Source organism: Ornithodoros turicata, chromosome 2 (genome assembly GCF_037126465.1).
Source record: "Ornithodoros turicata isolate Travis chromosome 2, ASM3712646v1, whole genome shotgun sequence".
NCBI classification, from domain to species: Eukaryota; Metazoa; Arthropoda; class Arachnida; order Ixodida; family Argasidae; genus Ornithodoros; species Ornithodoros turicata.
Genome location: NC_088202.1, coordinates 57,468,302 through 57,533,375, shown reverse-complemented (window position 1 = coordinate 57,533,375; position 65,074 = coordinate 57,468,302). Strand labels below are relative to the sequence as shown.

The 65,074-nt window shown below is 47.4% G+C and overlaps 5 protein-coding genes across 6 annotated transcripts; 1 reads left to right on the top strand and 4 right to left on the bottom strand.

The window, feature by feature from the left end:
• Positions 1–25,861: 25,861 nt before the first annotated feature.
• Positions 25,862–27,376, bottom strand: LOC135384678 (uncharacterized protein K02A2.6-like). The gene is made up of 2 exons (XM_064613868.1): positions 26,663–27,376; positions 25,862–26,545 (listed from the first exon to the last, which is right to left on the bottom strand). The coding sequence occupies exons 1-2, from the start codon at positions 27,374–27,376 to the stop codon at positions 25,862–25,864; spliced, it is 1,398 nt and encodes a 465-aa protein (XP_064469938.1).
• A 45-nt stretch (positions 27,377–27,421) lies between these two features.
• Positions 27,422–28,372, bottom strand: LOC135384677 (uncharacterized protein K02A2.6-like). Its single transcript, XM_064613867.1, has one exon. It carries the CDS (start codon positions 28,370–28,372, stop codon positions 27,422–27,424), a length of 951 nt encoding a protein of 316 aa, XP_064469937.1.
• A 10,151-nt stretch (positions 28,373–38,523) lies between these two features.
• Positions 38,524–40,710, top strand: LOC135383544 (uncharacterized). The gene is made up of 6 exons (XM_064612963.1): positions 38,524–38,619; positions 38,984–39,153; positions 39,224–39,380; positions 39,459–39,585; positions 39,642–39,782; positions 39,844–40,710. Exons 1-6 carry the CDS (start codon positions 38,600–38,602, stop codon positions 40,678–40,680), a joined length of 1,452 nt encoding a protein of 483 aa, XP_064469033.1. The 5' UTR covers positions 38,524–38,599; the 3' UTR covers positions 40,681–40,710.
• On the bottom strand, positions 39,395–42,935 carry LOC135383545 (uncharacterized). Of its 2 annotated transcripts, none has more exons than XM_064612965.1 (6): positions 42,637–42,935; positions 42,447–42,543; positions 42,196–42,374; positions 42,049–42,110; positions 40,038–40,815; positions 39,395–39,576 (listed from the first exon to the last, which is right to left on the bottom strand). In XM_064612965.1, the coding sequence occupies exons 1-5, from the start codon at positions 42,818–42,820 to the stop codon at positions 40,768–40,770; spliced, it is 570 nt and encodes a 189-aa protein (XP_064469035.1). In that variant the 5' UTR covers positions 42,821–42,935; the 3' UTR covers positions 39,395–39,576; positions 40,038–40,767. The 2 variants fall into 2 exon arrangements, with proteins under 2 accessions (XP_064469035.1, XP_064469034.1); XM_064612964.1 differs by having other exon boundaries at positions 40,038–40,802.
• A 14,142-nt stretch (positions 42,936–57,077) lies between these two features.
• On the bottom strand, positions 57,078–62,286 carry LOC135383543 (uncharacterized). Its single transcript, XM_064612961.1, has 3 exons — positions 61,915–62,286; positions 60,881–61,045; positions 57,078–58,701 (listed from the first exon to the last, which is right to left on the bottom strand). Exons 1-3 carry the CDS (start codon positions 62,230–62,232, stop codon positions 57,157–57,159), a joined length of 2,028 nt encoding a protein of 675 aa, XP_064469031.1. The 5' UTR covers positions 62,233–62,286; the 3' UTR covers positions 57,078–57,156.
• Between the last annotated feature and the right edge of the window lie 2,788 nt (positions 62,287–65,074).

The following is a 65,074-nucleotide window of genomic DNA, read 5'->3' as shown; positions in this document are numbered from 1 at the left end:
TGAAAATTTGATGAGTTGCGCCTTGGCAGGGAACAAATGACGTTTAAGCCACAAGTCCGAAATTTATGTTAAATGATTGACAATCGTCTATACTACAATAAACACACGTGGCACTTTGTGCATCTTAATTAGTTTCACCATTAGAGTGCGTCAATTTAGACCGCCCGACGATTCCGTCGTCACATCGACCTCGAAGAATGAAAATTTGATGAGTTGCGCCTTGGCAGGGAACAAATGACGTTTAAGCCACAAGTCCGAAATTTATGTTAAATGATTGACAATCGTCTATACTACAATAAACACACGTGGCACTTTGTGCATCTTAATTAGTTTCACCATTAGAGTGCGTCAATTTAGACCGCCCGACGATTCCGTCGTCACATCGACCTCGAAGAATGAAAATTTGATGAGTTGCGCCTTGGCAGGGAACAAATGACGTTTAAGCCACAAGCCCGAAATTTATGTTAAATGATTGACAATCGTCTATACTACATTAAACACACGTGGCACTTTGTGCATCTTAATTAGTTTCACCATTAGAGCGCGTCAATTTAGACCGCTCGACGATTCCGTCGTCACATCGACCTCGAAGAATGAAAATTTGATGAGTTGCGCCTTGGCAGGGAACAAATGACGTTTAAGCCACAAGTCCGAAATTTATGTTAAATGATTGACAATCGTCTATACTACAATAAACACACGTGGCACTTTGTGCATCTTAATTAGTTTCACCATTAGAGTGCGTCAATTTAGACCGCCCGACGATTCCGTCGTCACATCGACCTCGAAGAATGAAAATTTGATGAGTTGCGCCTTGGCAGGGAACAAATGACGTTTAAGCCACAAGTCCGAAATTTATGTTAAATGATTGACAATCGTCTATACTACATTAAACACACGTGGCACTTTGTGCATCTTAATTAGTTTCACTATTAGAGCGCGTCAATTTAGACCGCTCGACGATTCCGTCGTCACATCGACCTCGAAGAATGAAAATTTGATGAGTTGCGCCTGGGCAGGGAACAAATGACGTTTAAGCCACAAGTCTGAAATTTTTGTTAGATGATTGACAATCGTCTATACTACAATAAACACACGTGGCACTTTGTGCATCTTAATTAGTTTCACCATTAGAGCGCGTCAATTTAGACCGCTCGACGATTCCGTCGTCACATCGACCTCGAAGAATGAAAATTTGATGAGTTGCGCCTTGGCAGGGAACAAATGACGTTTAAGCCACAAGTCCGAAATTTATGTTAAATGATTGACAATCGTCTACACTACAATAAACACACGTGGCACTTTGTGCATCTTAATTAGTTTCACCATTAGAGCGCGTCAAAGTTAGACCGCTCGACGATTCCGTCGTCACATCGACCTCGAAGAATGAAAATTTGATGAGTTGCGCCTTGGCAGGGAACAAATGACGTTTAAGCCACAAGTCTGAAATTTATGTTAAATGATTGACAATCGTCTATACTACAATAAACACACGTGGTACTTTGTGCATCTTAATTAGTTTCACCATTAGAGCGCGTCAATTTAGACCGCTCGACGATTCCGTCGTCACATCGACCTCGAAGAATGAAAATTTGATGAGTTGCGCCTTGACAGGGAACAAATGACGTTTAAGCCACAAGTCCGAAATTTGTGTTAAATGAATGACAATCGTCTATACTACAATAAACACACGTGGCACTTTGTGCATCTTAATTAGTTTCACCATTAGAGTGCGTCAATTTAGACCGCTCGACGATTCCGTCGTCACATCGACCTCGAAGAATGAAAATTTGATGAGTTGCGCCTTGGCAGGGAACAAATGACATTTAAGCCACAAGTCCGAAATTTATGTTAAATGATTGACAATCATCTACACTACAATAAACACACGTGGGACTTTGTGCATCTTAATTAGTTTCACCATTAGAGCGCGTCAATTTAGACCGCTCGACGATTCCGTCGTCACATCGACCTCGAAGAATGAAAATTTGATGAGTTGCGCCTTGGCAGGGAACAAATGACGTTTAAGCCACAAGTCCGAAATTTATGTTAAATGATCGACAATCATCAACACTACAATAAACACGCGTGGCACTGTGCAAAACTGGGCTTCCTATAACGGTCATGTAAGTCGGAGTGCAATGGAAAGTCGTCTGCCATTCACATATTAAGCGCACAGGCGATCAACAGTATTACCGCAACAAAATCAAACCGAACAGCCACGCAGTATGCCTAGCGCTAGTACAGCATTATTAAACCCTACATTTTTTTCATTCTCCAAAGTGTTTGTACCCAAAAAGAAGTCCGCGGATGGAATCAGGGTACTCGAAAACTAGGACCGACATCTACTCTATTGAGCCAACACCACGCATTGCCGGGTACTTGAGGGATGGAGACACGAACGCTTCGCAAGCCACACTGAACCCGTCATCACTTCTTTTCTCGTGGGAACAAAACTGGAGTATCCCACAGTTGCGCATAAAGTTGTAAAGCGTAAACGACAACTTCACCGTCCATGCCTCACATGGGCACTTTCTGGAGAACCCATTGTTTTGTCCAAGTACAAGAAAAAAAGCACGTCAATGCATTCAGCCATGAAGCCAACACGGCGAAATAAGTCCTCCAGGAACAAAACTGTGACGCTCTTGCGCTTCCATTCCACTTGTACACCATCGAAGGACCACTCATAGCAACACCTATATGTGGGCATTTCTTTGTAAAGCTCAGGGTCACCAGATATTCTAACAAAACCAGGTGGAATGCATTGCTTCTTGTGGAGACCGAGTACACTGGTCAAGCGAACTTGAAGAGGAGGTGTCCTGCAATTCTGGGAACGGCCGTGTGTTCTGCAAGACACAACATGACCCCTTGTGGAGGAGAGACGTGCTGAGCTGACCTGCAGCACGCAAGAGAGACCTCTGATTTGTACACCCTCTAGAAACCCCTCCCCACTCCCCATGCATTCCTTCACAATTGGGAATTGACGTAAGCTCGTGATGTTTGCAGTCCATGATGTCTACCACTACCAATATGCTGACAGTGGGGCCATGATGTATATGTCACAGGCAATACGCAAAATCAGCATTTCGTTAAACGATTAAACAATTCTAGGCATTTTATGAAATGTCGGTTTCGCTCAGGCATTTAGCAAAATGCCCAAAAAATCCAGGCATTTCGTTCCCAGAGAAGCAATGGCTAGAGAAGCGGCACAGGCAATTTCTCCTCTTTTTTTTCTTTACAAACAAACAAACAGGCATTTTGTTAAATGCCCGTTCGCCATAAGCATATTGCAAATTTTCGAAATGTGTCAGTCTTTTTGCTGAAAGTATACCTGAAGCCTTTAAGTGACAGCTGGTTTCCTCAGATTACACGATAGAACTTCCTCTAAATTCAGAGCCGCAATTTGAGTTCTTCCCTTTACCTACACAAACGGATCTGTGGAGGCAAGGCATGCTGCCAAAGTCACGATAACCTAACCTAACACCAGCCAACCTGCCTACTCCTGTTATGTTCATCGAGTAAAAGCGCACACAGGCATACATGAGGTGATGATGAGATGGGCATTTCTACGACCACTATGACGAGTAAGGGTTCTGTCAGCTCTTTCCAATACATGCACATCGTAATGCAAAAACGACGTCCGTCCTGCAAAAACGACATCCATGCAGCTGTCATCCCCTTTTTATAAAAAATTGTAAAGGGTAGAAAAAAAAAACACACACACGTAATCCACTAAGAGTATAAAGGTTTCCTGGATCTACACATTCCAAAACTATACCCAACAATGCGTTATAATAAATGCAGAAGAAGCTACAGCACGAGCCTTTGGTTGAGGTTACAGTTGGCTCTAATAGAACGCAAAATTAGCCAAGATATTCTTTCAAGACTCAAGAAACAAGCAGGACGGGACACACAAGGCAGAAAACCTCAAGGTCTCAAAACAACACGCTTAGAAGCGACGGTGAAACAACAAAACTTACGATCACTTTGCAAAAACAAGGCCATAAAAAGAATGAGGTGACAAGTCAGTCACTAAAAGCAGCTACATTAAGGAACATATTTTGTGATGCACATACTAAGACGGAACCTTAATTAAAACAGGAACTCAAATCAGTTCACGGAAGGATGCCATTTACCGCAGTCAGCGCTGCATCTAATTATGCGACGCGCGTGAGGCACGCGCGCTTTCACTGGTCAACTTGCTGTCTTGCTGTTTCTAATGGGAGGGTCATTAAATGGCGTCAATTATGAGTTGCCCCTCACTACGGTCCACTTCTCCTCCTCCTCGTGTACGAAGCGAGAATACTTTTTTCACGCTCTCTGGTTCCACATTGAAGCCAAATTCTTCCACTTTGTGTTTTGAGAGCCACGGCTGAAATTTACGACGTTAATGCAGCCGCGGCGGGCGCAGAACGGCATGATGTGTAGTGGTTGAGATGTGATGAATCGGTCTGGCGTTTAGGACGGCGTGTGGGCGTCCATATCATATTTCTGCTTCGTGAATTCATATCTGCGTAAAGAGATGAAAGCCCGCGTCCAAAACTTAGAGCGGAAGCAAAAATTGCTTGAGCCCATCTGATATGCAGAAAGTTCTATTGTGGGTGACCGGTGTGGTAGCAGTAAGCATGGAAAACTCCACAGTTGAAGTGCCGGATAATGTGACGGGACGTCTTACGCTCCACTGCTACTGATTTTTGCAGGGGCAGATATTCGGTTGTCGTTATGTAACGGAAAGATAAGACGTACTTAGCAAGAACAAGGAGCTGATGGGGCTGTTCATATAGCGAGTCGCGACCAGCCACCAGCCATTATGTCCATCTGTACCTCACGCGGCTTGGGATGGACCTTTCGCCCGAAAAGTGCGTCGACCTCCCTTTCACCAGCAAGGCTATTAGAAATTTCCCTCTTTGGGTTGGAGCAAAAAAGCTCGAGCCTGTACGTTCCCATCGCCTCATTGGTGTGGTCATGGATTCGGACATGCGCTGGGCTCGCCATATTAAGCACCTAGAAACCAACTTGCAGCGATGGCTTCCTGCAATTCAACATCTTTCTGGCTTCTAGCCCTTCACGCGGCTTTGGTGAGGGCGACTGTGCTTTACTGCCTTCCAATCTTGCACAGGATTTCTACAACGTCGTCAAATAGCCTTCGGACCCTGTTTGCCCCGTTTGAAAATCCTGGCATGCGAGGCTCATCCGCTCCGTTGGTTATGGATGTGTTAATGGCTTGCAACCTTGTCTACGAAGCAGGGCACAGGCTGGTTCTCGAATGGGTTCCAGCCCATTGTCGGAGGGAACGAACAGGCCGACAGCACCGCAGAAGAAGCTCTCTCCTCTCGGAGACGGACGCGTATTGTGCTGCTGAGAGAGGATTGTCGGTGCGTACTTCCACGCCTCGTGACTCCTCTGTCTACCCGCCAATGGACCGCTGACATTCTCCCCTCAGCCGTGCTGAGCAGAGTTGATCCTGCGCTCGCTTTCCGCATGCCTCGACATATCTCTAGTCAAGATGCCGCATTAGTTCATCGAATGCGCCCCGATGTGGCTTTTACAGCGCAGTGCCGTAACCGCTTGAGGCAAGTTCACACTCCCCACTGCAGTCACTGCGGTGCTGTAGAAGATGTAGAGCATATTGTTCTCCGTCGCCGACGCTACAACCTTCCGAAACCGTACTCTCCGGATCCCTTCACGAGCTGGACTCTCGCCCTCTCTCTCACACACAAAATTTCTCGGTCCCTGGCCACATCCGGCCCACCAAGGCTCTGCCCTCAAAGCTTTCTTCACCTTTCTGGATGCCATAGGACTTGTATCCTTATTATGAAGGGGCTCATTATTTCATTCCCGCATCACCACCAGCAATGGGGTAGAGTATCTCCCCTGGCGATGAAACTCCCCCTTCATCATCTCGTAATAAAGTTGTTGTTGTTGTCGTCGTCGTCATCGGGAAGGACGACAGAAGAGGGACGTCGCAGAAGTGCCATTCTATCCGTACTCTGTTGAAATGTATGTCACGCTCGATGCCTTCCACGGTGAAACGCAAGCAACCTCAAAATCGTGGGCATGGTCGCGTGTCCTTTTTGCTGATTTGGTTAAAGGGTCCATGAAAGGATATTTGACAAGCCCACGATCATTTTTCATCTGTTCCCCTGTACTAAAGCATCGACTCTGTGAAATATGAAGTTGAAAATCGTTTAAATAGCGAATATATTCAATATTAACCACGGGCATGAACGGCAGCTGCTATGGCCCGCCTCCAAGGCGAACTGGCCGTGATATCATACACAGAACATGTTGCCGATTCGTGGACAGGCTTTTGCGAGCAAACTGCAAAATTTGCAAACAAGCTTGCATACTTCGCCATGAAAAATGTTTTAATTTGACCTGGAGACAAGATTGTATCTAACAGTTGACACAGGATCCTACGAAAAATGTAATATAGCCATTGACTGTCAGCATGGTTACCGGAGCACGTTCTCCACTTTGAACTTCTGCTTCGTCGGAACATACCTCCGTCGGTGACATTTTAGGAGCTGCTGATAACCGAACGATCCATAGACGCTGTGTGTGTCGCATAGTCTCTTCCTCCATTGTTGACAAAATGCCTTTCGCCACATTTCAAGTGATTTCGACGGCAGATATACGGCGTCGTTGTTGTCCAAACCGAAACCATGCACTCACATGATCCCGCGAGGTGTGTCCTCCTCGTCGTTCACAGTTGGCTGAGAGAATTGGATGACGATGACGTAAGAACGCTTCGAAGGCATATAACCAGCGGCCACGCCACGCTATTTTTGTGCGCCCCTGTTGTACTGAATACGGTTAAGAGTCGATGTGTGTACGATACACTCTAAACCAGGTAACGCATATATAACGGTTAAGTACCTCTTAAATTTAAGAGGTACACGCGTCCTCACATGCGGTACAAGCAACGCATATTTAGGCCTACCCGTCGGGGTGGTTCCCCTTCTCTACGATATATTAACAGCCCCAGGACGCTAGGCTGTACGATAAATATCACAAATACCTTTATTCGAAAATTACATCCCTTTCAGGGATGATTCTGTCCACCACGAGCGTGCATTGTTATATGATGCACAAACGCCGAACGCACGGGCACAACGTATATGGATGAACGCTAACAGCTGCATCTCTCCTTCACCATTGTGGCTGCTCTGCGGACACGCTTCTTTATCTTTTCAACACCTTTGGACTCCTGTTCTTCCCCAACTTCCATTTCTTCCGCAGAACGTAACACCAACCTCAGAAGATGATTGACTCACCCATAAGACATCGGCTGGACGTAACCAAGGAGAAAATATGCCTACTTGCTTGTGTAATCCAGGTATAAAGTGCAATCTACACTCTAAATCCTGTGACGGACATGTGCCAGTTAAAAAGTTTCTTCAGAAAGTGCAGCCGGTACACAGCCGTAACCGTCTGGAAGCAGCCGTAACGGTTATGAAATAGCAAGCACAGCGATCCTCATCGCCAAATTTCAGCAGGTACAAAGCCGTCACGTTGGTATGAAACTGCTTTGTGCCCGCTGAATAATATGTGTGCCTCCTGAACCTTGTACTCGTGTGCTTGTTGAATAATGCGTGTGCCGGCTGAATATGCGTGCCTTCGTTGGAGCGTACTACGTTGTTCCGCGCTCCGCCGGTGAGGAGTGACACGGCACAACGTATTCACCCGCAGTACGTTCCTTCCCGCTCCCCGCTTTCTTGACGCTGTCTGCTTTGCAACCTCGCCTTTGAGAAGGATGACACCTTGCTTTTTAAGTACAGGTCTCATGTTTGCTTAAGGTAAGCCAACCTAGCTGTGATGCATCGTACGACGCCTGCGTTTTACTCGTGTTTAACAATCGAAGTACATTCTGTTGCAGACGGTGGACGCATTGCAAATGGAGTAAGCCAGAAATCCCACATTGGACACCCTCCGATCTAACCCTGGGAACGAGGCTTAGACGGAAGTGAGCACAGTCTCGAACAACTGCGGGGGGGGGGGACCCCCCGGATCCCCCCCGTGCGTGTAAAATGTACTGACCTAACCTAACCTAACCTAACCTCACTAAAGAATTTGCAAATTACAGCGCAATTTATTACTAGCGACGCGCGACTTCCGGTTAGCCTTGTTCCCAGGAGGGGGGTCCGATATGGGAATTTTGCAATTTCGTTGCAAATGGCGGCAGGAGGGGATCGGCTGCATCGGTGAAGCGACGATGTATACATTACAAGCGAGGTTAATTGTATTCTTTCGTTATAGGTGACCGTGGGACTGTATCGATTGTGAGGAGGTGAGTTACAAAATGGAGTACTATTCCAGCATTAACATTGGAACAATACCAGCGTGATATTCACTTCGGTTTCTTTACAGGTTGTTTCCTGTCTCAGCGGTCACACATACGCGTGAAAATTTGCAACTGCTTCACACATGGAATTGGTGTCTCTTGCCACTTGTTGGACAATTGTTCCTCGGCCATATCGTTTGAGGATCCGTCGTGTTCGTCACTAAGGATCTTCATTGAGCTTTCAGTGCCAGCCTGTTCGAAGTTTCGAGTATTGTGTGTTCGGCGTTTGGAGGACTGCCTGGTGCGTCGGATCATCGGATGGGTTGTGTGTTCGTGCAACGTGTGCTTCATATGTGTGTGTTGGGATTAGTTAATCGTGTATGCTTTCCATTCGGCAAAATATGATGTACTGGATGCAATTCAAAGGTATGTGCAAGCCAATAAAATTTGGTGTTTCATGTTCGATGTGCTTGGAGCATTTTCCTCCTTGCTTTTTATTTTTATTTTTTTGCGAAGTGTGGAGGTAATTTTTCTGTTAGGGAACTCGAGAGGCGCAATGTTTTTCGCGTATTAGTGGGTACAAGTAACCCTTCGATACGTCCGGTACACTGTGGCTCCTGGCGTCAACAGGGATGTCGTACCAGTTGCTTCAGGGGGCACCTGCAGCTTTCGCAGGCACCGCGTGCCCCTTGAAGTCATGTGGCACATTTTTTAAAAAATGTGCCACAATCACAGTTGATCAGACGGCACCTATCCGTCACTGGGTTTAGAGTGTAGGCTCCTCTAATTCACGCATTAACGTTCGTGCATGAAGCGCAACGTTCGTTGTCTCCGTTCCTGAGTCGTTGTGTCCAGCCTGTCGGTGATCAGGACCACTGCGAATCAGAGCGAAGATGAACGAAAATGCGTCGTGCGGACGAATAGTTACCTCATAGATATAATACGCACCTTAAATGACTCCAATCTTGAAAGCGTCGAACGAGTTTCTCCGAAGACCGAGCAGACTCGTCCTCGTTCCCCGACGTTTCAAAACAAACTGATTCGCCAGCGGTTGCAAGAAACGCATTCTTCCCAAACGTGCGATCCCTCACGTCACGGGTTCTTGTTATTGCACTTCTTTGATAGAATGATAGTGCAGATCCATTACGGCACTGCCACATAAGGCAATTTATTACCTGGTTTTCGGAATCACGCGAAATATTTTTGCAGCGCATGGAGATCGTGAGAAGGCGTTCGTACTCATGCGCCGGAAACACACGGTACACATGAGGTACAGCTGCTAGGCTGCGCTTAAAATGTACCTAGCCGGTACGGATGGGTGTCGGAGCCCTTGTACCGCTTGAATTTCGCAGTGGTCGCGAACTGTACCTGCTGGTTGAGGACCGTACCTTATGAGCACCGCTTGGCCCAGGTACGTGTCCTCTTTCATGCGGTACATATCGGGTGCCGGATTTAGAGTGTAGTGAGGGATCATGAGAACGGTTTCCTGCAGAGTACTCGGAATTCGCGAAAATCATTTCATGGTCCCTTTAAGTCATTTGTTGAACTCCTCATGTTGTACTGCTGCTCTACTCCCCATTCATCGTCTCAAAATAAAATTGTTATTGTTGTTCCTTGTACAGTGCTGGACAAACGTTTACGGAACACGTTCCGGCGCATTGGGTGGTGGTGGTACTGTACGGACCTGCAAACAGGTGACTGGGTTACCTAGGCACATGTCTGCAAGGCCGTACGGCCCCATACGCTGCTAGCGTGTCACTCTGAGGAAGGAATGCGCCGGAGCGTCATCCGTAAACTTTTGTCCAGCACCGTACTCCAGACAGTTCTTACCTGCAAGTTGCAATCGGCGATTTCGTTTTTGAAAACAAACTGTCGGCATCCTGGTAAAAGTCATTTTCGCAGTGGTGGAACGCTTTGATGTGAACTTTGAATGTTTTATTTCCTTGTAGTACGAAGGGAGCAGCGACCTGCTGTGCTGGGTCTCATGTTGTCCGCTTACGTTTTCGTGAATTTGCGAGACTGTGATGGAGAAAAACTATGGCGTTGGCCATGTTTCACCTCCCATCTTGCCGAAAGCTCAATATGCCCTCGTCGATTTTGCGGCAAGGTGTGTCCGTGCAGCTGGGTCTGTCACTTGCGTTCCGTTTACCACGTCTGTGTGCCGGCTAGCTATTCGCCGATACCGCACGAATAACTCACGGCCTTTTTGCAAGACGCCGTCAGGACGAATTCTTTTCTGCTCTCGATTGACTCGACGATGGTAAGCCTCTGGTAAGCCTACCCCAGGGAGGGAGAGTCCTTGCTCCACAGGCTTCGACTGAACCTGGCGAGGACTCCACTACCGGTTTTTAAGGTGGACCACCTTCCTTCGCCCATCTGCCCCTCCTGTCATGTTGAAGGACACATTCTACACCTGCTGCTCCACTGCACCCGTTACCGCCAACACTGTCTTCTCCTGCGGTCGCGCATCGCTTGCCTGAGGACCTGAGTCTTTTCCCTAACTACGCTGCTAGGCCCACACAGCATAGTGAGGTGACTAATGCACCTCTTCGGTTCCTGGGGGTCTGTGGTCTTCTGGATGAACAGTGACTAATTCCGTTTCTTTAGCTGGGAATAGCAAGCCGCAGTGACGCAGGCTAACCTTTCCCGCCTTATATCATAATACATATATCCCCTCCCTCAAGATGGCCCGTCTGCAATCGTTGCTGCAAGTCCTTGTTCGCCTAATGACCTCAAGGTTGCGGGTTCGATCCCCGCCGAGGACGTCATCAACTTGGTGGGAGGGTTAGAGTTCCTTAGGCTTGCGCCGTCCGCCGCGAGGGGTGTTAAATACGATGTGTCGTGAGCTGTTACTGATCGCAGAGCACTCAGTTCAACAAAATTAATTACAATACCGGCTGCTGTAGCGTCTCATGATCACAGCTCTCTCGCGACGTAACGTGAATTATCATTATCTATGCTGTAAGCCAAAGAGAAAAGAATCTGTCGTAACGCGTAAATTCCTGTTGCGAAACCTGATTTTTCTGAAATATCACATACAAACATGTATCCTTACTTTGTGCACTTCAGGCACAGTACCTCATGCATGGAAAGTTCTCCGTGGTTGTTCCGCTTCTGGAAACAGTGGCTTAAGGGAGTCATCACTGAGGGAATGACATTAATGGAACTCTCGATATTCGCGTTTTGCGTGGCCTATAGGTGGCTCATCTAAACTCCAACATGGCGGAAGTATCCAGGTTGTCGCTTGGTTCCGATTTTGAGATTTCGGACCTGCAGTGTCGATTCTTGATGCGTTGACGGCGAACGTGTATTAAACCCTGCTTATGTACCTCTGGCAGGCGTAGCCGAATTTTCCAAAGAGTAGGCTATAGTTATAGTAGGCGCGTATTATTTGCCAGACCGAAATAGCAAGCAGCAAGTGTCATGCGCTGCAGGGATGTCAGATACATGCAAGCACACGACAACTGTGCTGCTGCTATCTTAAGGCGGAACCGCATGGCACGAAAAACTATCCGGAGACTGTCCTAACCGAAATCGGGACCGAACTTTCTTCTGTGCATCACCGGATGGTACCGAACCGCACGCCGAAGATTGGCCGAAAACTTCTGTCCTTGGGGCACATCGCCTTTCAACCATCCAGCTCAATGAGATAATCCCTGTATTCATATGTGTAGAAGTCGCACACAGGGCAACAGTTGACTCGATTGCTAAGTCATTGTTGCTATGGTTCTCCTTCGGGCTGAATAGCCATTGGATGCTTGCTACTTTTTCGGTTGGCGTCAATTCCTATTTCGGAGGAGAATTCTGGCTTGGCCAGGTCGGACCGCATGCGACCCCGAGTTCTGTTCTCCCAAAAAGTTCGGCCCCGAATTCGGTTAGGAAAGAATAGACCTCTACCTGTTTGTAAACAAATGACGTCATAATGTTTGACAGCGCCACGAGTTTGGTAGAGTTGAACTACGTTCAAAGCTAGTGGCGAACAAGGTCGCGCCTGAAAGCCACGGTCTTGAGGGGATTCCGATGGTCTCTGAAAGGGACGCGACCTTCTGTCCTACTTTTCTTTCAATAGGAGGCAGGGAACAATTGCCCATTCGTGGAACCCAGCTTTCCTCTTCCGATCTGTTTTGGTTTCGGTCTGTCTACCATCGTCATGATGACGTTTGTCGGGTAGAGGTTTATTCGCACAATTTTCGGGACATGCGGTTCACGCTTTACAGGTACGACCTTCTAAGTGTGTAGCGCGTATACGAATGTAGTTCAGAATTCACAGGGTAATGTTGCAATACCCGTCTGTCACTGGTGCGCACATTTTTGGGAAACCTTAGGGAAACTCCGCATTCTTTCTGCATTTTTTCCCAAATGATTTGACGCGCTGATTCAAACGTACAGTTACAAAACTGACTTAGTATACGTTTTCGCGCCATCCCTTGCGCTTTGTTACACATAATGACTACTCAAGTCTTAAACAGACTTCTTCTGTTTTGCCTCGAAAAGTTTTGCTTCCCTTCTTGACGTGAGCTGCACAGATCTTGATTGTATTTGGGAAAACAAGTTCATCAGATGTGTAAGCTGCACCGCTCCGAGGGTTGTGGACCACACAGACAAGCATTGCTGATGCAACAGGTGACGATTTTGAGTCGTTCTATGCATCTCTTTTGACGATGCGTCAAAGGAGGCGGCATTACATGTGTGGAAACAAGAGAACGCGGAAAGACAAACTGCTGTCCTTTCGGCGCGCAGAGTCGCATTATGGCACAGACTTTGCTGGGTGTTGTCTGCACTGTTTCCGTCATCCATGATTTGAACAACAAAATACACGTGCAGCTCAGCGAACCATCCGAAAAGCAGCAACTTCTCCGCCAGTGAACGCGGGTTCGTCCGTGTGAACCTGGATCGGCTAGTACGGTGTTTCACCGCTGTGCGGCGTCGCTTTCATGAAAACCGCGAATGGGAAGACAGCGTCCATTTTGTTCGCCATCACTGACTCAATAAGGAAGAAGATCGAAAGGAGCAATGGATGTGTTTTTTATTTATTAGATTTGAAGTCAGCCCAAATGTCATTTGTTCCATCCAACGACGACTCCAAGAAATGAAGATGAAGTAAGCGCGGCGCTTTCACGTGCTACTCCGCTTCGTGGCGGATATGTAGGCCGACAAAGACGCCATACGATTATCCACTTTGTCAGGCTGTCGCATTGATGTTCATACTTTTCGCTATGTCGCCGGGAAGTTATGTGGCGGATGCAATTCTCATCCTGCACGCGCTGTGGCAGTCCCGCTCGCTCTAATATCTGCTTGGTTTCGCTTTTCTTTTTCCTGCCAACCTGCCGGCCCACATGCCGGCGGCTGCTGCGTGTTGCTCAGAGGATATGAACGTGCAACTAAGAAAGAAACAGTATTTATTTAGAAAAAGTGTAAGAAACGTGTAAGTGTGTGTACTCATTCTGTTTCCAATTATATTAGATCATCCTCGCTCAAGGATTCATTTGGCGAAATATGAACGCAGTCAATGAAGATTGACCTCAGGAAGAAGTCAAAAACGCGCGTGTCCGCTCTCCGCCACGCGTTGCAAGACTGCCAATACTTATAGCGAGGAGGAAACTAACACAGGAGCGGCCCTTCCAACAGATGTCCATTGGGACGGGCGTGCCAGCCTTCGCATTGCATTCTGGGATGCTCCTGTCTACCACGTGACCGCTCATGTGACCCCAAGAGCATGGCGGCTCCCAAAGCCGACGGCCCAGGTGTTGTTGTCGTACAGATCATATATATGAGAATTATTTTGAACGCGTGCGTTCAGTTTTATTTCTGTGTGCTCGGAGGTTTACTCTGCTGTTACAAGATCAGTCACGGCAGTGGCGTCGCTTGGGGGGTGCGGTCCGCACCGGGTGAAGGGTGACGCACCGCACCAATACTGCCGCTTCCTCCTGTTCTCTGTGGCACGATGACGCCATAAACAACATGAGGACTATTCTGCGAGGCACTTTTTTATTCTTAGTGTGGTATAGTATGTTTATTTATCGTGAACCGCCTGGTACGGAAATCCTGGTACCCGTTATAGGGGGCATGGGGTGGGGTGGGGTGGGGGTGACGCAAAGAGCTCCCACACTGGGTGACGCGTACCTTAGCGACGCCACCGAGTCACGGTCTGCAGGACGCAGGATGCGTACGTAGGAACAACACGCGTGGCACAGGTGACTACGTATGTGTTTCTTGTTTTAGTGGTAAAGAATACTCTACCCAGAACATTTTTAATAATTATTGTACAAAAAGAAGGGAAAAAAAGAAAAAGCACGGAGAGCAGCACGAGAAACAAAGCATTGGAAAACCGAAACTTTAGAGAGGATCACTTGATGGACAGGAAGTAATGGCGGTTTTGACTCGAATGACCGCCAGAGGGTAGCTACGCTAGTCTGGAGGGAAGGGCTGCTCCTTGTGTTTCCTTCCTCATAACTTTTTGTTGCCGAAACGGAAATCACCCCCGTGGAGCAATGTTGCCAGACGCCAGGGTAGATTGCTGACATCAATCCTAACAAAATTGAAATTCAAATGCAATATCCATGCTCTGTACCCACTTAGAGAAGAAAAAACTGGATGTCTTTCATTCCTTATAGGTTTTTAATAAGTTATGAGAGCAGCATAGCTATGCTTAGTCATCGTGTAGTTACATACTCTTTGCGAGACGATGTCCTCCTGGCCGTATAATTCAACTGTAAAATCGACATCTAGATGTCGATTGTACAGTTGAATTATACGGCCACCAGAATATGCAACTAGAGATGACATAGTGCCTAAATTAGCTCTTGAGAAAATTTCGTGCAAAAGCGAGGCAACAGAATGGGTGACAATCCTCGCTGAAAGCCTCTTAAAAATGCCGAAACGAGCGCGTGCTGTGAAAGCCGACGCTGAATGGCCGACTGAGGCTTCTGTGGGCCGCAAAACGGTCCATCTGGCCAGCAGATTGGCACCTGCACCAATCATTTCCATCGCTCCAAAGAGCGTGGCCCTATGACGTTGAACCAGCGCTCTACTCTTAACGCTTCCAACTGGCGCGGTTTCGGTTTCCGTTCATGTGCATAACAAAATTCCGGGATGGATATTTTAACGGACGTGCGCGTTTCGGGATTGAACTGGCATGGCAAACGAAATCGCATTCAACGAGGATTTTCTCCCATGCAGCTATCTCGTTTATTTAAAAAAATCCCTAATTAAAAATCCCGGTGTGTAAATCATTTCCATCGACCGCGGTGTACGTGTATTGGTGGTTTTCACTGATTACCGAGAATCAGAAGCTACTGCAGCTAGCTAGCCGGCAAAGAGGTCTGTAATTGCTCAACACTGCTTTCCTCCTTTCGAGTACACGCTAGAGAGGTTTGCATTACGCTCAAAATTTTAATTTCCTCGTCGCTCTCACACTGCGTATCAGGGCAGCTATAATTGGCATCGCTCATTACGGCTTTTCAAAACAAAAAGAAAAAACTGTGCGGAATGTTTATTGTGTTCCGGATCCGTTTATCAAAATTAGGAACCGTAACCGTATATGATTCACCCTCCATCAAACATACGCATTATGAAGAGATCAGGGGCGGGCAGTAATACTGATATTTTGTATTGTAATACTAAGACATAATACTTTGATTCTAAGGTATTATCATACATAATACTAATACTTCTGTGTATTACACGAGGAATACTAGTAATACATTGATACGCAACTTGGGGAGAAAGAAAGGAAGAGAAATGAAGAAATATATACAATATATATATGGCCTTGTTCGTGTCCAAATGTTTGTGGGACACGAAAAATTTCTGGTAAAGTGCACTGGGGACACTTAGCATGTCGGATTTACAACCTCTGGGACAGTATTACACCTTCAAAAGTACTATAATACATGTAATACCTCGATTTGGTGTATTATAATACAGATATAAATACATTTCAAAAATAAGTATTATAATACATAATACAAATACTCAAAAGTATTACAGTAATAGTATTCTAATACGAAGTATTACTATTACTGCCCACACCTGGAAGAGATACGTTCAGTGAAACGCCGCACCTGTATAGGCATTCAGACCCGATCAAGGTCGCTACAAACAAATTTTCTTATCAAGCAGCTCGGCAGTACATGTGTGTGTGTGATACTTCAGATTATCTCGTGAGTGCACTAATATATACCGTAACGGATATTGCGTGTGTCGTTGGTTCTTGATTTCGTGATTGTGAAAGTGCGATCAGTCATAGTGACTCATGTGAGACCCGCCTGGCGACGTTGTTGTCTACGCTCACCAGCTTTTATCGTCTGTATTTGTCTGGCAATATTAATTAGCTCAAACTATTGTGATCACGGATGCGAGATACAGACCGCGATATCGACCTTCACCTGAGTTCAAAGTGAGTGACCGTGATCAACTGTGATCGTGTGTGAACGTGAGCCAAAATGCCGACCTCTGCTGAAGCTACTTCCACTTCTAGCGGTTACCATAGTGCACTGCTTAGTGACAAGAAAGACTCCGGTATAAGTCTGATTGCAGCTTCATAACAGAATCCAAGTTTTGAATTACGACACGACGCGCGAAATTAACATTGCGGGTAATGTAATTTGAAGTGAACTTGTGCGGGCACCTTAGTGCCCCTTAAAACCTAATATGCGCTTCTTTTATAGATTCCGTGTTAGCGCCACGAAACAACTGTGGCACCTCCACAACTGAGGCAACCTGCCCCAGCTCGTGCGACAACCTGCCCGGCTACTGGGGCGTATTATCACACTTGACGACCTCCGCGCAAATGTTTTTATATAATATTTTTGAAAGCTACGCCAGCTGTAGATTAATATCTGCGTTGTGTAGCCAAAGAAAAAGATCGCACTAAAATCCAGCGTTGGCTTCATCAGCCTGACGAACGTACTTTCGTCGCAGCAAAATCAGAAGTAAAAACTGCGAAAACTCTCCCCGGTCGCTCCCACCCGTGATTTTTTTTCCCATTTTTTGCTTCTATGTTTTGTCTTCCTTTTTTTCTGCCGTACTTCAAGACCGTACTAAACAACGTTGTATTCTACCTGACTGACCTGGCAAAAACATAGTACTTAAACCACGAGCAAGAGCTTTCCACTTGGACTGCCTTCTCCACCAAGGCCCACGAATTGTTCGGCCGCCCAGCTTACCGTCGTGCTGACGCTGAGCTCAAGCTCTCACAACGCGTGCAAGCCCCAAATGAGCACTACACTTCGTACATCGAAGATGTCCTCACTCTTTGCTCCAGACTCGACAAGGACATGGCAGAATGCGACAAAATAAAACACATTCTTAAAGGCATTCGGGAAGATGGTTTCCAGCTGCTCGTCACGAAAGCTCCCACCGCTGTCAACGATGTAGTTCTACTGTGCCGTTCGTTACAGGACGCCCGGAACGCACGGGTGCCAGCTTTGGCCTCTGCCGTCTTGCGTGGAAAGCGTCGCCGCTCCCACCAACGGGCCTCCTTTCCTCGCGTCGTCGGCAGCCGACCTGGATAGTCTTCGCGGCGTCATTCGTGATATAATCCGAGAAGAGCTCGTCCGCGCCGGTCTGGTTTCCACGTCGGCCACTGCAGGAGTGCCGCAACCTCCTACCAGCTTCATACAAAATCTCGTGCGTGAGGAAATCGCCCAATCGTTGTCGGCCGTTACCGTGCCAATTTCTCGTCCAACGTACGCAGATGTCGTTAGGCTACCTCCGCCGCAACAGCGGGCTCCTCGGCCTGCCTTCACCACCCCGGAAATTATCGCCCCAGTCGCGGGATACTACGATGTGCAAGGCTCTGCCGAAACCACTGCACGTCAACGAGCCGAGTCCCGCACGTGCTTCTACTGCGGTATTCGCGGGCATATTGCTCGATATTGTAGGAGACGACGACGCGACCTCGACTCTATGTACGACCGTCCCGTCGACACCTCTGCACCTTATACGTCTCCCGGCGGCCGGTACTCCTCACGTAGTTGGTTCCCCGACCCGTCAGAACAACGACGCGCGACTTCGCCAGGATACCGTGGCTCACAGCTCGGCGCGTCGTCCGGTCCTCGCCGCCGATCTGTTTCCCCATACCCAGGGCGGTCCCCAGGAAGGCGACCATCCCGGAACCGATCGCCTCAACAGCCGGGAAACCAGTAGCGGCAGTCCGTAGGGGGCGGACTGCAAATACAGCGTTAAAGGAACCCCGTCGCTACGCCCCCAGCAACTTCGTTAGCGCATTTATTGACGGCCACTTTGTTACTGCTTTAATAGATACTAGGGCGGCCACATCGGTCATGACTTTAGATTTGTGCTTCCGCTTAAAAAAGGTGACTGTTGCGTACGACGGACCTCGTCTGAAGAGCGCCTCTGGAGCCGTCCTATTCCCGAAATCTACGTGCACAGCCAGAGTATCGATTAGCAACGTGGTGTATTTAGTTCAGTTCGTGGTTTTAGCGTCTTGCTGTCATGACATCATCCTGGGCTACGACTTTCTGCAGGAACACTTGGCTATAATCGATTGCGGGCAAGAGGCGTTATTTCTCAGCGATTTCCCCGACTTAGACTCCTCCCCTCAGCGCGGACTTCCGTCTAAGCTCTCACTCCCTCACGACGTCACCCTGCCCCCTCGTACCACAGAGTTTGTTTGTCTTGCGCCGAACACGTCCCTCACTACATCATCAGCACAGGACATAGCTGGGCGAACTCACTCATGAGGGCCCTCATGAGTGCCCCTCACCCTCACCTCACGCCTTTGAGGTGAGGGTGAGTGAGGGCAAGCCCGCGATCAGGCCATCCGTGAGTGCACTCATGAGGTTCTTACACTCATGAGGTCTCCCGTGAGTGCGCTCATGAGGTTTTGCCCCTCATGAGACCTCCTGTGAGTGCACTCATGAGGTTTTGCCCCTCATGAGACCTCCTGTGAGTGCACTCATGAGGTCTGAGGGGCGCCAGGTCTGTGTGAGTGAAGTCACTGGTGAGGCCTGAGGGGTGTGAGGTCAGTATGAGTGCATTCAGAAATGAGGTTAAATGACGCTTACGAGACGTGGGCAAATTATGAAGGCACTAGTGATATGGTTCCAGCGATCCAGCTACCGGCAGAGTGCCCTTTAAAGGGCTGGTGTTCCCGTTTTTAGCAATTTCGTCTACGTCGCGCTGGTAACACAGCCAAGCGCCCTGAACTGACGGATTAATTGGTGATATGGTTCCAGCGACCTAACTACGCGCAGTGTGCACTTTAAAGGGCTGATGTGCACGCTTTTAGCAATTTCGTCTACGTCGCGGTGGCAACACAGCAAAGCGTCCTGAGCTGACGGATTAGTTGGTGATATGGTTCCATCGACCCACCTACACGCAATGTGCACTTTAAAGGGCTGGTGTGCCCGTTTTTAGCAGTTTCGTATGTGTCGCGCTGAGAACAGAGCAAAGCGTCTTGGCTGACTGATTACTTGGTGACATGGTTGCAGCCACCCAACTACCGGCAGGGTGCACTTTAAAGGGCTGGTGTGCCCGTTTTTAGCAATTTCGTCTACGTCGCGCTGGGAACACACCCACGTGTCCTGAGTTGACTGATTACTTGGTGATATGGTTCCAGCGACCCAACTACAGGCATGGTGCACTTTAAAGGACAAGTGCACGTTTTTAGCAATTTCGTCTACGTCGCGCTTGGAACACAACAAAGCCTCCTGAGCTGACTGATTACTTCATGATATGGTTCCAGCGACCCACCTACCGCCAGGGTGCACTTTCAAGGGCTGGTGTGCCCGTTTTTAGCAATTTCGTCTACGTCGCTCTGGGAATACAGCCTCGCGTCCTGAGCTGACTAATTACTTGGTGATATGGTTCCAGCGACTCGACTACAGGCAGGGTGCACTTTAAAGGGCTGGTGTGCACGTTTTTACCAATTTCGGCTATGTCGCGCTGGGAACACAGCAAAGCCTCCTGAGCTGATTGATTACTTGGTGATATGGTTCCATCGACCCACCTACACGCAGTGTGCACTTTAAAGGGCTGGTGTGCCCGTTTTTAACAGTTTCGTATATGTCGCGCTGGGAAAGAGCAAAGCGTCTTGACTGACTGATTACTTGGTGACATGGTTCCAGAGATCCAACTACCTGCAGGGTGCACTTTAAAGGGCTGATGTACACGTTTTTAGCAATTTCGTCTACGTCGCACTGGGAACACAGCCAAGTGTACTGGGCTTTGTTGTGTTCCCAGCGCGACATAGACGAAATTGCTAAAAACCGGCGCACCTGCCCTTTAAAGCGCACGCTCTCGGTAGTTGGGTCGCTGGAACCATATCACGAAGTAATCAGTCAGCTCAGGAGGCTTTGCTGTGTTCCCAGCGCGACGTAGACGAAATTGCTCAAAACGGGCACACCAGCCCTTTAAAGTGCACCCTGCCTGTATATGGGTCGATGGAACCATATCGCCAACTAATCAGTCAGCTCAGGACGATTTGCTGTGTTCCCAGCGCGACGTAGACGAAATTGCTAAAAACGGGCACACCAGCTCTTTAAAGTGCACCCTGCCGGTAGTTCGGTCACTGGAACCATATCACCAAGTAATCAGTCAGCCCAGGACGCTTTGCTGTGTTCCCAGCGCAACATAGACGAAATTGGTAAAAACGTGCACACCAGCCCTTTAAAGTGCACCCCGCCTGTAGTTGGATCGCTGGAACCATATGACCAAGTAATCAGTCAGCTCAGGACGCTTCGCTGTGTTCCCAGCGCGACGTAGACGAAATTGCTAAAAACGGGCACACCAGCTCTTAAAGTGCACCCTGCCGGTAGTTCGGTCACTGGAACCATATCGCCAAGTAATCAGTCAGCTGAGGACGGTTTGCTGTGTTCCCAGCGCGACATAGACTAAATTCGTAATAACGTGCACACCAGCCCTTTAAAGTGCACCTTGCCTGTAGTTGGGTCGCTGGAACCATATCGCCAAGTAATCAGTCAGCTCAGGACGCTTTGCTGTGTTCCCAGCGCGACATAGACTAAATTTCTAAAAACCTGTACACCAGCCCTTTAAAGTGCACCCTGCCTGTAGTTAGGTCGCTGGAACCATATCGCAAAGTAATCAGTCACCTCAGGACGCTTTGCTGTGTTCCCAGCGCGACGTAGACGAAATTGCTAAATACGTGCACACCAGCCCTTTAAAGTGTACACAGTCAGTGGTTGTGTCGCTGGAACCACATCATGCGTCATTTGACCTCATTTCTGAATGCCCTCATGCTGACCTCACATACCTCAGGCCTCACCAATGACTTCACTCACAGAGACGTGGCGCCCCTCAGACCTCATGAGTGCACTCACAGGAGGTCTCATGAGGGACACAACCTCATGAGTGCACTCACAGGAGACATTATGAGGGTAAGACCCTCAGGGCTTGCGTTTGTGAGTGCCGTGAGGGTGAGGGCGAGTGAGGGCCTGTGCTCGTGCGGGCGGTGAGGGTGAGGGCGATTGAGGGCATGTGTCTGTGAGGGCCGTGAGGGTGAGGGCGAGTGAGGGCCTGTGCTCGTGAGGGCAGTGAGGGTGAGGGCGATTGAGGGCATGTGTCTGTGAGGGCCGTGAGGGCGAGGGCGAGTGAGGGCATGTGCTCGTGAGGGCGGTGAGGGTGAGGGCGAGTGAGGGCATGTGCCCGTGAGGGCCGTGAGGGTGAGGGCGAGTGAGGTTTCACCAAAATGCCCACCTATGGCACAGGATGTCCTCTTCTCTCCGAAAATTAACGCACTCGCCCTGAAAGGGCTCGCTGCACCATTCAACCTCACACGGTTAGCCGAGAACCGAGCACATGTTCCCATCACAAATGGCTCGGACGGGCCTGTGCTCGTGTCCAGAGGCTTTGTCGTTGGCACCATGCAGCCCTGTGACATATGCGACGCTATAGCCCCACTGGACGTCACTAGCAACCCATCTCCTTCTCCTGGGCCACTTGATTCAAGTGTCTTCTTCAAAATGGTCTACCGTTCACTCTCTTCAGATGACCAAACGTCTCTCGTAGCACTCCTCACGTCGTACGGTCGTCTTTTCGACGCCGGCAAGCCACCCTTAGGTGTCGCAAAGGGCGTCCACCATCGCATCGACACGGGGATGTCTCCTCCCCTCCGGCAGCGTCCGTACAGTGTCTCTGCTTCAGAAAGAGCCACAATCGACAAAGAGGTGTCCGACATGTTGTCGCGCGGCATAATCCAACAGTCGTCCAGTCCATGGGCATCACCTGTAGTCCTTGTGATGAAAAAAGATGGCAGTATTCGGTTCTGTGTCGATTACCGCCGCTTGAACAAGATCACACGCCGTGACGTCTATCCCATGCCGCGCATCGACGACGCTCCCGACGCTCTCCGCGATGGCAATTTCTTTTCATCTCTTGATCTACGCTCGGGGTATTGGCAGATCCCAATGGCTGAAAGTGACATTGAAAAAACAGCATTCACCACCCCAGATGGCCTTTATGAATTCAAAGTAATGCCATTTGGACTATGCAACGCACCTGCGACGTTCGAGCGTCTTATGGACACCGTACTCCGTGGTCTCCGCTGGCAGACATGCCTCTGCTACTTGGACCACGTCATCGTCTACTCTAAGACTTTTTCCCAGCATTTGGATCGCCTCCGTACAGTTTTTGACTGCTTCGTGAAGGCTGGCCCTCAGCTTAATCACAAGAAGTGCCACTTCGCCTACCGGCAGATTAAAGTCCTGGGTCACGTCGTCACTGCGTCAGGAATATCTCCCGATCCTGATAAGATACGCGGAGTGCGGGACTTTCCCCTTCCTCCAAACGTAAAACATCTACGAAGTTTCATCGGCCTGTGCTCCTACTTTCGTCGGTTCATCCGTGGCTTCGCCGACATTGCTGCTCCGCTCCCCGCTCTTCTCGCGAAAGATACGCCGTTCAATTGGACTGACGCGTGCGCCTCTGCCTTCAATCAGCTCAAGACACTCTTGACATCGGCCCCAGTTCTCCGCCACTTTGACCCTTTCGCACCGACGGAACTGCACACCGACGCCAGCGGAACCGGCATCGGGGCCGTTCTGGCTCAGCGTTTTCCCGACGAACCGATGGAGAACCCTGTGGCCTTCGCCAGCCGGACCCTTTCGAAACCAGAACGCAATTACTCTGCAACCGAGAAGGAGTGCCTTGCCGTAGTCTGGGCGATCCAAAAATACCTTTACGGCCGGCCATTCGCTGTCGTCACAGATCATCATGCTCTTTGCTGGCTCGGTACACTCAAAGATCCTTCCGGCCGACTAGGGCGTTGGATATTGCGCCTTCAAGAATTCGACGTAACCGTCAAGTACAAGTCTGGACGTCTACACTTAGATGCGGACGCGCTTTCGCGTTGCCCCCTTCCCCCTGACCAGTCCTCTTCAATACCACGCGCTATGGATCCGTCCCAAGACGCCACCGATCTTCTTATCTGCCCTATTAGCGCCTCTGACCCGGCCTCCCTACGCGTTCAACAGATGCAGGACTTGCCTTTTCGCGCATCATTCGTCACCTTGACGGTTCAGAACCGTCTACGGACCGAAGAATTAGGCGCCAGAGCAGGCACTTCGTACTATCCGACGGTGTCCTCTACCGCCACATTTACTGCCCTGATGGCCAGCGTCTCTTACTTGCGGTCCCCAAAGACCTCCTCCAACAAGTTCTCCAATCACTTCATGACGACATCACAGCTGGCCACCTCGGATTCCTGAAAACATATGACCGCATTCGCAGGCGATACTATTGGCCTCGTCTATACAGCACAGTTCACCGCTACGTTTCATCCTGCATCATTTGCCAACGACGGAAGCCTTCGTCGCCTCCTACCACAGGCCGTCTCCAACCACTTGAACCGCCCCTCCACCCATTCGAGCGGCTAGGAATTGACCTTTTTGGACCCTTACCTACGACACCCACCGGTAACCGTTGGGTAGTTATAGCCATCGACCACGCAACACGCTACGTCGAAGCTGCCGCTCTTCCGTCGGGATCCTCTGAAGAAGTCGCACGCTTCTTCATTCATAACGTCCTGCTCCGTCATGGTGCGCCACGTGTAATAGTGAGCGGTCGCGGACGCTGTTTCTTGGCTACCCTCCTTCAAGACATCTTCCGTGCATGCGCTTTTCTACACAAACCGACCTCCCCATACCATCCGCAAACGAATGGGCTTACTGAACGTTTCAACCACACTTTGTCCGACATGCTTGCTTGCTACGTATCCTCCCAGCACGACAACTGAGACGCTATCCTGCCTTATATTACATACGCTTACAACTCCGCGGTACAAGCCACGACCGGTTTCAGCCCTTTCCGCCTCGTATTTGCACGGGATCCTCTGAGCTCCATCGACACCCTATTCCCGTACACGCCTGCCACCGACCACAACCCGACTTTGGCTGATGCTATCTCTCGCACCGAAGAGTGTCGTCAACTGGCCCTTTACCGCACAATCGACAATCAGGCACATGCCAAGCAACATTACGACGAGACCCATCCACATGTCACGTTCGATGTCGGTGAGCTTGTATGGCTTTGGGTCCCTCTACGAAAAACCGGCCTTTCAGAAAAACTCATCTGGCGCTACCTGGGCCTATACCGGGTCCTCCGTCGCTCCTCGCCCGTTAATTACGGCGTCGAACCCCTCGATCCTCCTACCGATCGCCGGCACAGGTCAACAGAAACCGCACACGTTACCCGTCTCAAGCGCTTTGTTCAACCGTAGCCTAACACCCCTCCACTTCCGCCAGGTTGGCGTATTCAACGGAGGGGGGAAGATGTGAGACAGACCTGCGTCCATCGCCATCGGGCTCTTCTTCTTCCCACGCTCTACCTGGGTCATGCGCCTGCTTCATTTGCTCGGTGCAGAATAAATAGTTTTCTATCCAGAAGAACAAACCGTTCTCTTGCTCACAATACGCGTAAATGACGTTCGCACAAAGTAGAATGATAAAAAGTTCAAGTCAAGCGACAACAACAACTTTATTACAAGCTGATGAATGGGGTGTTTCATCGCCAGGGGCGATACCCTACCCCATTGCTGGTGGTGATGTGGGGAAGGAAATAATGAGCCCTTTCACAATAAGGATCGAAGTCCTATGGTATTGTAGAACCGCCTTTCCGGCATAGTAATAAGGTTCAGAACGGAAATAACACCACCTTTATTTCCTACTTCAAGACCGTAAAAATGTCCACTTCCAGAACGATGCGCTCGCGCCCCCGATCCCGCACAACTTCGTCGTCGCCTTCCGGCTGCACACAACAAAACTCAATACCAAATACACAACACTTCTTCCCACTTATGTAGAACGCACATTTACGAGCTGTTCAGCAAGGTCGGGAAAAGTCTGGCGGCTGGCGCGTACGCTGTGACCTTCTAAGCTCTCTTGTAGGCGGATCCCTGGTTTCAGGAACGGCGGAAGCAGTCACCACATCCGAGCACTCCGTTAATCGTTGAGGATCTATTGCAGTTGCCTCTGACGGTCGCTCAGGGGAAATGTCCACAGTCCACGGAACGGAACTGCTGTTCCCGGGATCCTGATCATAACGTCGTCTAATGTGAACGACGTGACGTCGTGTCGTTCCGTGCGCTGTCTGGACCATCTACGACCGCCGACCCATCAGATCAAGCAGCTGACCCGGTATCCACTGAGGACCTCCTGTGAAGTTTCTAATGTAGACTCTCATCGATGGCTTGAACAGCGCATAACGTGACCCAGCTTCCTCCTCGTCCTCCCCCATTGAACTCCGATGCTCACTTGGTTTCAACGCCGACAGTGGCGACGGAAGCTCCCTGCTGAACATCATGGCTGCTGGTGACTTGCCTGTGGTGACGTTGATAGTAGTGTGCTGCTTGAACATAAACCGCGCCAGGCACTTGTCAACGTGTCCCGCACTATCCTGTTTCAGAACCCTCTTCAGTTCCGCCACCATGCGCTCTACTTGGCCGTTAGTGGCCGGGTGATACGGAGCACTTGTGCGATGCTCGACGCCATTTGCTTTGAAAAATCTCATGGTTTCTACCGATAGGAACACCGACCCATTATCCGACACGACTACCTTCGGAATTCCGAAAGTGGCGAACATGTACCGTAGCTGTTCAATCACAGCGGCGGCCGTAGTACTTGTCATTCGCCTAACTTCCAGCCACTTGGTGTAGGCGTCAACAACCAGTAGATACGTTCGCCCGTCGACCGGTCCGGCGAAGTCGATGTGAATGGTCTTCCAGAGTTCCGTCGGTCTTGTCCACAGCGGTGGCGGAGCTCGCTGCGGAGAGCGACGATCGACCTGGCATTTGAAGCAGCCGCGTACGAGTTGCCCAATGTCACGATCGATTCACGGCCACCACATGTAGCTTCGAGCACAAGCTTTCATTGTGACTATGCCCCAGTGTCCGCAATGCACCAGTTTCAAGGCCTGCTCTCGGGCAGCCGGGGGAACCACAACTCTTGAACCTCTGGTCACACAATCACCTTTCGTAGCCAGCTCCCGACGGCGTATCTTGTATTGGTCGAAGCCTTGTCCCCGTAACTTGTGAAGGCTACCGTTTCGCAATGCTCTGTGAACTGCTGACAGCACCGGATCTTGCTGAGTCATCTTGTCTAGAAGTTTAGCCGTGAGAACAGGTCCTTCTAACGTGTCGAACAGGAGCACGTCACCCGGTCTATACGGTTGATCGGTCATTGATGGCAACGGCAGTCTACTGAAGGCGTCGGCATTTTGGTTTGTGGCGCCCTTCCGATAGCACAAGTCGTAATTATAGCACCCTAATTTCAGACACCATCTCGTCATCCTTGGCGACAGCATTCCAGGCATTGGCTTGTGTTGCCCCATTATGCTAAGCAGCGGTCGATGATCGGTGTATATCGTGAAATTCCTTACTGCGACGTACTGGTGAAATTTTTCTACCGCAAACACCAATGCTAGTCCTTCCCGATCCAGTTGAGCGTAGTTCTGCTCTGCACGTCCCAACGTGCGCGAGGCAAACGCAACGGGCACTTCGCGGGCATCGTCGTCAACTTGTGCAAGCACGGCCCCTACACCGTAGGGAGAGGCGTCGCACGCGATTACTAATGGTTTTGTCTCGTCGTAGTGGGCAAGTACAATACATTCGTTCATCAGCTTCTTCAGGTTTTCGAACGCCGCTTGGTGCCTTTTCAGCCACTACCATTTGTTGCCGTGTTTAAGCAGTTCATACAGATCCCTTGCTATGGCGGCGCGGTTTCTCAGGAACCGGTCGTAAAACGACAGCATGCGTAGAAACGCTTTCAATTCAGTCTTGGACTTCGGTGATGGGGCCTGAAGCAATGCCTTGACCTTGCCGTCTGTCGGATGCAGACCTTCTCCATCAATGCGATGTTTTAAGTAAGAAACCTCTGGCAGCGCAAATTTGAACTTGTCTCTTCTTAGGCGATGGTTCGTCCCTTCCAGCTTACTGAGCACCTGCTCCAGGCGTGAGTTATGTTCATCTATGTCCTTTCCGCAGACAATGACGTCATCCAGGTAAGCGCTTGTGCCTGGAATATCCGCCAGCAAGGTGTCGATGAACCGCTGGAAAATTCCTGGAGCTGCCGATATTCCGAACGGAAGCCTCTTCACCCAGAACAAGCCCTTAATCGTGTTAATAGTCAAAATTTCCGCAGCCGCAGTGGTCAATCGGAGCTGCTGATACGCTTGTTTGAAATCCAGCGTAGAAAATATTTTTCCTCCACGAAGTCTGGTGAAGACCTCAGTGGTCGTGGGAAGCGGGTAGGATGATGCCTTGGTCCTCAGGTTAACCGTGCTACGGTAATCACCACTCAGTCGTATGCTGCCATCCTTTTTTTTCACGACGACCAGCGGTGTAGCCCAGTCCAAGTGCTGCGCCGGCTCCAGAACCCCTTGGGAGACTAACTGGTTGATTTCTTTCTCGACTGTACTTCTAAGAGCGAAGGGGACTGGTCGAGCCTTCAGGAAGCAAGGTGCGGCGTTCTCCTTCAACTCCAGTGAGACCGGGGCACCCTTGTGACCGTCGATGTTTCCGACAAATACAGTTTCGTACTTCTTTAAAAGGCTGCGCAGCTGGCATGAGTCATGAACGTGATGAATATCGCTGACTCTGATGTTCAGCGGCATGAACCAATCTCGTTCGAGAAGATTACATCCAGTTCCTCTCATGACAGTCAGAGGCAAAATGAAGTCCTTCGTCTTGAACCGCACACGTACTTGAGTCGTGCCTAATGCCTGTAGGCCTTCGCCTGACCATGTTCGTAGACAATTGGTCTTTTGCTTTAGCTCCGGAGGATTGTGTGGCCACGTCTCCCGATAAGTCTGTTCGCTGATTATCGAGCAAGCTGCTCCCGAATCCACTTCAATATTGAGGCGCTTTCCTTCTACCTTAAAGGGACTCTGACCAGAAACTGTGGGAGCTCTTTCGTACTTGTAGTCGATAAAGCACCCAACAAGGACTCTCCATGCGAAAATTCACGCATTAAAACCCCACGGTTTCTCTAAACTCGAATTTTAAACATTCGACCTCATCCGAGTGCAGCACGCCTAGCGTCAAACCGAGAAAACATACGTTTATATAGAATATCCACCCCGGCCCACCATCAAGATGACGTCAACACGGGGGCCACTCGCAACACCCACAATTGGCTCAAACGCGTCACGTGGTCACGCAATATCTGTCAATTTCCTTCATGAAATGGCATTTCTACGTTAATATGTTTTTGTTACAGAACCTCAAAAAGAAAAATATACCCTTCATTTATCACCTGCAACAGTATCTACGATTTTCTTTTCAATCTGTACACGGCGTTCGATATATGCTTCCGTATCCGGTCAGCTGTAATGGATGCCGTCTGCCGAGCTTGCGAACTGCGAACTTGTGTGACTCCCGGTTCATCCTCTTTGTTCGGGTCATTGGGTTGGTGTTCGTGTTGGTCACCATGTTCTGAACGTTTCACCTATCGTTGCGGTGTACTGTTCTTGATCTGCTGCGAAGCGACGAACCGCAACGGCAGTCACTCGCCTCAGCGAACTTCTGTCTGCTGCATCTCAAAGGAGCATGGGGACCTGATGATACCTTCAACTAAAAAAACCAAATGTGCTCTCGTGTGGTCCTGACGGAAAAGTAGTATCAACAAGGTTAGCACATTTATTTTTCAGTTCCAAGTGTACGTACTGAAAACCATGCAGGTGCAGTCGATCATTCTCGTAGCTGTTGTGTAACGCGTATGCTTTCTTACATATCCCACAGAACCCTCCACTTTTTAGACCAAGTTATCGTTATGAGATCCTTCTGATGGCTTCTTACTAGGCTATGCCGCTCCGAAGCATTGAGATGACGAAGCGTCGTGGTAGCTGCACCTCTGCCTTCGAAAGATGAATCAGTCATTCCACACTGTGCTTACTGGCTTTGTATAGAGTCTGGCAAATCCGACAGACTTGGACTGCCTTTTTCAAGAAAGTTTGAAATGTAAGTATGTGTATATTGGTTTCACATATCCACCACATATTGAGCGTGTGTATGATTGTACTTTATATGCTACAGCGTATCAGCGTACATTATTATTCAACACGTAGTGTGGCAAACTCGACATCAGTCACACAAAGCCAACAATTGCCTTTTCTTCAATTGCTTATTTTTATCATATCATGTTTTTGTCTATATCTCAATTTACCAACCAACAAAGTATATTATTTTAGTATAATCGTCTGATATTTAACAAGTCACAGTTTTACCATGGTTTTGGCGCACTATAGCCCGAGTTGCTTACGCGTCGTTAAATTGAATCATCGTCATCTTCAACTGCCATTATTCAATTGAAGTGCCAGGTGGATATAATGATATGGCAAGATATATTTTTTTGCTGTCATCCTGGAATTGCTCATTTCAGAAAAATAGTCACCGTGAAGTTTGTTTTCGTTTTCAGAAATATTAAGAGGACTAAAACCAAACACTTTTCTTGCAGAGCATCCCTTATGCACCTGCATTTCAATTCCAATCTGTATTACAAGAATGACAGACCACCCAACAGAGATGAACATCTGAAAGTGAAAGAGCTGGAATGAAGATACGTTAATCTGTGTCGAAGGTTCTTAGTATGTGTGCAAGTCGAGGACATAGGTCAAGCTCATTCCTGTCTTCAGAAGAGGTGACAACTATGCTCCTTCTATCTATTAACCAGCTCCACTTTTTAGGGTTCCCTGTAAACTAATGGCGCACATCATGTACGTTGTCAACCAAGTTGACTCTGTCAATTTCTTTTTTTAAATTCCAGCATTGCTTTAGAAAAGGGTATTCAGGCAAAACTAACGTAGTGGAATTCGTTCACAGCATTTCAAACTGTCTTGATTTCTGGGTCCACGTAGATGTAGTATTATTTTTATTTTGTAAGGGCTTTTGACACTGTGCTCTACGCTCGCGTGTTGGCCAAAGTAGCCTAATTAAAAATTGATTCTGCTACCTGGATATGCAGTTGCTCAACTAACCGTAACTGTGGCGACAACTCGTGAGGAGAACCTATCATATCGCCACCATGCAGCATTTGTTATATTACAATCGCTTCACATTTTATTCTAGTCAAAAGCAAGGCCTTTTGGTGATCAGTCTTGTATAATTACGTGCCCCTCCGTTATGTAACACCACACTGGGTTCTTCAACCTATGAGAGATAAATAAATATATTGCCAAGTAAATTGTCTACAAGGCTCGTTATTCCATTTCGCCACACTACCACAAGCAATTGTTGGAGTAGTGGCTCAGGGTATGAAGCTCGCCACTAATCATCATTCAAACAAAGTTCATAATGTAAAATGCTTTACTCAGAACACTGGCTTAACACAACAATTAAGAATAAAGAGAGTAAACGTTTTATTGCCTATCCAGGTGGCATCATCCCTCCAACAGAGAACAATCAAAAACAACATCAAAGGAGTCAAATCGGTGGTCCGCATTCCTTTCATCCAATGTATTTCATATGCTATTTGGAGGGCACTGTGCCCATCAGGCATTTTGACTGTGCATATCAAGTTGAGTGCATAGAATGTGATGCAACCTACATTGGCGAGATAGACAAAAGACTTGGGACAAGACTAAAAGAGCCAGTTGCCAGGGCTAGTAATGCTTAGCTTAACTAAACAGGACCGAATCAGTCTACCACTGCTGTCCTAAGGGGCATATATTTTGATGGTGCAGTAACCTTTGCTCATGACTAGCGATGGGGCCCTAGAAAGTTCTTAGAATCCTGCTTTATCAGGCGTGATGCTTCAGCCTGTAATACATACCGTGGCCCCCTATCGGATGTGTAAGATTCCCTCTTAGATAGGCTGATGTGCTCATCTTTGGCCTCTGTTGTACTGATGATGCCACCCGGAAAGGCGACAAAACGTTTACGCTCTGTTTTTATTCGTTGTGTTGAGTGTCGGTGTTTGCAGTAAAGGACGCTACATTATGAGGTTGTCACCCGGCTTTTGGAATATATTTTCAAATAAAGTTGTTGTTTTACAAAGCTCAATACATTGCAGAAATCATTCTTGTTGCCTATTGTTTTGGGGGTGCCATTCTTGCAGTCACATGAAGCACTGAAGGGCCAATTTAAAAAGTAAAGGCAGTCTGATTTATGTTCTTGCTGACATGGCACAGCGTATGTACGAGGTAGCTCCATTTCAGAAGCCTGAGAACACTCAAAGCAATTAGTGTGCTAGCATCAGATATGGTGTACAGCATTACATATTTGCTTTTGCTAGGGCAACTAAGAAGGGTGGATAGAAAGGCAGTTACAACCTGTTTCCACAAAAGACACTCAGATTCATTAGCAATTTCCTCCAAGAGAGCCAAGGCTTTTTCCAGATTACTGGAACATGGGTACCTGGTTATAAATAACAAGAATTCATCTACCAGAAGTCAGTGTTTCACACACCCTGCTTTCCATCAACACTATTAAAAGGTGTGACCCCCAAACCTGCACAAAATTCCTGGAGAGTCTTTACTGGACACTGTTGCTGTCCCTCTCACCAGGTGCTCTCTATGAACCCGATTCCCAGTTCTGGATGCACTGCCTGAGCTAACTTCAGCATGCTTTCCCAACACGAATGGTAACTGCTATGAGGAGTGTTGTACTTACTGAAAGCAACATGAAATGCTGTACCTTGACTGGTAACGTTGATATCCTTCTTAAGACCATAGAGAGATGTTCCTTGCTCCCTTTCTTCCAAATCTTACTATCAGACGCAAGCCCACTTGCCACCAAGCCAATGAGATGTGCCTCACAGTCAGTGCAATCAAGGGAATCTATCACTGAGGCTCAGAAAAGCTGTTTTCCATCGGGATCTGATCCAGCACTGAGCCGTGAGTAGCCCCGTGAAAGTACCAGGGTTTCTTCGAATTTTAGATGTGCCAGCATTTGTTTTCCTCCCCTCCTTCTTTTTATGTAGTAGCTGATTACTATAGCCTTGTACTGCTTTGGAGATTGAAGATGTGGAGATGATGTAAGAGGTGGAACTATGCTTTATGCAAAATGAGGCAAAGTGTGATTATGTACAAATCTTCTGAGAATGTCTATGTATCATTCACACAAAGAGAGGATACGTGTTACATCTTTTTCCGGTTTTGATATTTAATTATTAATGAATATATCTCAAAGGCCATTGCAGGGCATTACATGAAGGGGGACATCAACATGGGTCACTTAACAAATACGGAAGTTACAAGGAACATACATATTTCGAAGACAAGACTCTATTTTTTGTTCGTTCATCAGTTTTGCTCAAGAAATTCTTCACTGTAGCAATGGCACACAATGTCACGAAAGGAGTGCTCATCTATCGTTCCGCAAGACTCATTAAAAAGGACTAGTGTTGTGTTTCAACACAGCATGTTGAACTCATGAATCATGCATCATCCTGAGAGCTATAGATCATCCTAAATACAGATGCTGAATTATTTTAAATGTGATAGACGAGCTGTGCGAAGAGGTACCCCCAGTTAGGATCTTGGGTACTTGAAGCCTGTGGCATTTTCTGTGGGAAAGGCTTGCCAGACCCTCTTCACTGCACAGGCTGGGATGACCATGATCTTGTTATTTCCAAGCTTGTGCCATACTCACCTTGCAAACTGGCGATACGCAGTGTATCTGCATCGTCTACACAGATGTACATAAAATATAGTTTAGGCAAATAGGTAACCGGTTACAGTACAGTGTGTGTGCATTGTCATTTCTACATGCACCTGAGAGTAACTGCAGTTTACCTGCCCACACCTTGTACATTACTACACATGCTGTGTTCTTTTAGAACCCAAAATTGTTTTACTTTTCACTGAATCGACAATCAAGAACACTCAATATCGCTAAAAACCTACGCTAAAACCTTATGCACAGGGCAATACATAAAAATGTGACTCAGCTAGGACACAGCACACTGACAATTACAAAATTGCCTATATTGGTTTTCTCCAGTTCAGAGTCGTGTACTGTATAGCCTTTTTATGTGCTGCGCCCTGTACTGCAGTTTTTAACGACTCTATTATGCAGGACCAAACCAGTTTTGGGCGCCCAAATTTTAACATCGTTCGACAAGGACACATGTGACTTACTTGTGAATACAGTCGCTCATAGGTTCGCGCTGCCCACGGAGTTCAATATGCGACCTTCAGGACAGTCATATTGAAGGATAGAAGTTGGAAATCTTTGTGGGTTGTAATGCACTCATACTGCAGTCATTCGGCAGTGTTTTCGAGCTCCTTGCAGCACAAGCATTCGATCTCCTTCGGCATTATGACACACCAGCCACACCGGCACCATGAACAGCAAGTGCGCATTAGATATCAGAACACGAAATTTCTGAGAACGTTTACATGTTCGATCACATGCAGTGTTCGTTAAAAAGCTCATCGCTTACCTGAAGACAGGCGACTCATGCTGTTTGCTTCACCTGTAACTGATGTTCGTAGTGCAGTGCATTGCGTAGTTGCAAGTTCGTAGTGCAACTTCGTCTCGCATTCGCGGCATCGGCGACGTTTCGAAGGCCTACCGAGCTGTTCAGCACGCAGAATTTTCTTCTCGATGTCTCGATCGCAGAAAGGTCAGAAAGAAGTTCCGGGCTCGAAGTCTCCGCATTTCTGCCTTCGACGTCCATATTGAAGATCGTTTTCCGGACGGATGCCGGCGCTCCACAAACTCACTAACAACAGAACTTCCGGTCCGGGCGCCCAATGAAACGTGGCCCTCGTGATTTCGTCACGCACACGGAAATTGGCGGATGTCCAGTGCAAAGAGGCTAGATTTCGGCCCCGATTGCGCGAGTTGAGGGGGAAAAGCGAAGCCGGTTTTCAGCTCCCTGTTTGGCAAACTTTGCCTCCGCGCACAGCCAAAATATTTCGCGTGTGGCTTGGAGGCATATTATACCTTCGTAATAGATGCAAACGAAATATTTGTCGAACTTCTGGTCAGAGTCCCTTTAAGCGTCACTGTGAATTTGGGAATGTCTGGACGACCTAGTTTATCCCCGACGTGGTTAAGTTGGTAAAGCTCACTGCAGGATGAGTTCCGCTCATTATCCGACCCACTAGCAAGGTGATGACTGTCTCCTGCCACTGGGGCTCCATGTTGCTGCGTACGAGCTCTCGCAATGTGTCCCTTTTTGTTGCACCCGTTGCATATGGCATTCTTGAACCGACAGTCCTTTGCCTCGTGATCTCCCAAAGAGAGGCCACACCTTTGTGTTTTAGTCGTCTTCTTCCGATGTCCCGCGGGTTTTCTCCGAACGATGTTAACCTGGTCTGGTTCTTGTGCCGACTGCAGCTGACCCTGCTGACTCACTGCTGACTCCGTTGCGAGAGCGATCTTGAAAGCCCGATCTAATGTTATGTCACGCTCCACTTATAGGCGTTGCTGCTGGTTCTTATGCCGAATACCGCAAATGAAGCGGTCTCTCATCATGACGTCTAGAGGCAACGCTGTGGACGGTGTCGGCTGCTCCGTCGTTGGCTGTTGCTGTGGTGGGCTATCCCCTGATGCCCTATCCGTCGCCGGCGTCGAAATTGTACTGCTAATACTGAAATTGCAGTCTCTGACGATGGCCCTGAGTGCTGTAACATAGTCTGCTATCGTTTCCGTCGGCGCTTGATTACGCTGATGGAATTTGAATCGGCTGAGAAGTTCCGACGGTTTTGGATCGAAGTGTTCGGCGAAACACCTGGCGATATCTGAGTAGCTCGCTTCAGATGGAAGTTGTGGCGCAAGAAGAGCTTTCAGAGTTTCGTACGTCGACTCCCCGCACATTGTAAGCAGCACCGCTCGCTTCTTCTCTGGTGTTGTGATGAGATTGGCCTCACAGTTGAACGTTAGACGTTCTATCGACGTGGACCAACTCATGCCCTCGTTGAACTCGGAGATCCGTCCCAGCGACATGCTTGCCTGTTGTTCGATGTCGTCGTGGGAATGTCCTCACTCGTCGCCAGTGTAGCACCGCCTTTCCGGCATAGTAATAAGGTTCAGAACGGAAATAACACCACCTTTATTTCCTACTTCAAGACCGTAAAAATGTCCACTTCCTGAACGATGCGCTCGCGCCCCCGATCCCGCACAACTTCGTCGTCGCCTTCCGGCTGCACACAACTAAACTCAATACCAAATACACAACAGGTATCCAGAAAGGTGAAGAGAGCTTTGAGGGACAGCGTTCGTGGGCTCGTCACGAAAAGCGGTAGCTAGATAAACTTGATGTATTTAATTCATTTGGAAACAAGGATAGGACAAAAGTATACGTTTACGACCTTTGCAATAGGAGACCGCTCCTCTTCAAGTTAAAAGAAAAAGTGGTGTCCACAAAGTCAACACAGACTACCCGAGGTGCTGATGTGGTCGTTCCGAACAAAGTACGGAGATCAGCTGTTGTCCCATTACTCTTCCCAGTATCTTAAATAGTTATTATATGTCCTGTGTAGATATAAACAATCTTTCAGTAAATGCTGTGCGGGAACTATCAGTACATGTAGTCATTTCTTTTTGTTGTGCTTGGAATTGAAAATTTTACATTTTGTTGTGTATTTTTTTGTAAGTCTTTTGGGTATTATTGGCTTAAATAATCGATTCTTTTGCAGTGCATGTTGCCTACAATTTCACAATTTGTGATGTATGTTTGCCTGTTTTTGACGACAACAGAGTTACCGGGATTACGCCCTCGTGAAATGGGGCTGTTACCGCCTCTTTTTGCACAATAAATTTGGTTGAAGCAAGTTTGAATATAGCGTTGAAGTTTATGTTGAAGCATTACTTGGAAGACTGTGCTTGCACCATCGCTGTCCTTACCACAGAAGTAACTCACTAGTATTTCAAAATAGCAAGGTAATTAAAGATAATTCAAAAGTTTGCCAGAGAGAGAAAACGGCAGCAGGGAAACTCCGTGAAAGCGAGGGAGAGTCTCCCGCTTTTCGGTGCTTGCGGGTATTCGGTATTTCAGGGTAATTTCTGCCCCCACCCCCACCCCACCCTCCCCGTGCATTAGCATCGAATGCTCAGAACCATCAACACTGTCTAAGTACTAATGAGCGTTTGGTGTTTACGAGTAGCTATGTTTCGAAATGACATTACAAAAACGGTGTATACCCATGGGCGTTCCTGAATTTTTTTTCCAATTTGGGGGGGCAAGCGTGCAACCCCCACCACCATCACCTCTTTTTCTAGAGGCGGACGTTGTGGTCTGTGCGGATGTTTAGAGGTTCCTTTATGCCATCTGAAAATAATCATGACGACCTATGGCCAAAGAGCGCACTTTTTCAGAAGCGAGCTTGGAGCTCCAGGGGTGGGCCACGACCCCCTTGCCCCCATCTCGGTACGTCCATGCGTATACCGTGGACACGAGAGATTAGTTGTGTACATTACACGTGCAATAACTGTTAAAAGTACATTAAATACAGGCAATCGCAGGTATAGTTGAAGATGGTAGAAGGCGGAAGACTTTGTTCTTATGATCTACCCCTAAATCATCTACTGCACACGCGTTGATTTCCGTAACAAGTATCAAAATTACCTATCTAAGGCGCCGTCTTATCATTCCAGCCTGAACACATTCTTCATCATCTCACTGCTGCCCACGCTACTGTTTTACCGAATGTTCCTCCATAATTCACTTACTCTCTCAGACCAACCACTCTCCCCCCCCGCCCCCCCCCCCCTCCCGTCCAGTGCACTTCCGCAAGCACACCACTTTATCACTCCGACAACTCCTTTTTCCTCGCTCATTCCTTCCCAGCTTTCGCTCCGTGCATGTGTCAAGACAAATCCCAGGTACGTGGCGAGGGATGAACAAATGGCTGCTACGGTTGCCCAGGCGGCCTGCGAAAAGTCATTTGCCTCTCTTTGTACACACTGCATTCCCCGGCTTCACTACAACGAGTGCGTTTGCGGCGTTCGACGTTTCCCCTATTTCAAATGGAATCGCAATAGGAAAATTCGCGCGTGCCTGGGATTTTTCACTTTTGTGCGGAAGAGTATTGAGTACGTGAAAAGTGGTGGAACGCTACATTGGGCTCTTTCTGGGGTTTGTTTGTTCCTGCGCCGGGAGCTTTTTATGACTGCTTTTGATTTCTCTTCGAGGCCTACGTGACTAAAATGCAGCTTACTCCGCGTGTAGGAAAGGCTTTGCTCGCGAATATCGACATATTTAGAGACATACAGCGGGGCTTTGTGGGGTGACACGTTTCCGCCGGATTCCGTTTGATTCAGGGATGCATTTAATACATGTCCAGTATCCCGCTTGCGCAAGCGCTGCCTCCTACTCAACATAACAGTAGTCACAAACAATGAGAATTGTCATAGGCAGGCCGCAAACATGACTCCTGGCATCAGCACCTTTTTCTTGAGTTACTCGAATTCGATAACAATAGTGTCTCTGTCATGAAAAAAAAAAAAAGAGTTTGGTAAAGTGAGAAGCCACAAAAGACCTTAACAGCCTTAACGTTCTGTCACTGCATTGTTGAGCCCTTGTCAGTTGCCCCTGTGAACAGTGATCACGAATTTAGGGAAGACGATAATCACGTGGGGTGGCCGTCGTTAAAATACCAACCGTGCTGCTTTTTGTGGCAGTAGCGTGTTGCTCTGCGTTCCCTAGAATTGCGGGACATCCCCCTTTTAAAGTTGGCTTGACCTGCGTACTCCCTGCCCTTCATTGAAGCAATGCCTTCCACCTAGTTTTGTGAGAATATCGGTTAACCCCGAGCTGTAGAAAGAAGTATCCACACTTAGGTGTTTCTATGAGAGGTCCCTCAATAGCGTACAATAGGTGAATGTAGAGTTTCGAAATCTGTAGGCAACCCTGTGCTCCACCGCTTCCGGTTCGAAATTCTCACCGCCGCCGCATGGCTATGGCTGCAGGAAGGTGAGTAATCTTTAAAAAAAAGAATAATAAAGAAAAGAACGATGTTTAAATGGCGCACGGGACAGTCAACAGCGGAAATTTATAACTGCTCCCAGTAAAAGTGGCAGCACCGCAGCTTTTTTGGGCACAGCACTGCAGTCGTGAACGGCTGTGTGTGCTTGGGCGTAGCGTGAACGCAGTTATTTGACTGATGTATGTGTGTATAAGCGATCAAGAGGGACATGACTAGTTCGTTTGCAGTGATATAATAGCCACCCAGCCATGTTCGCACATTCAATGCGGTTGAGCTCGGCTGAAAGCGTCCCGATGCGCACATCGGTGTTTTGTGTAACAGTTGGTTCAAGTTTACCGCTTTTCTGCGCAGCTTTTTGCAAGTGGTGAAGTACAAGGAGTTATCCTACACAGACTGTGCAGACCTGTGGCCACGGATAACATACGACGACATTAATGAATATTTCATTAATAAGCTTGGCCACGATAAGAGGAAGATGGAGGCCTACAAGTCAATGGAAGCGTACCACTATGTTAAAAGCGGCGAGTGCTACTTCTTAGCGTTTCCAGGTTTCTGGGAAGAGTGGATATTAATAAGGTTGCTAACCAACAGGTAAAGTACACAACATCACCATAGCCACTGTCAACAACAAAGTAGTGCTGAGAGGGGTTGTCAGCCCCTCACAACGATCGGGCATGGTGTACACATGCTGGGTTGCTGCAGAACATGATGGGGAGATTGTGGATGCATCTTGCTCTTGTATGGCTGGGTAAGCTGGTGTAACACAGTATAGCAAGCGTTTCTTTATTAATCATGTTGTTACATAAAATATCCTGTATACTTTCAGGTTGGGTGAAGTGTGCAGTCACTGTGCTGCGATATGCTTCACTGTTGAGGCAACACACAGAGACAACTCGCAGCTGCCAGCACCTACAGATCTCCCATGCCAGTGGCTGGCACCACGCCTGAAACAGGTATTGACATTAACTTAAACAGGTTGCACATCCTACAGTGATTTTTACTCAACTAGATTCCACCTCAGCAAGCGCGGCAGCTAGACTATAGGCGACCTCGATGGTGGTCAGCAAAACGAAATCGTAATGCTACTGAAGATTCCACCATAGAATTTCCAGACGATAAGTTCGAAGCTTTTGTGTCACAAGTACGAACAGTAAGTGACCAAATTTCTGAGCCCACCCTATTTTTGGTCTAATAACTGCCTCAACGTTTAGGTCGCACCAGAGGCACGGCTGTTCACACTCATTGATATCAACCAAGCAGCCGCTACGCAACCAAGCACGCAGACTCAGGCCAGTGGCGATTTCATCATTTCGCCTACAAGTCCCTTGAGCTCACTCAACATATGCGTCGAGCTAGACAATATTAAAATATCAAGAAGAGATGCGGAAGAAATAGAAAAACTCACGAGACTACAGCGGAAGAGTCCAGCCTGGTTTGCACACAGAAAAGGCAGGATAACAGCATCAATATTCAAGGACGTATGTGCATCCAAACAGGTCAAAGTGTCATCGCTGCTGCAAAAAATTTTTTGTTCCCAAAACATTAGAAGTCCTGCCATTTATTATGGTATTGAAAACGAAGCAAGGGCAAAAGACTCCCTATTTGCTCTGTTGTCACAGCATCATGCCAATGGAAGGATAGAAGATTGTGGGCTCATGATCAGCCCGAGGTACCCTTATTTGGGATGCAGCCCAGACGGAGTATACTACTGCGACTGCCACGAACCAGCACTGGTTGAAGTAAAGTGCCTATACACAATGAGAGACGCTGACCCAACAACACTCGCTGAAAATGGACAGAACCAAAAGGATTTTTGCCTAACAAGGGATGGAACCCTAAAGCAAAGTCACAGATATTACTACCAGGTACAAGCCCAACTGCACTTGAACCTTGTGGACAGCAAGCGTTGCTACTTTTTCCTTTTTGTGGAACGTGGTGGACACCTTGTGGAGGTTGAGCGCGACGAAGAGTTTATGATGTGCCATGAAAGCAGTGTGAGAGCTTTCTTCACCGACATTGTGCTCCCACGACTAGTTAGTGGGTTTTAAGTCATAGTAAAACAGTGTACAGCCAAATCATTTCACTGCTAATCATTTACTTGCAAGATCTTACCTGTAACTTGCCTGCTTATTTGCTTACCTGCATTCTTGATCCACACAGAGATGGTCACCTGTAACGACAACCTAATTTGCTCTTATCAGTGGCCGTGTGAGGTTGGTTAACCCTGCCACAACAGTAAGGATACTGTCGAAATATGGAACAAGTGTGTGTGGGACATGGCCTGTCATGATACGCCACTTCTTCAAATTTCCAATAGCTCGTTCCACAATAATCCTACAGGAGGATATCCTTCTGGATGTTGTGACCTCGTGATGTGGTAACTGCTCTTTGTTCCTTGTTGATGCAGGTGTGATTAGGCGAGCTCCTCTTTGAAAAAATGCCTCGTGGAGCTGGAAGCCCCTGTCAGCAAGGACTTGATCGCCCTCTCTGATTACATCAAGTAGTCCTGTAAAAAGTAGAACCATTGTTTACCAGAGTAAAACCCACCGTGGGTGTCACAGTGACATCGAGGCTATGTCAGGGAAAAATTGTTTACCACTGTCTAGAGTTAGCTGCCTGTCTGATATCCGTCCCCCGTAAACTTTGGAAATGAGTGTTACTGCTCCGTGAGGGTTGACGCACACTAGAAATTTCAGTGTGCTGGTCTGTTTATAATTACTCCAGACCTCTTGTTGAGTTTTCATATTTAGTGGCCTACAAAGAAAGCCAACCATCACAGAGTTTATCAACATTACTTCGCATGATGCCCAATAATATCAGCTCCAATAACACAAGTATACACCAAAATTGTGTAAACAAATTTTTAAAAATTGGTAAAGAATGATACCCTGTTCACTCACCTGGAAACAGGAATCTCTGAGCAGTCAATTATGGCTCTTAGGTTTGGAAAATGTTCACGTTCCTTTTCTGTCAACCAGCTCTGTGCAACACGTGGCTCAGGGAAAACAATGAGCCGTTTACAGAGGGAAGCCACTGTTCTGAGCCAACATTTAAACATACTGCTAGCAGTGTGCTCGGATACTCCAAACCTGAACGCGAGGTCTTTGAATGTCGTCCCTATACGGAGCTTTATAAGAAATAAAAGAAGCTGCTGAGAGTGCGTCAGGCATTTTGAGCTGTCACGAATTACAGGTGAGACGGTGGTAAGTACAGCAAAGAAGACCGGTTTCGATAGACCTGAAAAGTTGCAGAGGGATTTCTTTTTACTGTGCTACACCTGTCTTGCATAAGTGGCACGTACCTGTGTAGAACAATGCTTGATCATCATTCATGTGCTCTACATCAAACTGTGCATTCAATTTCCTAGTTAGAGTTGCAACTCTCTCCTGTAGAGTACTGACTGTCCCCCGCAGTACCTCGTTCTCTTCTTGCAAGCAGGAACAACTTGCACACAAGGCGAGTGCGTCTGTCTGGACAGCTGATGACAAAAAAAGAAAGAAAAAAACTGTCGCGATCAAACAGGTGGAAACTTCGCTGTCGTTTAACAGGTTGAAGGCCCAAACCTTTAGCCTGAGTCAATGCGATGTCGCCCATGTTATCGTCGATACTGGTATCGTCGGTACATGCAGTATTGCCATAATCAGTGCCCAGAATCCCTACTTCGGCTTCCTCATCGAGCCTGGGATGCTGCTGAGCAGCTGCAGCTTCTCGCTTATGCATTATGCGCATGTGGCGTTCATAACTGTACAACAAGACATGACACTGCATAAAGTGGACTACACAGAACAGATGAAAAAGTTACCATTAAGCTTACCGCTTAGCTTTTCGTTCAGCCCGGGTCTCGGACTCTCTATCGTGTCGGAACACTGATGGCACGTAATCCACATGCGACGGATCATCGCTTCGCATCCCTGCATAATAACGGAAGATTTCACGCTTTACTTGCGTGCATCACACCCAATGCGCTCCGATTTAAAGTGCTTCAAAAATTGAGAAAAACCTACTTGTCACGAAGTGCATCTCACAGATGCGCGCGCCTACACCAGGCATCCACAGACGGCCGCCGGCTTTTTTTCGGTTTATGGCTACAGCCCAGCGCATTCGTCTTGCTTTCTCCCATGGAACCCGAAACATTTTATGTCCCTTGACAGACGAGTTAGAGCACCCGTATGCAGAACATCCGACCATAGTGAGACAAGGGAACGAGATGAACACAGACGCGATACATGCGCATTGCCAAATCTCGAACCGGAAGTACTGAGTCACGTGGGATGAACTGGCTCGCTACGTCACTGCCGGCGAAAACGACATCCACCTATTGGGATGGTAGTGCAAGAGCGTAACCGTTTCTTCTTCTTTTTTTTTTTTTTTTCTGGAGCATTTATTTTCGCCGTGTTGGCCTCATGCCAGAATACATTGGCGTGCCTTTTTGCTTGTATGTCGCGAAAACAATGGGTTCCCCAGAAAGTGACTATGTGAGGCGCGAAAGCTGAACCTGTCTTGTAAGCTTTGCAACTTTGTGCGCAAGTGTAGGATGCTCCAGTATTTTACCCACGACGAAAGAATTAACGACGCGTTCAGTGTGGCTTCCGAACTATCTGGCTCTTGATCCCTCACGGTGATAGGTTGATGTGTTGTGGGCTCAGTGGTGCAGATGCCGGTATTGACGTTCCCTGGTTTAACCCGCGGATTATTGCTTTTTCGTATTACTTCTTTTTCTTTCATAAAGAGAGTTCTGAGAATAACAGCAGACAAGAGCGTCACAGTTTCTTTCCCGGAGGGCTTATTAATGCCACACTGGCACTGTCGCATAATCAATTCCTGTTACGCTTTGCTTTAATTGCGGTAATGCTGACCCCTCGCCTGTACGCTCAGTGTGTGAAAGGTAGACCACTTTCCATTGCATGCCAGCCTACTCCACCTACCGAAGTACTTGACGAAGGAAGAATAGTAGGGAAATAATTTTTAATCGCTAGATTTACAAGCGAAATGGGGTCGAAATTCCTGTTTCTCTCTTTCTAAAGAAATGCTTGTTCATCCTTTTAGGCTTTTCTTCCCACCTGCAGGACTTCCCACGCATAGTAATCCAACAACAACAACTTTATTACAAGGTGATGAATGGGGGGTTTCATCTCCAGGGGCGATACTCTACCCCATTGCTGGTGGTGATGCATGGAATGAAATATTGAACCCCTTTCACAATAAGGATCGAAGTCCTATGGTATCCAGAAAGGTGAAGAGAGCTGTGAGGGCAGAGCTTTGGTGGATATGGCCAGGGACCAAGCAACTTTGTGAGACAGAACAGGCGAGGGTATAGGTCGTTAAGGGATCCGGAGAGTACGGTTCGGGAAGGTTGGTTGTGTGGGCAACGGAGAAGAATGTGCTCTAGAGTCTAGATCTTCTACGGCACTTCAGTGACAGTAGTGGAGAGAGTCAACTTGATTCAAGCAGTAACGCCACTGCGCTTTAAAAGCCACATCGAGGCGCATTCGATGAACTAATCCGGCATGTTGACGAGGGTACGTCGAGGCATTCGGAAAGCGAGCGCTGGATCAACCCTGCTCAGCATGGCTGGGGGGAGGATGTCAGCTGTCCATTGGCGGGTAACCAGAGGAGTCACGAGGCGCCGAAGTACCGACCCACGATCTCCTCTCAGCAGCGCAATGCGCCTCCCTTTCCGAGACGAGAGAGCTGCTTCTGCAACGCTGTCGGCCTGTCCATTCCCTTCGAAACCGCAATGGGCTGGAACCCATTGGAGAACTAGCCTGTGCCCTGCTTCGTAGACAATGTTGGTAATGGCTTACAACCCATTAACTACATCCATCAGCAATGGTGCTGATGAGCCTCTAATTCCAGAATTTTCAATTGCTTGCAGCGCAGGTGCTGAGTCAATGAATACGACCCATTCCCGTGGGGTAAAGCGAACGATGTGCTGCAGAAAGAAAAGTATTGAATAGAGTTCAGCAGCTGTGGGTGAGGTTTAATGCGAAAGACCACGTCCTTCCACTACGCCTTCGGTTGGGATGGCCAATGCCGAGGCGGACTTGCCATTTTGTGGTGCGCCTTCGGTGTGTGCTGCGGCAGAGGTAGAAAACTTCGCGTCTACCTCAGCATAAAAATGTGCTCGAAGGACTTGAGGGGGAACCTGACCTCTTCGGTCCTGGAGGTCCGGAAGACGGACGAAAGTCGGTGGTACAGGCAGAGACCAGTGGGCGTCCGGCGGTATGACGTCCTTAGCTATGAAGCCAGTGAGAGCCTGGCGTGTCCTCTGCGCTACGCGATGAAAATCGTTTTCAGCACGGTATCGAATTTTCCTGAGGAGTGAGTGACGGGGAATATGCGCACGCAAACGTAGGAAGTGTCGAGCCGTTTCACGCTCACGGAGAACCTCCACCGGGAGTCCACCAGCTTCAGCTAGGACTTGCCGTGTTTCAGCCATTCTTGGAACTCCAAGGCAGCCTCGAAGGCTTCGGGCAAACAGGACAAAGGGTCCGAAGGGTATTTAACGACGTTGTAGAAATCCTGTGCAAGACTGGAAGGCTGTAAAGCACAGTCTCCCTCACCAAAGCGGCGTGAACGGCTAGAAGGGAGCGCTGATCACAGTCCCCCTCCTAAGCCAGAAAATATGTTAAATTACAGGAAGCCATCGCTGCACCTTGGTTTCAAGGTGACTAATGTGGCGAGCCCAGCGCAGGGACGCCGGTCGTTCTCAACGTAACTCTTCTTTGCCAACACTGGATAGCATTATAGAATTCACGTTACGTCGGACACAGACGATACAAAATTCGCGGACTAGTACTAAGTTTAGGGGACGTTAAATGAAACCAAGCCACATTTTGTCATCGTGGGTCAGGCCCTGCTTTACGCGTGGCAATCACCGTGTTCCATACGCTGCGAGGTGGAGCAACCTTCCTCAACCTTCTGAACAGCAGTTCAGCAACGGAAAAGCTTGGTAAAAGTTTTCACAGCTGATTCTTCCATTTTCACTCTCCGTTCGACGTGTGCACTCGTGCAGTCTCCTCTGGCTATGTTTGTCTGCTGTAGGCTGCCCCGCGCTCGGTGCCTATCGATACCTGATGTACAAATTCCTTTTCTCGTCTGCCCGCGCCTCTTTCCATCTTCTTTCCTGCTGACGTCGCGCTTATCTTTTAAGTTGGCCTTCTTAGATATCGTTCTGCTATCAGGCAAAACCGACATCAGAGGAGGTGTTGCTGAATTCTGGTGATGGGGAAGCATGCGTCCTGCACTGACTGCGTAGGAGAACTGTACTGACACCTGTCTGAAAGCAGAACAAGGGTTGCACTGAAATGGGGAGCATGAGTCACCCGGAGCGGCCACTAAACAGCGAAAAACGCCATTCAAGCATAACGTATACCAGGGGTGCCGAACTCATTCATGTCCGCGGGTCGCATTGAGCCTTTCAGGAACTACGCGTAGGAACTACGCATACAACGGCTTTGGGATAGCCTGTTTCTCATATAGCCTAGATAGCAGGCAGAACTTAAAGCAACATAATACGTGTATATTTAAGTTAATTAGCGTAGCTCAATTACAGGGTCAGCAATCCTTTTTATTTACGGGTGTCGAGAGGATACTTGGCACCTCTTATTTTTAACTGTTGCGTCAGCATAGTGTGAAAGTAATTGCGCAGTTGCAATCTTAAGTACTTCGTTGAGGTGTTCGCTGGTTAGTTGTGCGCGTAAGTTTGACTTATACAGGTTCAACACAGAAAACGCCTGCTAGCAGACGTATGTTGGCACACTTGTCTCGCGACGTAATGCGACGAATTACGCATTATTATTATACGTATGTTACACCGAACATGGACAGTTTTGCCGCGACATACGTATCTCCAGATACTTCCCTCCAATATAATAATAAAACGAAGCCCGCCAATTTTAGCGAACCTGTTGTTATCGGTGCGTTGCACTGCAGGCCAATCAGTTCCATTTGTTAGCCATCAGGAACGTTGTCAACAACTGCGGAAAACGGCGAGTCAAAAAGCTCCGTTTCAGTTATCTTCCACTCGAAGAACCCCTGCTCGAATCCACTCGGGAGATCACAAAGCCTGCGACTGAACCGATCCGTTTCTGGTGGCATTGAAGGCACCAATATTACAAATCGGCCATGTAGGGTTTGCTCACAACTTTTGGTACGAATGTACTAGTAATATCAAACAAGTAAAAATCAGACGGAAGGACAAGTTTAGAGAGTCAGCCGCGAAGACGACGCAAGCAACACAGAGACCAACAGAGAACATCGAACTTCCAACCTTTTTGTAATATGATTAAGGTTAATTATATGATTAAAAGTTGGAACTTCGATGTTGATTGATTGATTCAGAAAAAAAAGAAAAAAAAGTGTACATGTGAGCGGATTGTGTGTGGAGTTCGACGTTCCCCGGCTGTCTTTGTGTTATACCTTCACTGTTTTTGTCGTCTTCGCTGTTGTCAAACGCCAACTGGCCCCGCTCGTCTCTTATGGCGAAATTCGGGTGGCCATTTCATCTCAACACGGCCTAGCGCTCGGACATTGCTAGGTCGGCGCACGAGCTGGAACACGTGACCATTGCCACAAGAACATGCGTGCCAGGAACCTAGCGGTTTTAGCCGCTTGAATCACCCACCTAAACTTTGACGTGCGGGCCAATAAGGGCCTCCCGCTACCCTAGTGCTTTTTTTTTATTGCGTGTTAGCGCCTCGAAGCAACTATGGCTATGAGCGACGTACAGATGTGGACAGACGGAGAGAGGACAGCAGGAAGGATTGGGTTACAGGGGGAGCTACCCTCGTGCTGCGGATATGACCACACTGGATATAGTTGGGCAACGCGGTGTCCGATCGCTTCGAGGCCGTGCGGAAAAAGTGCTAGTTGGCAAATTCCTGGCTAGACAAGCTACGGGTTGCCAATCCGATCAGCCACTTCAGTCTCCAGAGGCCTCTACCGTCCATCGTCAGAGAACGCCCGCATTCTAGTCTGTCGCTGCACAGCGATTTCTGCCTCTTTTGTTTTATTTTTTGCCATAGTAGGAAGAAATGCAGTTGTTCTAGTGCCAGCCGCGAACGCCTGGAGCGTCGTCACGCTCAAGAGGAAACACGTCACGCCAAATGTTTCAAGCCCCAAGCCCTTGTCGACTGCTCCGGTGCACCCATATGAGAACCGTGGTGCACCAATACGCACTCATACATGAAAATCTCGTTGATGTTTGACATATCGGAGTACACCGATGGCGCATGTGTCGCGTAAAGCGAGTGGAGTATGAAAGACTCGCGCTTCCATCGTCTACTTAACTCACCTAAGCTATGCATGCAGCTTCGACTGGATGTTGACTGTCGCACTGGAACTATAGATGTTCAATTTGCTGTTTAACAAAAGGCATGCTTACTGAATTGACGCAACAACGCATATAGAAGACATTATTTCTATTTTTCCCGGGGCTTCGTTACATGTCAGTTTGCAGAAAACGCCCAACGTTCGTACCTCAATTTACGACAAAGCATGTGACACAAGACGCAACCACCTCACGTTATTTCTTCATATATGCACTGAAGATCGTCGAGTCGGTTCTGCCTGTGATAACGTCAGCGACAAACGGCAAAGAAAACGACAAAAGCGGAACTTTTCACCAAACGTATCCCACAGATGAAATAACTGCCGGGGACTCTAAAAGCTTTCCGCTTAGTCCTTGTAACTGCAGCCCAGGGTAAAAATACGTAAAGCACCCAGGATGCTAAGGTTGTATCGACTTTCGCGTTCGTAGGCGGAACAGAGAACGCAATTTCGACAGCGCAAAACACGATCCCGCACTTTCACACCGCGCGCCGATTCAATCCATAGAATGGGGAAACACGAGATTCCCATATTGAGCAAATGATTGGAATGCACAGGCTCTCATTGAACCCCCTCCTTCACATTCAAGAGCGTTTACTGCATTTCGATGTACCGTCGAAATGCTTCACTTTCGAGTTCCGGGCAGACTCTTTACTTCGGATTCGTGTCATTACTTTCGTTGACACTGTTTTGTCTGTTTATTGTTCTTGATGGAGAAGGAACTAGCGACTGTGGAATTTTAAGAGCGAAATTCAATTTGTGCTATCTCGAAACATGAATGGAATGGCAAAGTTGACTAAGTTGCGCCCTGAAGAACTGTTTTCTGGGGGGCGTGAGGTATACTGCAGGGTTATGTTGTAAGCATAGAAGACCTGCCACTGTTATGCACAACAGTGCCACTAATTGATGTTCTAATCGCACACGGACACGCACGAGCGTATCCCTTGCTCGGCGAACTAAACACAGTGTGATACACGATGTAATAACAGCTCCAGGAACATATTTCCAATCGTAACCGACGTACTTTTACAAGGACAGTAGGCCAACAACAGGCTCTAAAGGGATTGGTGTCTGTGGGACACATAGGATACTGGAAGCAGACTGTATATTCTGTACTCAACGTTCATTATTTTGAATGCACTCGCAATGCAACGTAGGAAGAATAACAAGTGCGCGTTATTTCGCGATGCGCGCTGACTGTGATGTGTGTGTAATGAGGAGCTTCACGTCAAAATGACGAAATGTCTCACCTGCCACTTCCAGATCGCGTTCACACGTGCGACACGGTAATTCCACCCACGGCTCCACCTACAAGCTGCCTTACGGCAATCGGAGAGTGTGGGTTCGAATCCACTTGATGGCGTCTTTTTTCAGCTGCTGTTTACCAAATCTTAGTTGGTTTATTACACCAAAAAATCACAATTATCTCTAATAAATGATAAACTGATACCGCCGGAGATTCCTCGTCGCAAGGCGTTCGAACAACACCAATGTACCCGGGACACATCGAGCCGTTCGATCCGTACACGCCCACGCTACCTGGAACGCATGAATCTCTACTTCGAAGCAAACGGGATGACGGAGGAAAGTCATAGGAGGCAAGTCTTTTTAATCCTGTGTGGACCTGAGACTTCTGCCCTGGCTCGTTCTCTACTGCTTCAATGGAATTTGCAGTAATGCTCATACACGGAGGTGCACAAGTCACTTACAGAACATTTCGCCCCGCAACCCTCGGAGATGCTTCGACAATTTCGTTTTCACAAGAGCGATCAGTGCGAAGGGGAGAGCATAACAAAATACATGGCCGATATCCGAAGAGTCAGTGAGCTCTGTGATTTCACCGATTTGGATAATATGCATCGAGGTCGTCTGGTCTGCGGCATCAGGGATCAAGCAACCCAGAAACGTTTATCCCCGGATTGTCGATGAACATTCAAGTATGGTTTGGAGTTAGCCCTAGCTCCAGAGGCGGCTACTAATAACGTTTCCGAGATCAAGGAATCTACAGAGATATCAACTACACTTCGAATCATCCGAAAACTAAAGCAAGTACGCAACAGAAGTCCAGTTTGTAATTTCCGGACAGGACAGGGTACACCTGCATTCGCTGTGGACAATGTCACGGAGGCCAGAGCAGCCGTTTCAAAGACGCAACCTGCAACTTCTTCAAGAAAAAAGGCCACTTTGAGCAAGTATATTTCAAGAAATGCAAGGCCTAAAGTGAGAGCTTCACCACAAGAACCGGTGCATCATCTGCAGGACGAGATGCCTGAGATGGACAGTACGTATCACTTAGATTCGCTACAGTCTACCAGAAACTGGGTACCGATTGAACTGACGGAGCTTCAGCAACCATGGAGGTGGATTCGGGAGCTGGGCCTTCTATTTTTAGCGAGGTCGCGTACAGAAGTCTGTGGAGTCAATCTCCTTAGCTGCAGCCATCATCGACGATACTGCGGGCGTGGTTTCATCAGCAGGTGCCTATCTTAGGGTTGCTCGACGTCGACGTACAATTCAAGAATGTGAAGACTCGACAGTCAATTCTAGTAGCACCTGGTGATGGACCATATTTGCTGGGGGGTTCATGGTTCAAGGATTTAGGCATTCAGGTCCAGGGAGTTCACGCCGTCATCGACAAGAGACGGGCATGGTTAAGCAACCCTGTGTTTTGTGAAGAAGTGGGGAAGTTTACAGGACCACCAGTTCCTGTTGACATCGAAAAGGAGGCAACGCCAGTTTTCAATAAATGTCGTTCAATTCCGTTCGCAATGAGAGACAAAGTGGCCAAGGCCATACAGAAGATGGTCATGTAAAGGAGTACAGGAGCCTATAGCATTTTCGAGGTGGGCCACACCGATAGTTCCCGTGCACAAGCGTGACGGTACTTTGCAGGTGTACGGTGAACACCGTCAGTAAACCAGACAAGTACCAGTTACCAACGGCGACGGAGATCGATGTTTGCCATCTTGACAAATGGCGCGGTTTTCAACAAGTTGCCAGTTGATGAAGAGTCATCGAAGCTCTTGACGCTGAACAGTCCATCGGACCTTTTCAAAGTAAAGCGTTTACCATTTGGTGTGTCGGCAGCGCCTGGGATTTTTCAACGCTTTGTTGAGACGTTACTGTAAGACATATCAGGTGTTGCGGTATACCTGAATGACATCATCACCACTGGTGGGTATGTTAAAAACATGACCAGGTAGTTCAGGCGGTGCTGGAACGTTTACGACATTCAGGCTGCGACTCGACGGCAAGAAATGCATGTTTGCCGTACCTTTCATGGACTTCTTAGGTTTCAATATCAGCGCCACAGGCATACGTCCATGCGCCGACGAGGTGAAGGCCATTCACGACGCAAGAAAACCGAATGACAAGAACGAGCTTCAATCATTTCTTGGCCTAGTTAACTTTTACCAGCGTTTTATAGCCAACAAAGCGACACTTCTTGAGCCCTTACACCGACTACGGGACAATAATGTCAACTGGAAGTGGACAAAGACGCACGCTGCAAGTTTCGAAAAGATCAAGAACGCTTTGAGTTCGGAACTTTTCCTCCGCCACTATGACGCTTATGACACACCCTCGTACGGTCTAGGCAAGGTAGACTTAGCCAGGTAGCGAAGGCGGGAAAAAAAAATCTCGCTCAGCAACAGTGTCACCTGCATGACGCGAGCGATCCTGCGCGTCACAGGCACCCCTCATCGTCTTAGCAAAACTGTGAGTGAGTGAGCAAAAAAAAAAGTAAAAACAAGAAGGAAGCAAAACTGTATGTAGGACATGTGTAAGGGAAGAGGTAAAGATCGCAGCGTCGTAACGCCGTCCGTGCTCGTGAAATGAGCGGCGTTACGATGCTGCGATCTTCAGACGATGCCAGCAATGAGCCCGGCACCCTCAGTAGCCTATATTGGCGTACCAGATTGATCATATACCGCAATACAATTTGTTGGGGTACATTCGTTAAGCTTAGTGCGGCAGAACTCGTCTGTAACGGTGACGGAAATGTGTCGCAATTAACACGTACGCCTGCAACGAGTCAAAGATATCAGCGAACATCCTGACATCCCTCCCTGTCAAATTGTGTTTTTAACTTAAGTTATCGTCTATAATGTGATTACCTAATGAGCGGAGCTGTCAAGCCAATATAATTTTTCTCTCACTAATTAAAGCACCTTTTTCTACACCGGTTTAAAACGGGTGTATATAACGTAAACACCTTTTTCGACACCTCTTTTTACACCCTTAATGATCGACATGGGATCAACTGTGGTGTATGTCGATGTTATATCTTTAATGATGCTCTTTTTACACCTTTCGCTTCAATCTGCGGGATAGACAATGGTGTTTTTATGACAATACACCTGTTTTGAGCGAATAAAGGCATAAAATGATTTACTGTGCAGGCAAACCACATTGTTGTCAGCTTGCTGCTAATGAACCATGTTTCAAAAGTGTAAAACAACCTTGTTGGACAACCAAGTGATAAATTTCACAGTCAGTGGCCTTTGCTTTTTCCTGTGCATGACCACCTGCACAAGCCATGTTAGACCAGAAAGCGGTCAGTCTTATTGCTACGTAAAAACACCATTTTCTACACCAATGTTACCTGAACAGTGAAAAAGTAAGAGACAGGTGTAAACGCATAAAAACACCCTTTTTCACACAGCACTTGGCGTAATAAAGAGTGTATTTTCTCATGCACCTTTTTTAGCACCCTTTTTGCGGCCTTTGGTTAACTTTGTGGGATTAAAAAAGGTGTATTTGCTTAAAAACACCATTTTTCACCCAGAAAGGGTGTTTTTGAATTTACTGTGCATCCAGTGCAGATTCTGCGTTCAGTCTCGATGTACAAGCAACTAAAGTTGTTGGTTTTTCATGTATATCAGTGTCGTCAACAAACCAAAATAGAGCTTCACGTTGCCTGTCTTACTATGAGGTTCCAAAGTCAGTGCATACGTGCAGTGCAATTGGAGCACGAGGTTTACTGTAGTTTAACATCAGTGATCCACAACTGTCCTCGCTCCTTCTCACGAGGCTTCCCAGGAAACGAATAAAATTTTGTTCAAGGTGGTGCACTTTATATAGGTGAATGCACATTTCACCACGCAACAATGGTATTCCATCTTCTCCGGCGCCATACGACGTGCAGCAAACACACAACGTCAACACGTTGGACGCAGGCAAAACTCCGGAAAACTTTTCCGTGAAATGACCATGGAGACACTTTGCTGTCTTTCCCATATATCTCTCTGTCCCTGTTCTGCACGACCGAATGTACTGTTTACCTGCTGCAAACAATAAGATTAAAATAAACAATCTAAGATACATCATCAGCACGCATACGGTATAGCTTGATAAACTCCTTGCAAAAACTTAAACACGAGCCCCATTGAAAGAGGGTTAAAAATTGGGCAGTTCGGTAGATCGTGATTAAAAGCGCTAAAACCCCAGTGCCTGGGAGCTAAAATAACAAAGTGAGACACATGACACTGTGCACAGTGCGATGTGTCTGTGTTTGTTATCTTAGCTCCCAAGCACTGGGATTTTAGCGCTTTTAATCATAGCCCCATTGGCCATATTACTCAGTGTAACTTGCTGCTTCGCAAAATGTAGTAAGTTGCGTTTCGCAAAACTCTGAGAAGTACGTTCATATAGGAACGAGAACATAATTGGACAGGTTCTGAGGTACTAGAAAATAAATGCATTATTCTTCATTATGTTGAGTACACCTTGCGTATAAGCGCAGTTGAAATTGAAGAGGACCGCAAGATATGTTTGCCTGAATGTCGAGACAATGAAATAAACATGAAGAAAGACCTGTCTCACCGTTCCTTTTTTCTCTCTATGTCTCTCACGCCATGTTTGAACTTTCCATGTAATGAAAAGCGGTTGTGGTTCCGCTTGTGCTTGTGATGTATGGTTGTGGTAGCGGAGAAAGATTCCGCCACTGCGCTGTAAGAAAAATCTCAGTACTTTTACTGCACAAGTGACTGCTAACTCTGTTGCCGGCATATGTGCGGTAAGCTATATGCTGCGCAAAATCCGTTTGACGTGCACATTGCGCAGCTCCGGACTGGGTTTTCGCAGTTTAATATATCTCTTTACTGTAAGTGTCATTCTTTTCGCTGATGGGAGCTGTGCAGTGTGCACTCCAAACGAATTTTTTGGCGTAACTAGGTTACGCAACATATGCCGGCAACAGCGTTAGCGTAAGTTTTTTACAGCGTGTGCAAATTTGCAGTGGGAATACTTTTTCCGCTGCCATTTTAAGACGTAGCGGACCAGGGATCCTCTGCTAAAAAATGGCGCTACTGTAGTAAATGCCTCTACTGTAGTAGCACTGCTATATATTACAACACTGCTGCGTGTGTTGTATGCAAAGCTGCATTCGTGCGCGAGATGCCTGGATTGTCGCGCATATTTCAGCACATATTTCAGCGGAATTCCGCATGTGGAATAATTGAATACTTCCAATAATATAATTGATTTCACACTGAGGTGTCGTGGGCTGAAGAGTTACATAGCACATGAAAACCAGATATTTATTGCCACAAGATTATATATAATGGGGAAAATACAATTTCACTGGACGACTTTTGACGAAAGATTACATATACGACTGATATAAGGTAAAAACGTCGTCCGTCAAACCCAGCTTCGCCATAGTGTGGGATGGGCGCATACGCACACACACACACTGACGGACGACGACGATAGACACACAGCCATACAGGCAGAGAGCTTGAGCACATACGTGTTTGATGACGGGCTTGTCTATGTGGCAGGGGCATGGAATTACTTGCGCGCGACACACGAATATATAATATATATTTGGAAATAGATTTGTACGTAAGGTGAGCCCTCCCAGCCCACACTTCCGTGACTACATGCTGCACCTATCGCAGTGCGCTATAGGACACGCAGGATACAGGGTACTGCGGATAACTTGGACCACCTGGGGTTCTCCAACGTGCCGCCGGAAATCTTGCACATTGCTTGTGTGCCACCAGGACGTTCCATACCCAGTTGCGTCATTAGGGTATGCGTCAGCCCGTGCGGGAGCTCCGTCAAGCCCCCCCCCCCTCCCCACAATAATGTGTCCCTTTCCATCCAAGGTGATACAGGTTAAATAACAGTATCATATCGTACGGAGAAAAAAATCACATGCTCGCTGAGGGCTTCTTATGTTGTTCTTGGCGTCACCTCGCTACAGAAAACGAGAGGAGGAGGCGGTACTGGTGCAGCACGTCGCCCCCTTCCGTCGCATCACCCGGTGCGGATCGCACCCCCCCCCCGCACCCCCCTAGTGACACCACTGTCCATACCCTCACCCTTGAACAGCCACATCGGTAGGCAAATGGTGACACCACCACCGTCTGTTGCGTTCGAACTTGTAGACGGAGTCGGTCACATTGACTGCTACCACAACTGCATGATGGCTGGCTAGTTGGCGATGCTGCCGCAGCGCTTCTCTTAGGCGTCATTGCATGGCAACAAAATGCAGCGGAAGTCCATTCCCACTGTTAAAGTGCCACTACGTACCAGATCTGGTGTCTTCATAACCTACCTAATTTATGTCATCTACGTATCTCATATTTCATTAGATCAAAATATTATTTCTCTGCGTGACGCGATATCATCAAAGCGCGTCTATAGTTTTTCATGCGAATTCTACCCCGAATGAAGTGAAATACCCCTGTTACAGGAGACCCGGACTTGGACTGACAGAGGTGGACATCTCAAGAACTTAGGATTGTACGAATCGCACTCACCCAGCCAGTTCCCGTCTCTTCGTCGCAGCGCTGAGCACGTCAGATGCTCACGGTCTCGCAGGTAAATTTATCGCGTCTGCTTTTTTTTTTTCTTTTTTTCAGGTGCGTTTGTGCTGGGAGTGAATGTTACACATTCGAGATATGCGCTCTTCTTGCTATTGAACAATCATACGACAGTATGTAGCCTATGTACAATCGATAATACGTAGATTAGGCACTCGCTGCCTTGATAGGAAACAAACTTGCGAAGTTCTTCCTCCAATTCCATACAATCGCGACAGCTGCACAGAAAGAAAGCTGGGCTATACCCTTGGAGTGGTGCAGAACTAGAGCGGTCGGAGCAACAGCCAAAAATTTATCTTTCAAGAACCTCTTCGAAGGAGGTATGTCATCAAGAGGCGTGGAAAGCAGAAATTCTGCAGAAATTGCAGAACTGTGTGCGTTGTAATTAGTAATGTCACGAACTCTTCGCGAGTCTGAGATGTTGCAGTCGAACTCGCTCGTTCGCGCGGTTCGACGAATTTTCGAATTTCTAGAGGCGCAACCGCTGCATCGTCGTTACGGTCGGTATGAGCTAACGAGCGGCGGGAAATTCAAAAAGGCGGGCGGGAAATTAAAAAAAGATGGGCACGTGACACATTGCGCGTGACGTATACCACGCCCTTCACGTATCGCGTGAAGAGCGCCGTGCACGTGTTTTATCACGTGCCCTTCTTGACGAGTGCCCCGCCCCTCGTTAGCTCCTAACGCATGCAAGCGATTAAGCCCCTGATTCGTCAAGGTTCGCAGACTTCTTTCTAATCAAGAGAACACGGTTATGGATATAGCTTCATAGTTGAGAAATCACTTGAAATCTAATGTTACGCATATACAGGACGCCCAGAAAGTTTCAAAGAGTTCTCCTTGAGCAACTTTGGCGTTGCGCCACTCAGTGTACTTCCCAGAGTACAGACATAACACCAATACGTGAGAGCTTCTCGAGGCGTAACAGATGTATTCAGATTTGGGTGACAGATGCGCAAGCACAATAGTCGAACCTCGGGGAAATTTTTTGAACTTCCCGAGTGAACGTTTGAATTTCGCAAACTTCTGTGAATTCGAATATCTACAATTTCGTGACATCACTGATTGCAATACTCTTGGTTATTTCTATCGGTTGTCACCTCGTTGCTCCGGGGTTAATCTTGCCTTGACGCTTGTACTGTGACGTTAGACATCTGCCTGGAACCAGCATTCCAGTTTTAGATGCGTACGTGAAATGTTGAACTGCAGCTTATTTCTAAAGCTTCTTCCTTGCAAGTAACACACAGAAACAAGTTATATTTTATGCGTAAAACCATCGTATATTTCACAAGATTCACGTGGGACGGAATAATAAAGTCGCACAGTTCCTCAGTGTACAATAGTCACTAATGCAGATGTCAATCATCGTCGTGAAACCTTCATGTCATCGAACAGACAGCCTGAAATCTCCGTCCGGTTAATGCACTCGAAAGTATATTTGAAATCTCGAAACGAAGTCATTAACTTTGTTGTGTTTGACGAAGGCTTATATGTATCATTCATGCAGACGTTACGAACAAAGTATGTCATGTAGAATACCTGGCTCCGAGGGATCTTCCACATGCTCCAACCCTGTATCGGAGTGTTCCAGTCGTTTCGCGGGAACACGGATACTTGTACTGCTGTCATAATACTGAGGCGTGGGTACGCCAAGGACGGCACCGCATTTGCGAAATTTCGTTTGATGCATTGGATGTGCCCGTCAAGGCGCCGTTGCGTGGCGATGCTCCAGTTTCGATAGCTGAAGACTAAATCCCAAATATGGTTCGACATTTGAACCCCTACTGTTGCAGCGTTGATCAGCGGATCTGTGCCATTCTCGAAGAGCAGATAATTGTATATTAGCGGAGGTACGTACATGCAGGTCTTTTTCATCAGTACCCTTGTTTCCGGGCTAGGAGAAGTCGTTTTATCTTTCGGGTAGTAGTTATTGTACCCAGCTTTCGCCAGGAACTGGTAGTAGGTCGCCTTGAAACGCCTCACCGAGAGAATGTTTCCCCAAAAAGTCGTTGGTGTCGTCATAATTTTGAGGTCCGGTGACATGCGGTCGGATGGAACTTGCAGCGTGACGCTTCGAACGAGGGACAAGAACTTTGGGACATCGTCCTTGTGGACAATGCTCGAAGCTGAATCTTCTATCACGCGCACAACTGAGTAGAAGAGTGCTCGTACAACTTCGTCTTTCTGGGGATCCGTTAATACGTGCGCAAATGCCATTTCCCACAAAACGTTCAAGGTCTGGATATATAAGCTACAATACGTGTTCTTGTAGTTGAGGTTCTTCTCTTGCACGACTGCCCACATGTTTGGAGCAATTGTTGCCGCCAGAAGAGTAGTATAATAAGCGAGCGCTTGGGCTCGCTGACCTGGGGAAGTAAGGAGACGTAAGGCATAGCCAATCCTTCCACGGTCGGTGGCGTACACAGTGATTGAATGGCTCCAGTAGCCTAGGGCTGATAGGGCTTCTTTCCACACCTGTGCTCCTACCTCTGGAAACAGTTTTGGTATATCGAGCGTTGTTGGCAGCCTATTCTTGACTTTGTCCTCGACTGAGGGTCCATAGTATACAGAAATGTCGTCGTCTGCCTCGATCACTTGCTGCTGAGCTGATTGAGGGGGTGTCGCTGTCGTTATATCGTGATAAAATGCTGTAATATCCAACCTCGACACGTTGGTGTTGTAGTGGGAATTGACGATTTGAAGTGCCCTTCTCCATTGTTGTGACGAAATTGCGTTATACGACTTGTAGTGGGAGTCTTTGCGGTTTTCAAGCAGGAGCGCAGCCGATGATTTGCTTTGTAGTATGTAGTAAATCTTTAAAATTGGCCATAGCTGATAATGCGAAGATGTCTCCAGGATCGCTTCGAGAACGGTAGCTGGAGAAGAGCTGACTGATATGCTGAGTATCTGAAAAACACGCGAAACGAATTGCAGGGTTAAGAGCAAAGTAATTCAGAGTAGCCCGTGCGTAACCTATTCCAGCCGCATTGCCCTAATGGCCCAAAGACCTTGCTTTGGACACATATCAAGTGCAAAAAGTTTGAGTCTACATTAGAAAAGCAATGAACACTGATTTAAACCGAAGTCCCATTCGCTCGCAATAACGCCTGAAGAAAATATACATCATGATAGTTGAACCAGTGCACCGTAATGGCAGAGGCGGATGGGTAGAGCACTCCTAAGAGCTCAGTGGGTTACCCGTGTTCACATACGTACGAAGCAACAGGTGGTGAGTCGGTTAAGCGGCCACTTGGATGTTGGTTCATGTAACGTTGATTTCCATTTTGTTATCTCGGGCCGGACCATTTAGGACCATTTTGTGTGTGTCTTGTACTAAGGTGCCACTCTTATGATAGCCGTATTTCGTAATGATATAGGACAATCGAGATCATCTTAGGAGAAAGGCAGACGTCAGTTTACTATCGTGCACAATGTCAAGAAACAAAATGCACGCACAACGCACGCGCTGTGTCCAAGGCAGTACTGTTTGTAACCATCCTGAAAACTATATGGCGATCGAGAACGCAATTGCTCGTATGCGATTAACCGCCACATGAACTCAAAGGTTTAAAGTATAATCTGAATGATCATCTTAAAAATATATATATCCGGACGGTAAAATAGGCTACTATATTTCATGAACTGCTGTTGTGGCTCTTCAAGGTAGGATTTTGTGCCCGAATACGGGTATACGGAGATTTTACGAGGCTATACTCCGGCTGTTTTTCAACCGTCCTCCCCGAAATAGGCTCTGCACTTCTGCCTCGATTGCTGCCGTTCTACTCAAGCGGCTGCTTCAGAAGGGTTCTCCGAAGCTCTCCTGACTTACGTTGCAGAAGAACACACAGGAGCGACTGATAATAACGTCGGGCTTGGACGAAAATTAGCGCATAAGGAGGTCGCGGTCAGCAGATCTTCATAAGAGACAGATAAAATTGCGTAGACACAGGCAAGCTGGTGGACGAACTCCACAACTGCAAACCTGTGCGAGGCAAAAACAGATAGACAACACGACATAGCAGCTGCAACCAGTAAAATGTTTAAGTTTCACTAAGACTTCAACTTATATACAAAGTACGTGGGAAGAGGAGAGAAGGAGGGACGGGAAAACAGACGAGCTACAAAGAACAAGATCACGAAGCGGTCAAAGAATACGGCTGAAAGCAGGATGAATCGACACTGACGGGGCACTAATACAATTGTCTGCGTCCCGAATTTCAAGGGTAGCTTACGCATGTTATTTTCACGAGCTATTACTGGGTGAGCTATTAGTAGTGCAATACTATTACTTAGGGAGGTCCTTGAAATTCGGAACGCAGGCAATAGACCTCTCCTTATTTGTAAACAAATGCCGCATAGCGTTCGACAGCGCCACCAATTTGGTGGCGTTGAACTACGCTCAAGGAATGGGGGCGAACAAGGTCATGCCCGAAGGCCACGGTCTTGAGGGGATTTCGATGGTCTCTGACACGGACGCGACCTTCGGTTATACCTTTCTTTCAATAGGAGGCAGCGAACAAGTGGTCATTCGTGGAACCCAGCCCTCTTCCGATTTGTTTCGGTTTCAGTAAGTCTACCAACGTCATGATGACGTTTCTCGGGTTGAGATCTATTGTCTTAGTGCCCTGTCTGTGTCAATTCATCCTGCTTTCAGTCGTATTCTTTGACAGCTTCGTGACCTTGTTCTTTATAGTTTGTCTGTTTTCCTTCGCTCCTTTTCCCACGTACTTTGTTTACAGGTTTCAGTCTTAGTGAAAATTAAACATTTTGCTGATTTGAGCTGCTGTGTCGTGTTGCCTATGTGTTTTCTCCCGCTCAGATTTGCAGTTATGGAGTCATAAAATATTTAAGAACCAGGTTCGTCGATCCGTGACGCAGCAGCCCTGCCAAGTTGCTTTCGTACAGTCATGTCACCGTACGTCCCATACGTCTCGCACGAAACTGCTATTGAATAGGCAACGGCGGACTGAACGGATAAACACCAGACCTAGCAGCCCATGACTCTCCGCACCGGGTAAGGTAATGAACGACAAACGAGACTCATGCGTTGTCCATAAAGTGCCATCTACAGTTCGTGCAGATTTACCTTTGTTGCTAGGCGCAAAGATGCAACGACAACTTCATCCGTTGTGCCCGTCACAGTGGCCACACAACCGTCCATTATGCGAATCAGGGCTTGACTCGCATGGTCCTGATGATCCCCATGAAGGATCTGGCGTACGATATCGTTGTTCTGCTGCCTCAGCAAAAACTGAAGTGTAATAGAGAAGCCTAGCATTACTACCGAAAAGTTTACACTTTGTGTATGTTCGCCAACTATGACGTGTTTTCATTTCGCTACTTTTAGAAATGGTAGTTGTACAAATGACGGGCTCGAGAAGAGAAGTTTGGCATACGGAGGGGTTACTAAGGAGACGTTGGAATCTTTGTTTCAGGCTGATTCACCTGATTGGGCAGATTTATCCCCTTTTGGCGGTTGTCGTTACCGGAACAACTGGCTTTTAAAAATTAGTGAAGTCGTTTGGAAGGTAAATATTGCACACAAGTGAAAGAAGGTCATATGCTGAATCTAAAAGTAGAAGAATTATAAAATTGTGTGGCGTAGAAACTTTTTTAGATACATACAACACCATCTGAAGCACTTCTAGCGCAGGAGAAACACGGCAATGCTAAGCCTAACGGACTCGGAAATTTCCATCTTGCAAGAGGCAGGATCGTGGGATTGGATTATTTCGGCTCACTTTAGTAATGTTAGGTCAGTTTGGGTTTGGCAGATTGGTCGTCTGGGGGGTGAAGGTAGGGTCCCTTCCCCCAGGCACGCACTAGGCGATGCGGGCATGAGACTGCCGCCGCTTGGGTTAGAAGATCCTCAGTATACATGGCGGATCATCTTCAAGAAACGGGCGATAAAATGTTATTTTTGTACGTTTCACACAATATACGAGGGTCATTCCTGTTTAACTGCGTTGCTGATTTGTTCCTCTTTCAGGTAAAGACGTATCATTTATCTAGTGATTTTCTTAGGTTAGAAAAACGCAGCGGTCCCGGTAATGAACTACGTCCTTCTTTTTAGCAGAACGGCTGATTTAGCACTCTTTCCTGTCATCATCAGTTACTCACCGCTTCGGTGCTGTTTTCCCTAAAGGCAAAACAGGTGTAGAGGTAGAAGTCCTCGCAAGGCTTCATTGAACGGTTTGCAAAGTCAGAAAGTCGCCGGACGTGGTTTGGGCAGCAGAACGGAGCACGCGTCGGGGAGACCGGGGTTTCACGAGCCCGAATGCCGTAGAAGAGCCAGGTCACCAGGGTTGCACTGACCATAAATCCTGCAGCTGCGCAGCAATAGCCGCAACACTGCAACATTTTTTTCTTCAGCTCTTTGTTTCGACTAAGATTCTCTCCAAGATGAGATAAAGCGAAGAGAGGACCGGTGTTCTGCATCGTTACTCTTCCGTCCCGTCCTGAAAAGGAAGCTCACGAGCGTTTACATTGCACAACCGCTTCGTCTTCACCGCATATCAGCGTACTGACTTTCAGCTCTGCGTTCAGTTACGTTCAGTTATTTTGTGTGATATCATGTTTGAGTCATTTGACCTACCATTTCACTTACTCTAATAAATCTCTAATACATCTAATAAATCCCCGTTGCCCAAACATTCCTTCTTTTCTGGTTTGAGTAACGGTGCATCCGAGAGCTAGAACCTATTACCTATGTCACGTTCCAGCATAATATCCGTAAAATCCCGCTGTTGCAATTGTGTTACCGATGTCACATTACAGGTGTGCTAACAGTACGTAGCAACACTCATCCTGAGGATGGCATTGAAGGACAGAAATGACACCTTGGGAATATCCCCACAGGATCCTCAATTTGTTAGAAAATTGTTAGAATGAGACTATAGAGATGATCCTGGGGACAACAACTTGGGACAAAAATTTGACAGTCTCAGGAGCACTCTAGGAAGCACTCTCCTGCATGTAGTTTCAGTATATCTTTTATTTGTCTCGTTTAGAAGTGAGTAGACGTTTTGAGTAGACACCAACTTGGTTTTTTACATTTTTCATCCTTCGCCACCAGCTTGTCGTTTTCCGCTTCCCCCCTTTGTTCCTTCAGCATATTTTTGATGACGAAGAATGCGAGCTGCGATATACAAAGCGAAAAACAAGAAATATAAACGGTCCTCCAACACCAATAATAAAGAAGATCACTTTGAAAGAAATATGCTGCAGTGGCATTTGCTTTCGAACGCGAAACAGATACTACACAGGGTGTAGTATTCGAATTCGAACATAATTCCGATATGAAATCAATTGCAATATAGCATATGCTGAAAGACAATCTTTAGGAGGGTATTAGCAAACTCCTAAGGCAATGTCTTAATTAACTTTCCTTAAGTAACTTTTTAATTATAAAAGCTACGAAGTTGTTCCAATGAGAACATCTGGTCCCTTCGGTCACCTGATACCGGAGCCGTTTTCAGAAGAAAAATCCGTTCTATAGATCGTCGGCAAAAAATTCGTGAAAAACTCCACCACATGCGAGAGTCCTCCAGGAATCTGAGTCAAAACGAAGGGCGAGGTACCTTAGTTTAATTCAATTTCATGTATAAGCAACACCGAAGTGACGAATTTCTTGGAGTATTAACTTACAACCAAGATAACGTCCGTGTTTCATACTCAGTTCTCAGGCAGCACAAACCCTCGGGAAAAGAATGGGAACGCAATTGGGGCTTCGGCTCCTGAACGGGCGATAGTGCCCGACTGGTTCCCAGCGGTGTGGGAACTGAGGAGGTAGAACATAAGAGAAGATAAGGTAGTCCCCCGACGGTGCCCTGATCATTTCCCGCTCTGGTCTCCTTTTGGTCATGTAAACAATAATATAGGATCGCTCCCCGATGCTGATCTGATCGCTTCACGATAATCAGTCACATCACCGGGGTGCAGCAACAGATTTCTCTTCTCAGACTGTCAGGCGCCGAGTGTTGCAACCACGTGACCGACAGTTTCGAATCTGGCCAATGATGTTCCTCGATCGTCCAGCCGTGTTTGCACTGTCGGAGTCCCCGTCGCCCTCACTGCGAGAAACGAACGTATCCCCCCGTGCTCCCGAAATTTTCAAGGAATTCCGACACTTTTAAGCGAATTATCAAGGGGTAAGTGCTATTTCTTCTTGGTGGTATTCCTCGCATTGATAAACGTTACTCATAGATGCTTTTCAACATGAGTGACACCGTTCTAGAGGGCTTCTCTCGAAACTTGGCAGCGCAGCATCGCATAGTTTCGATTTCAGTGATCCATTGTGGTTATGCGTTGCTTTTAGGATAATGGACTACGTTTTCGTGAACATATGGTTCAGTAAAGTGTGGAATCGTATGTATTGTGTATTTGACATCACACGAAATATAACCATTTCTCAGGACGACTGCGTGCTGCAGCTGTGCTTTCCACCTCCTGCGTGCCTACAAAACTGGAATGCTGGACTTCAGCTCAAAGGTTCGTTTTTGTACTCACTCTAAATAAAAAGGAAAAAAAAAAGAACTTCCGAAGGGAATAAATTATTCCGCTTTAATCCGTTTGTGTAATATGATCGACGCATAATTTGTTTGAAATTGTGAGTGAATGAAAGTTATTCTGATCTTTCATTCAGAATGTCATGCTGGACCACTACCAGAGCGTGCTTAAAGAAATCAATGCCTTGATGAAGGTATCACTGAAGTGCCCACCACCAGATCTCTGCCTCAGAGCCAGTGCTGATTGTCAAGATTTTTCTAGCGGATCTTGTCATGTCATGCAGAAAACTGTAAGTTTAGCTATTTGGTCTGTATTCAATAACGTTTGCGTCTTGTGGTGTGGTGTACTTTTCTCATGTAACCCTGACCTCAAGCTATCTTCCACTTTCAGAATCCACCCCGCATTTCGCACTTCGGTTACAACACTATGAGCCTATCGCGCTGTGATGGTGCTTGAAGGGAATACGATCTGGTATGCTGTGTTGTTTTTCTTTTAAAAGGACTTCGGGTATCCATAATAAGTGTCCCTCATAGCAAGAAAGCCAATGTATAAGAAATGGCATCTTCTTTATACATTAATATTTCTCACAGTATCCTAAAGACAAAGGTACGAGTCACACATGTGCCATACTGCACTCTCAGAAAAAAGGGTTGAGCAATTACACATTTTAGGAGGTAATAGTTGTCGCATATGTTGTGCCTAAAAGGTTGCAAAGTTTTACCTGTTACCTACGAATGATAGATCTACCAGATTCGGTGAGCGAGGGAGGCGT

Bases quoted from the DNA above. Each gene is read 5' to 3' on its own strand.
- LOC135384678 (XM_064613868.1), bottom strand. From the start codon at position 27,376: ATGAACGAATGTATTGTACTTGCCCACTACGACGAGACAAAACCATTA. The intron at 26,546-26,662 runs GTGCATTGCGGA...TTCAAATGCCAG, and splicing joins GAGAGCAGGCCTTGAAACTG to GTCGATCGTCGCTCTCCGCA.
- LOC135384677 (XM_064613867.1), bottom strand. From the start codon at position 28,372: ATGCCGCTGAACATCAGAGTCAGCGATATTCATCACGTTCATGACTCA.
- LOC135383544 (XM_064612963.1), top strand. From the start codon at position 38,600: ATGGCTATGGCTGCAGGAAG. The intron at 39,586-39,641 runs GTATTGACATTA...TTACTCAACTAG, and splicing joins TGGCACCACGCCTGAAACAG to ATTCCACCTCAGCAAGCGCG. The intron at 39,783-39,843 runs GTAAGTGACCAA...CTCAACGTTTAG, and splicing joins TTGTGTCACAAGTACGAACA to GTCGCACCAGAGGCACGGCT.
- LOC135383545 (XM_064612964.1), bottom strand. From the start codon at position 42,820: ATGGTCGGATGTTCTGCATACGGGTGCTCTAACTCGTCTGTCAAGGGA. The intron at 42,544-42,636 runs GTAGGTTTTTCT...GTTATTATGCAG, and splicing joins TGAGATGCACTTCGTGACAA to GGATGCGAAGCGATGATCCG. The intron at 42,111-42,195 runs GTTTGGGCCTTC...TTTTGTCATCAG, and splicing joins CGCATTGACTCAGGCTAAAG to CTGTCCAGACAGACGCACTC.
- LOC135383543 (XM_064612961.1), bottom strand. From the start codon at position 62,232: ATGCAGAACACCGGTCCTCTCTTCGCTTTATCTCATCTTGGAGAGAAT. The intron at 61,046-61,914 runs GTGAGTAACTGA...ATTACACTTCAG, and splicing joins GGGAAAACAGCACCGAAGCG to TTTTTGCTGAGGCAGCAGAA. The intron at 58,702-60,880 runs GTAAATCTGCAC...CGTGTTTTTCAG, and splicing joins CTTTGCGCCTAGCAACAAAG to ATACTCAGCATATCAGTCAG.